At 38.9% G+C, this 71,643-nt stretch overlaps 2 protein-coding genes across 12 annotated transcripts in view; both read left to right on the top strand.

The window, feature by feature from the left end:
• The window catches only part of CAPRIN2 (caprin family member 2), a 32,804-nt gene extending 25,255 nt beyond the window's left edge, over positions 1-7,549 (top strand). For 6 of the 8 annotated variants that reach the window (XM_033514626.1, XM_015629330.2, XM_033514630.1 and 3 more), the window contains 5 exons: positions 1,380-1,560; positions 3,121-3,306; positions 4,231-4,331; positions 5,091-5,157; positions 6,626-7,549. In XM_033514626.1, coding sequence (XP_033370517.1) covers positions 1,380-1,560; positions 3,121-3,306; positions 4,231-4,331; positions 5,091-5,157; positions 6,626-7,194 — 1,104 coding nt within the window. In that variant the 3' untranslated portion in view covers positions 7,195-7,549. The remainder of the gene's footprint in view (positions 1-1,379; positions 1,561-3,120; positions 3,307-4,230; positions 4,332-5,090; positions 5,158-6,625) is intronic. The other 2 variants (XM_033514627.1, XM_015629331.2) reach the window with 1 other exon arrangement.
• A 6,585-nt stretch (positions 7,550-14,134) lies between these two features.
• Positions 14,135-62,971, top strand: IPO8 (importin 8). 4 transcript variants are annotated; one of them, XM_015628521.2, is made up of 26 exons: positions 14,351-14,434; positions 22,524-22,605; positions 24,690-24,846; positions 26,092-26,250; positions 27,228-27,384; positions 28,805-28,894; positions 29,279-29,373; positions 29,952-30,036; positions 31,982-32,116; positions 32,953-33,052; positions 34,687-34,763; positions 36,021-36,137; positions 38,377-38,466; positions 39,123-39,288; positions 39,842-40,002; positions 40,449-40,574; positions 41,231-41,297; positions 41,958-42,083; positions 42,552-42,649; positions 45,810-45,905; positions 47,324-47,544; positions 53,317-53,522; positions 54,958-55,194; positions 55,855-55,971; positions 56,069-56,129; positions 56,671-62,971. In XM_015628521.2, the coding sequence occupies exons 1-25, from the start codon at positions 14,351-14,353 to the stop codon at positions 56,089-56,091; spliced, it is 3,072 nt and encodes a 1,023-aa protein (XP_015484007.1). In that variant the 3' UTR covers positions 56,092-56,129; positions 56,671-62,971. The 4 variants fall into 4 exon arrangements, with proteins under 4 accessions (XP_015484008.1, XP_015484006.1, XP_015484007.1 ...); XM_015628522.3 differs by lacking the exons at positions 14,351-14,434; positions 56,069-56,129 and adding an exon at positions 14,135-14,208; XM_015628520.2 differs by lacking the exon at positions 56,069-56,129 and having other exon boundaries at positions 14,270-14,434.
• Positions 62,972-71,643: the final 8,672 nt, after the last annotated feature.

The raw sequence follows: 71,643 nt of genomic DNA, 5'->3' as shown, positions 1-71,643 counted from the left end.
CCACTGGACTTGAGTAGCTAGCCAGGATGACTTCTTGCCAAGTAGCGTATTGCAGTGACAGTAATGGAAATATCTGATTACAGGTCCTTAAGCATCCTATTGCTGCTATTGTGCTTATGGAAGCTTGAAGGCAGGCTTGACCTGTAGCCCTAGTCCTTGATTTGAATTCTACCTGTAACCCTCACTGTGGGAAAAAGCAGACCACTTGCTACAAATACTTCAGGATTGTGGGTGTTGATAGCCTGACTTCATTCTCAAATTTCTTTTAGAAAAAGGAGAGCTTTGGATCACTTTATTTACCAGATGAAGTGATCAAAAATTAGAAAAAAACTCCCAAAATAAAAAAAAACAAACCCAAAGCTTGTTTTATTTTACAATGATATTAAATTTATGCTCAACACTTGAGTATTATGAAGTGCTTCCATGCTGCCTCTTAGAGGCAATACTGGGTTTCTTGACCCTTAAAAAGGTATTCTTTTTTTTTTCTAAAATTAATAGGGCATCTGCAAATGGCAAGAATTGTCAAGCTGTGAAGCTGTTTCTTGCATCATCTAGCTGTTTCTTTTGCCTAAGTCTGTCTTCAGACAGTTTATAGTCTGGGAAAATGTTAGATACACCTGTAGACTCAGTGCCAGTATTGTTGATAGCTCTTTATGTGAAATTTGGATTCTTTTAATCAAAAAGGCCTATTTGATGTTGATACTGGTTGTCACTTTTGACAGCATTATTTCTGGTAATTGTGTTATTTGCTATAAAGTAATGCAGTCACTGGACTGACTGAAGTGTGGGTTATTAGATTGAGCTGACAGTAATATCTGCTCATCATTGTACTGCCCAGACCATAACATTTGAATGACAGGACTCACTTAGGTTAAGTGTTTACTCTTGGGGAGCTTTAAATGAGTAGGAAAGATGAAGCTGCATTTACTGAAGGGGCAAATTATGTCTAATATGGTGTTTGAGAGGATGGCAGTTACATCAGGTTCCAAGTCATGCAGTAAGACCCATATTATTTCCAAATGTGAATATCCCATCTCAGGATAGGCTGTCCCAGCTTCAGCTTGAGCTGTAGGACAGGTCATCAGTGAATTTCCCATAGAAGGAAAATAGCTTGTTGTATGGTAATTGTTCTGCTGACAAAGTACAGTAGGTATGGTCAATCAAGCTGTTCCTTGGGCAGTAGCTACATGAACAGGAGTGTGTTCTGTAAGTTTGCAGAGGGAAAAGGATGGGTTGATATATGGCGTTTTTGGTTATTTCTAAGAAACAGCTGGTGTTCTAAAAAGCATATGGATTCAAACCACAGCATAGCAGGGTGGTGGCATTAGGCAGAGACTTTAGCTGGTAGCATTAAGCTCTTATTTTCAAATATATTTTAGGTATTTAAAGTGAACGCACCATTGCCTCCACGTAAAGACCAAGAAGTTAAAGAGGATTCTTTATCAGCGGGATATAATCAGAGTTTCTCCACAGCAAGTACACAGACTCCTCCTCAATGCCAGTTGCAGTCTTCTCATGTTGCAGAACAAACCTCTCTTTCACAAGAATCTCTGTCTTCAGGTGACAACTGCACTTGCATCTGTATTTCAAGTAGTCTTTAAATATGTTTGGTTTATAATAGTATTTAAATTCCTTATGTGCTGTGAGTACTTCTAACCCAGTGAAATTCTTAAAAGGTGCTATGTAATGTCTAATATTAGGCATACATCAAATCTAATGTAGTTGATAGTACGTAAACTTAATTTCAAAGCTGCTAGCAGGATGAAAGGCTAGTTCAAACTTGGTTTTGTATTAGATGAATAGACATGTGCCTGAATTTCCCAGTAGGTGGGAAATTCAAGTATGCAGTGATACTTGCCAGTCAAACAATCATTTGCTTGGAATAGTAGCAATGATGAAATACTCTTATTTGGAACCACTAATTTGGTCTCTAGTAGTACTGCAGTCAGTGCTGGGACTTGCTGAACGCTAAGTAAGGAATCTGGGATAAGTTTTCAAATTGACCTGGGAAATACTGAGTTTGTAAGTGGTCTTGACCTGTTGCATTCAACACAAACCTGACTTACTTGATCATCAGGTAGCGCAAGAGGTGGATTTTTATAGCTGACACTAAATATGACATGAAACTGACCCCTAAACATCTTGAGGTTTTAGGATGAAAGAAGGCTACAACTAGGGACCTGTATTCATAAGGCCATCTAATGAAACAGCTCAAGGTCATTTACAACTGCTGGGTTTTTTTTTTGCCAGAGTGATTTTCACAGGTCTTAGTCTAGAAACAGACTGATTGTATGTAAAGTCAGTGAGACATTAAAAATCCAAAGTACAGTGTAAATGTAGCAGTTGGGAAAGCATGTTCAACTTCAATGCTCCTTTTCATCACTGAGACTATAGGTGATAAGCCTTTGGGATTTCTTTTATGGAAAAATAATAATTTTATTAGCCTTGTGCAGTGGCTCTGCACAGATGTCACATAGGTGTTTATCCTGTTGTTCTGGATCAATTTAAAGCTTTTTGGATTGAAATATAGCATGGTCTTGTGGAAGTACATTCATAGTTGCAAGGTTTGTGTTTAAAGCTAGCCACTCACCCTTGTGGGTGAATAGCATTCTTGAATACCTTTTGCTTTGGAGCTGAACTATCTGGTATGTGTTAGGAATGCCTATTGAAGATACTAAACCCAAGTATCTGCTTTCCATAGTTATCCTATTGCTAACTAGGTGTGATGGAGTTTCTAGCTGTTTTGAGGGATGTCAATACTGAGGTGACATATTTTCAGTGCAAACTCTTAATCAAATGTTACTTGATTTTAACCTAGATTGGGTATTTTCATGCTGCTGGCAAACTTGTTCTCACCTGTGCAACTGACTCTTGTTGAATGCATTAGAGGCTTACACTGAGAGCCTGTGCTGTCTACAGTAGATTTTAACAAGCACTACACTTTACAAAACAAAGGGAAGGATCCAATCACGTAAATGAAGTAATGAAGGGACAGAAGAGCAGAATGTTCAGAGCAGCTTAATTTGTCTCTTGAATGTCCTAATATCACCCTTGTGTCTGTGTGTGGTAACTTAGTGTAGTTATAAAAAGCTTTGACTTATTGGTGCCTTCTGTTTTAAGCAGTGAACTATCAACCTGATGGAGCTGTTCCTGTAAGCAATGGTAGCCTTGCCTTTTATCCAGCACAGGCTAATGTTATTCCCAGACCCCCACAGCCTTACCTCAACAGTCGTGGGTCTGTCAGAGGGTCTGCTAGAGGTGGAAGGTCACTGGCTAATTCATACCGCTCCCCTGGTGGTTACAAAGGTATGTCTGTATTTACTATCATCCTAAAGGAGATCTCATGTACTGCCAGTAGAATGGGATTTAACACAACAGTATTAATGTTCCATGTGTGAAATGTTTCAAAACAAGACTTTAAGGGCAATGTGCAGAGAATGGGGCCCTCTGTTGTAGCATTTAAGGAAGTTCAATCTGACTTTTATTGGGGGTTTCTGTACTTGAGATGTCAGGCCAAATGGCACAGCAATTTCATAGCTTGCCTAATTATGAAGATAGAAACTTTCACTAATAGCTTATTAGATTATCATCAGCTGCAGGTTGTGGCCTTTTCCCCTTTGAAGTGGAAGGGCACTTAGTCTGTGATAGGTGCTTCAGTTGTTGGGCTGAGCCTGCTCAGTACCTTGTTGGAACATGTACCAGATGATGAGTTTTATAGTTCTGGCTTAACAGCAGTTCAGGATTTGGTGGTGTCAGGTATGAAATTACTTGCAGCTCTGCTTTGGTAGTTAAATAATAGCTTGAGTTAATAAGTTAATAGCTAAAAAACCAAAAAAGTATAGTATAAATAATAATGTATAAAATAGAAATATAAATGTATACCAGTAATAGCTGACAAGTAAGTTTTTCTTAATCCCATTTCTGGATTTAGCAAGCTTTTCAGCTGTTCTGTGACATGCCATTAGTATTACAGGCAATGGATAGGGCCTGATGCTGATATATTTAAATACACCATTTTGATATAGCCACAGTGTGTAAGTTATGAGTAGCTAATGAAATGCATTTGTTATAGGAGTAGCAAGGTTCCTAGACAATGCCAAATATAAGAATAGCTCTATTACTCCATAACTTAATGTATATAATTGCCAAAAAAAGAGCTGTAGTTATATTCTGGACTTGTACTGTAAATCAAACAATGAATGATACTAATAATCAACTTTATTTGAACAGGTTTTGATGTTTACAGAGGTTCACCTTCATTACCTAATGGCAACTATGGCCAGCTACAGTTTCCTGGTAGAGATTATGCTGGAATGCCATATTCTCAGAGGGTGAGTATTGACTTTATTTCCAGTAGCCTTCCACTGTACAGGAGCCAAATCTTCTAACAGGGCCATTTTTCATTATCTAAACAGGTGAACTATTACTTACAAGCTAGAGCTTAGTTTTGTTTCACTTTTTTGGAATGGTAGACAGCAGCTGAAACAAGTCAGTTCAGACAGGTAATATCTCTGTATGACAGGTTGATTTTAGTCTGAAAGGGATCTTTGAAATGCAAATAGGTGGTAAATAACATAGTACGAGTCTGGTCTATTATTTTAAAAGTTGGTTCACTAAAATGCCTCTGTAATGTAAAATAAGGAACTCTTAAATGGACTGGCTGACAATGTGGTTAGAGAAAACAACTCCATAAATAAAAAGTAAGAAGGCAAAGGTTCCTAGTGAGAGGAATGTCTGTCAATGTCTTCTGTGCTGGCTCAGAACAGACTGGAACAGACTTGAGATTTAAAGGTATTGCTCAGCATGGACTAGTTGAGTCCATGCTGAGCAATACCTTTATGAGTATTAACTATGGACTATGAGTCCATAGTTCAGAAGCTCAGTTGCTACAACAGTCATCAATGTAGATCTTTAATTTCATACAAACTATCATAAAAGTGATTTTTCTACAAGTAAAGCTGTTTATCTACACCTTGCTTCTGAACTGTCATTTTCTATTCTAGAGACTGAATTCATTGTGCAAAAAAGTGTATTTGCTTCACATGAGTTCAGATTTGCTTATAGCCATATTCCTAACACTTCTCTTTTAGGATGTTAATTACCAGCAGTGCTATAAACGAGGTGGGATAAGTAGTGGTCCTCGAGCAAATTCAAGAGGTAAGGCCAACATCAGGCCCCTAGTAGTCCAAAATGTGCTTGGGCATTGCAGCTGGGGTTACAGGGAACAGTGTGAAAAACAGAATACCATCACCCACCTAACAGATCAAGCTTGGTGTAAGTTACCCAAGCTAAGCTGGGGACTGACCTGAGTGCTGTTCTTCCAGAGCATTGCACAGCAGGAGATTTAATTGCACTATTCTCAGTCTGGAGTCTTCATGTCAAAATTTTGACACAATGGTACCTGATTGAACTTCACAAATAACCTGGCTAGGAAAATACACATGGGGTGCTTCCCTGTGTTCAAGGAGGATGCACTGGTTTTCTCTCATTAATTTTCTCTCCCTTATTCTGTATAGGTTATCACATCACAGGGACTTTGTAAAATATTTTTTTCTGTAAAAATTTACTTGGTAATACAGGTTTACTCTGTATTTCCATAGCGGATGATAAAACCTAAAGAAATAAATAAGGCTAGTTGAGTCCAAGCACGAATAGCATGTGTTTTGAAGAGTTGGAAACAAAATGAATTGTTTCTACTGTATGTGCTGGAAGAAGATAGGCTTTCAGTGCTACAGGTGAGAAGTGAGATGAAGAGTAGCTGTACATCACTATTTTAAGGATTAAAGGGAGTTTATGGTATATTGTGGAAGCAGTTTTAGGATAAAGCAGGTCATATACTAGCTTGAGGGATGATTCATAGAGTATACTTCAGAAGGGAACTAAATATAAGATCATGGTGAATTAACAGCTGATGGAAGTACTCATTAGCATTAGCATTTCACAGCAATTTCACATATTTTATTCTGTCTTAAGGTGGTTTTTTTCCAGTGGAAATAACAATGGTTTGAAACTTGAGTGTGACTGCTCTAAATTTCTCAGCTCTATTAATGTTTTCATTCTAGATCCTTTTAACTTGGATATTTGAAAAGATTAACAGCTTTATTTTGGGAAGTGAGGTGCGGAAAACTTAAAAGCAACTCTAGTTTGTCAGACTTAAAATATTCTAGAATCATAAGTTGAAAAGGTCTACTAGAAATGCAGCTACAGAACAGTGTTGAGTAACGCAAAGCAAAAATTGACATCTTGAAGATGATTTGGTTCTAACTTTCAGTGTTTTCAGCAGTTACATTTTGTTTTCTCTCAAAAGGTAGAGGTTAGTATAAGCTTTTTAAGCTGGCATGTGATAGACTAAAGTGAAAAATATTGCAACCTACTACCCTGTCCTACTTGGAAGTATAAGAAGTAATTTTTCATAGCCCAGTTATGTCCCTTCCTGCTCAATGCAAGTGTGATGAATGTAAGCCATCCTCAAAGTTTTCTTCTCACTGGGGCCCTTTGACAACTTGCTGTGGCTCAAAGATCAATCTGCTGTGCAAAGCTGTACACTTGCTGCTTAAGATTATGTCCAGAGGCTTAAGGGTATCCTTCTGTTATAATACTTATCACTGCTAATGGTTCTTAACAGCAGGGTGGAGCGACTCCTCCCAGGTGAGCAGCCCAGAACGAGATAATGAGACCTTTAACAGTGGGGACTCTGGGCAGGGAGACTCCCGCAGCATCACCCCTGTGGATATGCCAGTGACCAGCCAGGCTGCCACCATACTCCCAGTGCACGTCTACCCACTCCCACAGCAGATGAGGGTTGCCTTCTCTGCAGCTCGAACATCCAACCTGGCCCCTGGAACTCTAGACCAGCCCATTGTGTTTGACCTGTTGCTGAACAACCTTGGAGAAACTTTTGATATCCAGCTTGGTAGGTTCAACTGTCCGGTGAATGGTACCTATGTCTTCATCTTCCACATGCTGAAACTGGCTGTAAATGTCCCTCTGTATGTGAATCTCATGAAGAATGAAGAGGTCCTTGTGTCAGCATATGCAAATGATGGGGCTCCTGACCATGAAACAGCCAGTAACCATGCAGTCCTGCAGCTGTTCCAGGGAGATCAGATCTGGCTACGGCTGCATCGGGGAGCCATCTATGGAAGTAGCTGGAAATACTCCACCTTTTCGGGATACCTCCTTTATCAGGACTAAAATCCAGTGCAATGTTTACAAAAGAGCTGCTCCAAACACCTTGGTGAGGGGGGTGGGACTAGCTTTGCACTTACTACTGACTTTATAGAGGATATGTGATTCCATTATTGGGGGAAATGGTGGTCCTGTTTTGCAAGGTGAAATCATGGAGTTGGGGTACTGAATCAGCACTAATTTGGCACTTTATCAGTTGTGATGTAGCCTTGCTAATAAAGCTGTGAATGTATATTGTTTGCACTTACCCTAAACTGTATTAATGTCCAGCTTACTACACTATTGATTGCCTCAAGTATGGGCTATTCACAATGCCTTGTTGTGCCTCAATAAAACAAGTTAATATGCATTTTAGTATTAATCTTGCCTGTGGTTTTAATTTTAAGACATATCACTGACCTTTTTCCTGGTGTGGGGTGTACATGAATATTACATGGAACTGGTCTCCAAGTTTCAATAATTTAGGGTAATTTGTATTTAACTGGGATTGTTTTTAGTTCCTGCTTAATGCCATTCTCAAAGGTGCTACCTTGATCAAAATGAATTCAAGAGTTAGCTACCTTTTCTCTTCCTAAAGGTCAAGAAATTACAAGTGCAATGCCTACATACTTCTAATGAAGTACTTTTAAATACATGCCCTGTCAAAATCTAGCATGGTCATAACATCAATCCTTCAGCAGTGAATGAAATTCTTAAACCTGTAAACAGTCACTGAAGGGGCTGGCTTACACTAGTATTCAGCTGCAATAAATTTTTAAGTTAAAATTCAGCTTCATGAAGCATAAATGTCTATGGATTCCCCCCTACATGAGACTTGAATCAGATTTTAGTACAGATTATTTCCTCATTTCACAGAACTGCTGAGGAACTTGGTATTCATAGTTGAAGCCCGGTGCTTGCATTTTACATCAAACCTGAATACAAATGCTAGGAAGTGTTTCTGAAATCCCTTTCTTAAAGCTCTTGGGGTTTTTGACCAGACTTCAGCACTCTTGTGGCCTGAGAACTGAATAGCCATGATGTATGTCCTTGTTCAAATACTAGAAATAGTTTCAGGGTTTAAAATGGTTATATGATCTAGCAAGAAGGTAGGTCACTGCTTTCAAAAGCTTCAGCAAATTGTTTTAACAGTAGAAAGCATGTGATCTGAGTGTACTAATTTAGCCAGTGCACAAGCCTGACTGGTCTATCTAAGACTGCATAGCTCTGCTTCAAAGTGAAAACAGCTGAGCTATCTGCTTATTTAAATAGAAGTAAAAACTTAAACTGAGTAAACTTCAGACCTGGTATAAAGCTGTTGTTTCTAGCTAAGTGGTTTCACAGCTTCCAAAACAAGTCTGGCATGACTTCATACATTTACTGGCATAAAGATCTTGATTTTGTTCCAAGCTCAGCTTTATTTTTCATACAGATTTTGAGGGCGATCATATTTCAAGTCTGGGTTTAATTCCTGTAGCAAATTTTGAGAGAAGCTGAGGTAGGACAAGCTTTGGGAAATCTAGTTTTTACCATTACAAGAATGTCAAGCCTTAACTATTGTACACTAAGCCTAGATTTTGTAGTTTTAAACATGCTAGTTCTGACTTTAGCCAACAAAGAGGCTTATTTCTAGAATACCCACTACAGATTAAATGGCAATTTAGCTAGATATGAGGTAAACATTTCATTTTCAGAGCTGTATCTTGTATAAGATGGATTTTTTACATTCCTAGCTAAAAAGAGTACACAGTTACAGCCAGAATTGTGCAGGTAAGATGAAATAGAAAATCTAATGTAATTCCATGACCATAGGTCATGTAATGGATTTTTTTTTTTGAAAAGTGAAGATTTTTAGCCTGAATCACAATAATCTCTATAGTAGTAGCTACTTGAAAATAAAATGTCTGGTTTTGTCCTGCTATTTTTTATTGAAAAGAACACATAGCTTGGAGAAATCTCGTCCTTGGAATAATGAAAAAAATACGATTGATTTAATCTTGTGGGTTTCTCACATAGTCCTTTTTAGTTAGAACTGTTGGTTTTCACTGTGTTTTTAGCCAGATGTCAAGACAGGTTTTACTAGCCTCTGTTATGAAAAGGAGAGTAAGTACAACTGAGCAGGTACTGTCCTAAAGAAGGTTTCAGACTAGAAGCAATTCAAAAGGCTATAACTGCTTAAGTGCTAAGACTGTGTTTAAAAAAACTATGCAGAAGACCTAGCCAAGCACTGTTTTTCCATATCCATGGCTGTCCAAAATCCACTGGTAGAAAGTTGCTATTTTGATCTCCAAAATAGCTAAAAATGTTGTCATGTGATTTTTCCATGATGATAAACACTAGTGTAGGGCTATCCTATTATGCTTCTAGACTAATAATAGTTTTTGAAAGCTTCTCAAATGACTTCAGAATATTTCAGTGCATTTTCTAGTGACAGTTTTAGTCTAGTTAGTATGTCCAGACCAATGACCTAGTTCTTTATTCTGTTTCTGAGCAAAGCATTTAACAGGTGAGTTTCACAACCTGGAAATACTTTACTGTGTAGTTTTCATGTAAATACTGTCTGACAGTGTAAGTTGCATTTACACTCCCTTTTCCTCAGTAATTGTAAATAAAGTTAATTGAATCATAGCATTAGGAAAAATGCCTTAACTATATAAGGATTATAATTGGGTCTAATTAAAACATACAAAGGGGCATCATTGTTCTGATAAATTTCCTATTACTGTCTGCTGTTCAAATTGGATACAACCTAAATGCTCTCTGATTTACTTCTCTCATGCAGCCTGCTGAAGGTAAACTTTAGAAGTAAGAAACACTGTGTTTTCATAGTGAGGAAATTTCTGTTTCCTTCACTTGACATCAATGAAATACTGGAACTGCCCTGAAATGGAGGGTGTAATGCTTTAGCTAGGAGAGAGTTAATCAGAATAACTGGTATAGTGCTGTGTTTTGGATTTGTGACCAAAACAGTGTTGATAACCCCGGGATGTTTTGGTTATTGCCCAGTGGGCCTTGCACAGAGTCAAGGCGTTTCCTGCCTGTCACACTGCCCCACCAGAGAGTGGGCTGGGGAAGTACATGGGTTTGGGAGGGGTTAAAGCCAGGACAGCTGATCCCAAATGACCCAAGGGATACCCCAGAGCATTAGGAATACCCCAGTGTTTAGTAATACAAGCTGGGGGAAGGAGGAGGATAGGGGGCCTTTTGGGTTAAGGTGTCTGACATCTGAAGTCACTATTACATGTGATGGAGCCCTGCTCTCCTGGAAATGGCTGAACCACCTGCCTGCCCACGGGAAGTGGAGAATGAATTCCTTGCTTGGCTTTGCTTGAGCTTCTGCTTTACCTGTTAAATTGTCTTTATCTAAACCCACAGGCTTTCTCACTTCTGCCTTTCCAGCTCTTTTCCCTGTCCCTGTGTGGGGCTGAGCTGCCAGCTCAGGGGGGGTTCAACTGTGACAAAGGCTTTCTTGAAGTTTTCAAAATTCTAATGGACTTGTGACTTTTGTGGGGTTTTTTCCAGGTCATGGAAGTGAGAGGAGACAATGAATAATCTCCCAGAACTGCCATGGCTGAATTCCAGCAGCTAAGGAAACCTCCATCCTGCAGGCTGCAGTGGTGGTGCAGAGAATATCACTGCTCTGTCCTGCTGGTTAAATTTAGGTACCTTTTTGTCCCTGACTGCTTTGTTATCTACAGCTACTCCAACAAAACAGTCAGTGTGGGAGATGGCTTTGGAATTTTAACTGTGGTCAAGGGCTTGTGTCTGGAGGATTGGAATACATTTGGATCTGTTGCAGATCATCCTTGATAGTTCTTTAATTAAACCTATACATGTCTTGTGAAGGATATGAAAAGTCTGTTGTGTATTATAATTGGAGAGATGCCACAGTACCATTACCAGGTAAAAAGGAAGTTATGCACTTGTTCACAAGTCTCTGATCAACTTAATTTTCTCCCAACTTTCAACTACTAAGAATGAAAAAGCCTTATGCATTTGTATTTGTGAATTGAAAATTTCCTGGCAGTGTTGTATTTGAAAAAATAATATTGTGAAGTACTAATCTGTCTGGAAAGTATTAATTCATACAACTTTTGAGCCCTAGAGTAAGGTTTGAGATGTGGTTGCTGTGGAATGAAGGCTTTATGCTAAGCACAAATCCAATCACATTGTGATCATCAGTTATTGTTTAGTCATTAGTTTACTACAACAAATTAAACCAGGCTTTGAAAACAGCGGTTTGCTTATAGCCTGTAGCACATCACCCAGAGGAGCGCTGTTTTCTTTCTCATGCTTTTTCAGGAGTGTGTTATTAACTACAACTTACAACCAGGTGCTGTCCTAAAGGGACTTGGTTGTCATGAAAAGAGAGGGGTTGTTCCATGCCAGCAGAAATTGTTAGGTGCAGCTGAGACCTCACCAGAGTGCATTTCAAAACCACCAAAAGTCAAAGGACTAATTGTAGGCAACCTGTAAGATTTAAGGCTTTTCAAGTTTTTCCCAAAGTTCTTGAATTTAATAGAGTTATCGTGATGGCAACTCTGTAAAGAACCAGGTCTAATTTTTGTTCAGGTCAAACTGGTTACATTGAAAATCCTTGGTTTCACAACTGAGTTTTAAAATAAGATTGTTTGTTCTAACAATTTTACAAAACTGTTACAGCACATCTGGAAAGCTTTGGAGCTTTAAAAAACCCACATCTTTGCTTTGCATTATATCCCTATCTCCCTAGTACTGTATTTTTTTTCCCCGTACTTGCATATTGGTGCAACTTTGATTTAATTTGCTTTAGTTTTTTTTAGTCTCTCACTTGTTCCTTCACATTGTATCTTCAGTCACCAGCAGTTAGAGAACTGACATGAAAAATCTCTGAATTTTACATCAGATTCTTTATTTTCAGAGTAGCAGAACAGATTTAGAAAACCAAACCAAAACATTCATTGTAAGTAGATGAAACACCAAATATTAACAGAATCTTTGCTCTAACAAAAAAGGCATATGAGTTCTTGCTTACAAGTAGTTGCTTTCATCCTGAAGTTTTCAAAGTCACATGAAAATATTTCAGTTAATGACTAAACTTATTTTTAGAATAACATAGTAACTGGTATCTGTGAAGGTTTGTGTTGTACAGAAAGAAGTACTGGGCATCCAACAAACCCAGGAAACAGGTAGACTACAATGCTTGCAACACTAAAAGCACCATTTTAAATGCAAGAGATAAGTGCAATACAATTCTGAAAAACATTTTAGGAAGATGTTATAATACCCTTTAAATATATTCTGTTCTTTATTGATAGTGTTTTACATCACTAGCTCTACAGAGGTGCTTTAATAAATAAATTTAATCACTTTTAAGTTCACCTATCATGGATGAATACACAGAAATGGAATGAAACAGAACTGCTCTTAAACTGTCCATAACATGCTAATTTGGGAAAAGGGAATAGAGATACACCACTACAAATCCTATAAAACAATTTGGATTTTCTATGATATGGAATCCAAGATTTTTAAATGGGCAGTTTTCCCAGGACAGTTTATTAACTCAATAAAAATGGGACAGCAACAATGACCATAGTTAATAATATATACTTTTTACACTAAAGTTTTTGTTTGATTTTTATGATTACTGAGCATACTCTCATCTGCTTTTAAGAAGAAATGGAAAGGTCAGTGAAAGTGCCTACAATTTATTGCTAGATGCTGTAGAGCTGCATCACAGGAGAAAGGAAAGATAATGATCAGGTGTTCTGCAACACTTCAAAAGGTGATGAAAACCACAAGAGAGCGCAAACTCCATGTGTCAGGTAGGTGCAATTTATTGTGACAGCTAGATTCCTTTTTAATTAGAGGCAAAGTTACTAAGGGACATTTTAAAAATGATTATTAAATTACTGCAGTGCCAGCTGCTTTAACGTTTTGGTTTATACTGTAATTACAATGAACAAATGACATGTCGTCCAACTATATTATTAAGGCACCTATATAATGGGATGATCTTGTAATTGCCATTGTGTTTGATTCCTCATAAGCACAGCAAATAGTCTTTCTGTTCTTCCTCCCAGTTAATCACAAGTCTCTGGTTTGTAAATGTTATGTAAAACATCACCTGCAGAAGTAACCAAAGGATTTGGCTCACCAAAACCATATTAGAGGTTTTTCTGGTCTGTTTACCTGAGATTAGACCTTTGACAGACATCTTTCTTACACTTGTACGGATGCTTAAATCTTACTTTGGTTCACTTGCATGTTCTAGGATTTAAGGGGGGAAATAATAGGCAAGAGATGGAGAACCAGGTTGGGGCAAGTGTTTCGAGTTTTGTAGTGTTGGAGGTGGGGTTTGTATATTCCTGACAGCCTGAGGGGTAAGCATCTCCCAACCCTCTCACACACAAACAACATTAAGATAAGCAAACCCTTTCCACGTTTTACTAACCTACATAATGATGAGGACAAGTATCACACAGAAACCTGCTCAGAAGCAGAGCAGGAATTATGACGTGTGACCCAACTGTGCATTTTAGTAAGCTCCTTGCAGAAAATTTGACTTCCTGTATGTTGTCTGTCGTTCTTGTGCAGGGAACATCCCTGAGGCATCTGGATAAGTGTGACCAATGTCAATTCTCTTCCATGGACCTGACCTCACCACCTCTTTCAGTCCCCTTGTTTTCACTCTCAGTTCTTGTGCGAACGACTCCGCCGGGTAACAAATACAGAACACCCAAGTCTGGCATGAAAGCTGAAAAGCTACCTAGAAAAACAGACTAAAGTATTAAGATAGAAAAATGTGATTTTAAAATCCTAATTTAAAAATAACCCGTGCAGGGCGCGGCGGGAGCCACCCCCGGCGTTCCGTACAGCGACATGGCCGCCCCCATGGAGTCACGGCCTGCAGCCCCGCCCCCTGCGTGCCCTCCACACTGACTCCTATCCGTACAGCAAGATGGCGGCCACCTCTCGCCGACCCCTTCCCGAAGCCAGAAGGCGGCGCCGCGGCCGTAAAGCAGCGCCCGTTTCCCGATATCCAGCTGTCGCAAACCGGTGAATGGCTGTGGAGAGGGGCCGGGGGGGGTGGGGGACGCGGGCCCGCGCTGGTGGCACGGGGGGGCGGCGGCGCTAGCGGCGGCTGCTCCGCGTCCTGCCGCCCCGGGGAAGCGCTGCCTGCCGGCGGTCGAAGGCCAAGATGGATCCCAACAGGATCATCCAGGCGCTGAAGGGCACCATAGACCCCAAGCTGCGCGTCGCCGCTGAGAACGAGCTCAACCAGGTGAGGGGGGACCCGCGGGCGGCCCGCCCCACGCGCGGCACGGGGGCGTCCCTCCCCGCCGGCAGGGGCAGGGGCGGGGGGCGACCCCTACTCCGCGGCGGGACCGCCCGCCCTCAGCGGGGCCGCGGCTGGGGACGGGCGGGTCGCTGCCCTCGCTCGGCGGTGGCCGCGGTGCTGGGACTCCAGGGCGGGCGCTCCCGAGTGCGGCAGCCCGGAGCTCGGCGTGGCCGGGGCGCTGCCGCTCGGTGTTGGAAAGGATGACATTGATGTGGCCCTGCGCGGGTCGCGCCCTGGCGCTCACGGGGGACGGGCGGCAGTGACGCTCGGGGGGGCGTTCTGTCCCGTTCAGCAGCACGACAAGGGAAAGTTGGAGGAAGGCGCGTTGGGTTGCATGGGCAGTATATGTTCTGGCATCCTAGAAATAGAATAAATCATAAAATTATAGAATATGCAGAGTTGGAAGGGACCCATCAGGATCATCGAGTCCAACTTCTGGCCCTGCCCAGCACCATTCCCAGAATCCCACCATGTGCCTGAGAGACTCGAACTCTGTCAGGCTTAGTGCTGTGACCGCTTCCCTGGGGAGCCTGTTCCAGTGCCCAGCCACTCTGTGGGAAAAACCTTTTTCTAGAGTAGCGGCAGTATGCGCTGAATGAAACTGTGACCCCAACCTTTGAACGTTCGAGAAAAGAGAAAGTTCCCTTGCACAGCATTAGTTGAGCTTTGATTTCTATGCTTTGATGGAATATTTGATCAATTCCCTTCGAGGACTTGGGATTTTTTTGGTTGTGTTTGTGTGTTAACAAAACAGTCAGTGAGAATTGACTGTCAGGAATTATGCTATTCAGGATTGCTCCTCCAGCTTAGTTTTATATTTAGACAACTTAAAACTCCTTCTGAATTAGATATAGCTAATCCTTGCTTTAGCAGTTCGTAAATTCCTTTAGTGAATCAGTGGATTAAGTGTTGGACATTGAAAATGCTGTTGTGAATATTTAGATAAGGATGCAAGGCTTCTTTTCTCTTTTTGGCATAGTTACTTTAAAAATCCATCAATATCTGTTTTTATGCCTACTCTTAAGGGCTGAGAAGGAAATGACAAATATTTGTCAGCAGCCTGTTGCACAGCAGTCGAAACAACAATAAAAACCACTGCTACTTCAGTGTTCTGTTCAGAACAAAGAGGCAGCTTCTGGTGTCCTGGGTCCTGCTCCTAATACTGTCATCACCAGTAAATACTGTGAAGCTCAGGAACACTCTTGAAAGCATTTGAAGATGGAGAGCTGTAAAGTGTTCTAAGTTTAAGTGATGGATAGTGTAATTCTCATGGAAGACACAGGTTTTAGATTCAAGAGCGCAAGCAGGCTTATTGAGAACAGGTTGAGATGCAGATTTTTCTTTTAAAATACTTGATGCATTTTCTTTTTTCCAACTATTGTGAAGAATGAGTCCTGGAATTGAGATATACCTATTTTTGTGTAGGCTTCCTGTTACTAGGTGAAGCATGATGTATCTGACATAATGTACTGATGCAGTGCTGGGTTTGACATGACTCTTTGGATGAGAGGAACAAAAGTGCTTCTGAGCAATGTTGCTTGACGTGGGACTTTGACATCTTGAAGCTTTTTAGTGCTTTTGAAGCAAGGCCTCAAAGCGACATGTCAGACTCCCCTGCCATGTATCTGATGGCAGTGTTGACATGCCCCTGTGTTCCTGCAAGTGCTGGAATCCCGGTGCTGTTCTAGCATTTACCATGTTCTAGCAAAGGGACCAATCCACCAACCAAACAGAAAACTCTCTGGCAATAAGTACCTGAAGTGGTGATGGAGCCACTGGCCTCCAAGAGTCACCTTTATTCTGTGTGTCATAGTTATACAAATGCTTCTGTCGAGACAGGTTCAGGAGTGTTGAGGTAAAGCTTGGCCATGTTAGTTCATGTGCAGTGTATGTTGGCATTTGGCTTTGAATCCAGGTAGTGCTATGAGCTTCCCAGACACTGCAAATCCTACTTGTGCACCAAGACAGTGCCTGGCTGTAGGCACCTCAGCGCTGTACCAGTACAGTCTTTTAGAACAATATCCTAATAATCCTGACTCCATCGTTTGCTTACAGTGTAGGACACAGCTAACAGAGTTTACATGGATGAAAGCTTTTGTGCCTGTAAGAAGACCCAGCATGTTTGAAAATTATTCTTTCTTCTTTGTATGTTCCGGCACCTAAGTAAAGATACACCCAAATCAATGAATTTGCTGTCTGCATTCAGAAATGGAATCAGGATTCTTTTCCCTTTTTTTTTTTGTCCTTTTTATATCTATTAGAAGGCTGCTTGTGAATTTTCTTCCTCTTGCAGCTAGAAACAAGTGTTGGTTTTCAGACAGAATTAGTTTATGGTTCATTTATATCCATTTGTGCCAATCTTCTTAACTAGGACAGGTTTCTTGGTACCCTCTCTGACAGATTTCTTTTCAAAGGTACATCCCCTAGAGGCCTGTTTTCCTAGCCTCAGCAGGCTATGTTTCCTATGCCATATCAAAAAACTGAATTTTTGAAATCTAGTAATAGGAGCACAGCTCTTCTCTGCACTGGCTTCTCTTTGAAATAATCTTTCTTGTGGAATCTGGTCATTTGTGTTTGCAGTGTTCAGAAAGTGTTGTGTTCAATGCTGCTAATACCTCATTAAATACTAAATCTACAATTATCTTCGTGTCCAACATATACATGTTTCTTATCACTCAATATACCAAACCTGTTACTCTGTTGTTCTTCCCTCAGAAACCTCAAGTTTTTAGGAGAAATTCTGTCATCCTCGAGTATCTGACTGTGTACTTTGGCCTCTTACAGCACTCCATTTTTGTTGGTGCAGTTCTGTAGATCATTCAGTTGTTAGATTTTTCTGATCTTTCTCCTTGGTTGATGTAGCTTCTGAATCATCAACAAACTTCACTTCTCTCTGTGATCTGAACACAGCTCTAAGTGTGGGATTTGTTTGAATTCTGATTCTTGCTAAACTGGAGCAGTAATTTCTTGCCAGGTCAGTGTCTATGTCATATAATTTCTGCCATTTCTCTTTTAGCCTCTTGGGTTTCTAAGTGCACATGTCTTTCCATCCCCCTCTATTTCTTTTGCCCACCTGCCCTGCCTTTTTTTACTTCAGCCCTGTAATTAGTGTGCACTTGATGATGATATTTATCACTCACACTGTACTTAGTAGAACAGTTAGTTATCATACCAAGAAATATACTCATTTTCTGCATATCATTTGTCAATATCTGTTCTAGGCTATTACTCCTGTTACATCTGTCTCATGGACTTCGAGGACTTCTGCTGGGTTCATTTATTTATTTATATTAGGGTTATATACTGCTTTCATGTGACAATTCTTGGAGGGCTGTGAAAGTTACTGTCTGATTACTGAACACACAGAGTCTTTCTAATTCCAGTTCAGGTAGGATTTCCATACAGTTTTTATGCATTAATCTTCAGTGGCTCAACATGCTGTAACACATTCCTTTGGCCTGTAGCAAAGGAGGAAACAAGAACTCAATTGCAGAAATACAGTTGGGCTTTTTAAATATTGAGTAGGAGTTACATAATTTGGCTTTGACAGCAACTGAGTAGCAGCGCTGGAAGAAGTGTGAAAAGATTACCCAAAAGCAGAAGAGTCCAGAATAAAGTTTGGCTTCCTTCTATATCTTTCCATGTCTTTGTTAAGCTCACTGCCATAGTAGGCAGGGATCTTAAGGCTGCTCTGAAAGTACCAGTGAGCATCTCATGATACCTAGAGGGAGAAATATGAGACCAATTTGATGAGGAAGTTGACTTGGATAATTAAAAATTATGTGGAAAGTGAAGTTTCTTTAATACTCCATACAGGAAAGAAATTCAGGTGGGTTCTTACACAAGCTTATTTTCACTCTCTGTGGAAACATTGTGTTTTCCCCTTCTCAAATTAATACCTTGGTACATAGGCAGGGAAAGAAAAAAGTGTCTTTTCAAGTTCTGATTTGTTTTCACAACTTTCTGTGACTGACAGTGTGAAAAAAACAAGAGTTAGAATGTTATTAACAACTACAGAAATACTCCTAAGTTTTCCGATGGAATTTCTAAGCATGCATTTTCAGTACTCAGAAACAGAAAATAAGACTTGGTAAACCAGGTAGCTGAGCTTTTGGATCAGATGTATCTAAGCCTTGAAATTACCTTTGTACAAAGTTAATTGCTTGTGAATTCAAGATATAAATTCCTTTTGTGTCTTTTTGCAAAGATGCAGTGCCTTGTTTTTTCAGAGGTTTTTCTGTGCCATAGTTGTATTCAGAGGTATAAAAATGATGTTTACTACTGGTGGAGAAGGATCTTGGCTTGCAGAACCTGAAGGAAGGCTTCCAGATTTCCCATATCCATTGTCCTAGAGCATTCTGATGTTTTGCAGGGGAAGAAGCACCTTTCAGTGTCATTCTGCACTTGGACACTGTGGTTGACTTCAGTACAGTGGGAAGGTTACTGGCTCTTGTGGTTCTGGGGCAGTTTTGGTCTTTGAATATGACAGCAAGCAAGACACAAGAGTAAAGCTTTGTGAAATGAGTTTAATAGTGTATGATGTGTGAGAAACTGGGAGCCAAATCTGAACATTAGATGTGAGAACTATTTGCTTCAGTAGAATAAATTTGGCGAGATTTTAATGTATTTTTTCCTACTTATCTCTTCTTGTATTCTAGCCCTTTGCAAGTGATGGTTGCATTTGATGTTTTCAGTGGCCCCTCTGAGGCTCACTTGGATGTCATATGTTATGTACCTAATCAAATGGGGGAGGAGATAGGCAGAAAAAGATGTGTTCTCTGACCTTTTGAGGCCTGGAGCTGTGATGGTGATGCAGGGAAGGATACATCAGGCCAAAGGCGAAGGAACAGTGCAAAAAGCTGTGCAGCTGCAGTGCACAGATCCTGAGACAGTGGACACAGATGGAACAACATGCATGGGTCATATGCATCTCTTCTCCATGGCTGTAAATTTACCCAGTTAATACCTTCCTGATGCTGTATGCTTCTCCCAGTATAGCTGCTAGCCTTGCACACTGCTGTATCACATCCTCTTAATCCTAGTGGAAATTAAGTGAGCTTCTCTTTTAACATAAATTCTATGATCTGGGATTCATACAAGAAGAGCCTGTAAGTGTTTTATACAGCTTTAAAAGAATTGCTCTTTGTAATTACTCAGTGAAAGTTTATTTTTCAAAAACTTTCACTTTCAAATTAAACATATGCCCTAATGGATCAGCACTTTCAGAAAGTTTTACCAGATCGCAACAAAGTGGGTTCAAGGCAGTGTAATTATTCACCAAGTGCACAAAGCACCGTGCTGTGTTGTGGGAGTTGTGCTGAAGGTCTCTTTCAGCCATCTGGTGCCTCCCTGCGGCTCCTGGGCACAGCTCTTCACAATCAGCAGATAGTTTTGTGTTCCTTCTGTGGCGCTGACAATATTCCTGCTCTCCTTTTGTCAAGGTGCAGCTGCAGTGATATAAAGAACTGTCTTGTTGAACTCATCCAGCTCCAAGGTCTCTTCCATGTCCATTTCCATGTCACAGCGTACACCTGACAATTGCTCTGCTCCTGTGATGGGTTCAGCTTTGTTTGCTGATGTCCGGAGCGAAGAAGGGAAGGGACACATCCCAAGATCACGATTAGCATGACAACTAAACAAACGAGAATGTGCTGGTATAGGAAAAATGTTGCTGCATGCAGCTTTTTAAAAAGTCCTTCTTTCTAAAAACTGCAAACAGCATGTAGTTTTCCTGACAGGGGTTTGTTGCTGCACAAACGAGCAGGATGTAATTTGAGCTTCACAAATACAACAGAATGGTGTGTCTTGTTTCTAACGTGGGCTCACAGTCTCTGTTGAGCTCTACAGTCTTCTTGTTTCTGATAACGAGTAGTAAACAGAGCTATGTAAAAATGTAAATCACGGGCACGACAATAATAGGGAACAGAAGGATTTAATGGGCCTGGCGATGTCTGTAGGGGCGGTGGTGTGTGAAGTGTAAAGACACGCAGATAGCGCTGTGCTGGTGGGGATGGGCGCCCCTCGGGGACACTGTGCCTTCGTCTGTGTAACAGGACTTTTGTCACTCTGGGTGCTTGCTGAGCGGCTCTGGCACGGAGGCAAATAACCATATTTGTGTAGGTTCTGGCAAAACTTCAGGGAGAGCAGCTGGACACCAGCACAAGTGGTACCCATAAAGTTTCCTGAAGAAGCAATGATTTTAATGTAGATTCAGTGAAAACTGGACAGGGAATAATATTGTTAGCACTGTGTCCAGCCTAAATGTGGTACTGTGGGATTGCAGCAGGAAGCCACCACCAACAAAACAACCCCCAAAGCCGTGTCTTGAATTGGTGTGTTTATAGTAGTAACAGCTTTGTAGATTGGGTCTAAGAACAGTATACAAGCACTGAACAAAAACAAGAACAAAAAGGACGATTAGAGCTCATGCATCCCATGTGCTGCTGGGATTTCTCATGCTTTTCTTATCTCTGTGCAACTTGGGTGTTTAGTGCTGGTGGATGCTCTGTACAACTGTGGCCCCATCAGAACCCACCAATGTTGTCCAGTAGTGACTGAAGGGCAAGCTTGGTACTCCAGGATACTGGATTAAAAGGTGATCTTTGGAATCTAGTATGCTTCAACCAGTTCAGCATGTCTGTAGATAAATAGAGTTCCTGTGCTGGATGTTACAGTTTTTACTTTATTTGGAGCATTTCTTAGGGATAATTAAAGTTTATAGAGGAGGAAATTGCAGGAGAGTATGCTTTTGATTTGCCACTACTGCTTTTATCTCAGATCTCAGATTACTCTATAAACATCAAATGAGTCTGTGAGTTAGAATTACACTGTCATTACAGTGAATAAAATGAGGGCCAGAAAGTTAAGTCATTTGGTAAAATTATCAAATGATAGTGTAGCGATGCAGCTGGGACACGTAGACATCATGAAAGCAGTGTAATTTTACCTTGTTATGGATATGGAGATCAAAGAACTGGGGACATGAAGGGCAGAAAGTATCTTTTATTTCACGCTTTGAATGAGGCAGAGTTTATGGGAGGATGTTCTATGCTCGTGCTTAAAGCTCAGCTCTGGGAAAAACCACAGAACTGCCAGGCATAATCTAGTGGGAAGAAATACTATAAAAGGTGAAATACAGAAAGCTGCTGCCATCTAGCCCCAAGAAACCTCTCTCTTTGAACATAAAACACATGGATCCAAGGGATGAAAGATCTGACCTACCAGTACTGATCTGCCAAGGCTTAGTAGTAACTACACCACGCTGAGTCAGCGATTCCTCGCTGGAGGAGCCCTGGTGGATGGCAGCAGGATAATGCTATCAGATTGTCACATCTTTTAAATCTGGTGTGCTTTGCTCTGAAGTTCACTGAGCATTGTTTTCTCTTTGAAATTCTTCAGCTGCATGGCTGATGTAGTGTTTGAAAAGTTCCCATGAAGGCTGTGGGCTTTGAAGTGTTATCTGCCTACACTTGATTTTGATTGAACATGTTTGTCCCACTGTTTGCCCAGTTTTTATTGAGATGCACTATATATCTAGTTTGCTAAAAGATAGTTGTATATGGCTAATGCAGATGCTGTTTACATCTGAAAACAATTCTAAATTAATTTTTTTAATTTCTTTGTTATTGCTGTTCTATGACAAACTATTTTGCAAATAAATGGCATGTACTGATGAAGCTTGTCAATATCCATTTGACTTATGGGGCTAAGTTGAATAAATCAAAGGGAAATATCTAGTGCTTTTCACTATGTATTCTTAGAATCATTTAAATATTCATTATCACTAATCTCTAATTGAGAACCTTTTCATATTACTTATTCCACCCATATGCTGTGACATGCTTTGCTTTTACAAGTAATTATTTGGATTTTTGCAGATCTGGGTAAATTCAAGTCCTGAAACCTTCCGTATGTTATGAGGAGGATGCAAAAGCAGTGCAAAATCCTTAGTTTGTATTTCTCATTCAGCATTTGCTAATACAGTCTACTTTAAACATAGTGACTTACTAACTGTGTTGTCTATGTATTTCAGTCCTATAAGATCATCAACTTTGCTCCAAGTCTCCTGCAAATCATAGTATCCGATCAAGTTGAATTTCCAGTGCGTCAAGCAGGTGAGATAAAATCCCTTCCATTTTCTTTCAGTGAGTCTCTTGCTTGAACAGACTCTTGAACTGCTGCCGTGTAAGTCAGTCCAGGTTTGTTCTGAAGGAGGAAATGAAAAGGATCTATCTTTGCTATTGCTTTCCTTCATGAGGGTCAGATAAAACCATGGGTATAGGATGGAGTCCTGCTTTGGTTTTCCCTGTGTGTATAGTGATCCCTACTGGATTGCTGTGATACTGATGTGAAAAAAAGCATGATTTCTACTCAAAACTGAGAACCCTTAGGTATTATTTCTCCTCATGGTGAAGAAGTAATGATGCCAAGACAAGTGTGAATTTAAAAATAGAAAAGGGTATCACGTTTGAGTACATGTTTCTCTGTTTGAATCTCTTTTTCCCTGGAAAGGTGAAAATTTCTGAAAAATGGAAATAACTCCTTAGTTCATAGATGAGGGATAGCCACATACATTTAGTCAATATCTTGGTGACTTATTTAAGTAGATATAAAGGAAGGTCACATCGCTGATAAGTTGCACAGTTACAGTCTGAGCATGTCTGGAAGGATTGCTCAGCTCTGTGTGCGAGTTCAGGTGCAGTGGTGCAGATAACTTTAGGGTATGCATTTGTGGAGGATCAGATTCTAAATTCTGATAATCCATTTTAACTAGTCCTGTGTAGTATTTTTGTCAGATACAGAGACTGTTGAGGTCTTTCAGTAAATTAATTAATACTGTTTCATTCACAGCTGTGTTTTTATTCTGTGGAACAGCATTTCCCATAGAAGCACTGTTGGGGTTTTTTTGTACAGATCCCATTAATCCCCTGAGTGCTTTGGGGCGTGCTGACATATTCTGTTTGTCATGCTGGCCTTTATTTTTTCAAAGATAATCCAACTTTGAATGGTGTTGTTAGTCCATTCTGTAGAAAAGTTTGAGGCTTAATCTAAACTCCATACGGTCATTTTTATAAATTAATCTCTCATTTCAGTATCATTCAGGGAAAAAAACCAACTGTGTAGAATGTAATTTTTTTTCTTTTTTTTTTTTAGAATAGGGGTGTAAAATGGAAAATCACATTTAAGTCATATTTGCAAGCCAACAGACTTCCCTGGGAATTTTTTAAAAGCCATGAATTTGTTTAACAACAAGATCTGTGGACAAAATAAATTAAAGTCTTAGGCTGGTCTTTCAGGACGTGTTTCTTGTCTGACTAGTCTGGCATGTATAGACAAAGAGCTGTTTTTCCTTTTGCTCCTATAAAATATTTTACACACTACATGTTTTCATACTTTGCTATTTGTAATCACCAAAATATATCACCAAGGATATCTTATTTATACTTTAAAACCCTAGCTAGCAATCCACCAAAATAGTGTACAGGCATTAGAGTTTATTAAGAACATTCCTTTAATGCCTCATACCATATTTCCTATGTTTCCTGAAGAATGCCTTCAGGCATTTTAGTACTGATGCATAAATGCTTTATTTTCTGTTGAAGATTAACTTTATTTTTCTTGTTTTTTTCATGTGAAACAGAAGGGAACAATTTGAAGGGATTATGGGAAATCCTAATAGTGAAATAAAGCTTAGGGAATTCACAACAAACATTTCTGTCTGAATAGAAGGAAGGCCACGTGCCAGTTTCATACTGGGCATTTCCCCAAGCTGTGTGTCCCATCTGTGTGCGCAGTGATTTGTTTATATGAGCCTTCCAAAACTTCACTTACTGAGCTTGAGTCGTTGTTTTAGGGATGAGTGAAAACACAAATAAGTAGATTTTTGTTGGCTTGTTTAGAATGATAGGATATTATGTTCATATAGAAGACTGCTGTAGTAAAAAATGTACCTGGATAGATACTGATGGAAATATTATCCTGTTCTGCTCTGATCAGGTGTTTGAACCTGATCTTGTGTGAAATCATAAGAAAGATGTTTTTCTGACTGAGCTGTGCTCAGTGCCCATAATTGTTAAGAATTCAGGTGGTGGTTTTCAGTTGCCTTTTCAACTCTTTATTCTACTTTTAGCTGTTCTACATTTTGAGCACTGGGCAATGTGTAGAATTAAACTATTCTTTCCCCACTGTCTATACTTAGCTGCCATTTACCTGAAGAACATGGTGACACAGTACTGGCCAGACCGTGAGCCACCTCCTGGAGAAGCGGTTTTTCCATTTAATATTCATGAAAATGATCGTCAGCAGATTCGGGATAACATTGTAGAAGGAATAATTCGTTCTCCTGACTTAGTGAGGTACTTTACATTGCACAGAGATGTTTCTGTTGCTTAGGTGTTCAGACCTGCTGGTCTGGATGTTGTTGATGAGAGAATCTCGATATTTTGGGAGATGAGACCAATACGTTTTTTGCAAAAGTAATAATAATGTGTTTACACTTATTCATATGTGATTGTTTTTCAGAAAAGTAGTAACCTGGCCACGAGCCCTGTGATGTGATTTATCCTCTAAGAGTGTTGTCAAAGTATCTTGTTAACACTTGTTGTAGTGACAGCCTGTCTGTTTGGCTGATTCAAGGCAGATAGTATATACAGGGCTGTCTGCAATATAGAGTTAACCATTCAGGGAAATACTGTCCAAGATTCCTTTTTTCTAGTAGCCCTTTTCTTAATTATGTTATTAATTTTTATATGTAACCCCAGTGTTTAACTATGTATTAAAGTTCTTGGTTTTAAGATGTTAAAAGAATGAAGAATTGCGGTTCTTCTGTTGCTGGAAGAATACTTAAGAATCACAGATTCTTAATACTACAGTCTGTGATTGTTCACCCCTTTAATTAAAATGAGGTTTATAAGATGGGAACTGATATTTTCTGCAGGCCTTGTTTTTTCATTGCTTAGCAGAACCAAAAGTATTTCTGCACAGGTTCTAGTTCAGTGCTGCTCAGCTTTTTTAGTCACACCTCAGTTTAGTCAAGTCAACAGTTCTGCCTTGTCTCACCATTGAGTGGCATCTAAAAGTGTGTGGCAGGAGAAACAGTTGTTCTTTAACTAATTGGCTCTGCCATATGCTTGGAGGCTGAGAAAGTGCTGTTCTAGAAGATCCCAGGAAAACTGTAATTTCTTGAAACTGTGGCTTGGATCATAACACAGGCCATTATTCTTTAATGAAAACATACAAATTTGTGGTTGCTTTCAGCTTGATAAGTAAGTATAAACATTCATTTTCAAAGCACAAAGCTAGCTGGTTTAATGAGCAATTAATTCTTTTAAAATACTGCTTGATACATGTGAGGAGGGAGGGAGAAAAGTAGCTAAAATATTCTGAAATTAGTTTATTCTTTCAAGTTAAATCCTATCAGATCTTTTTCTTGCTTTTCCCTTGCTACTTCCCAGAACTCTTCAATGCTGTCAAAATATGTACGATACTTATGACATAGTATAGATATTGTAGCCAATAAAGCAATATTTGGGATTTATCCTTTAATTTAAACGCTGTGCCACTACCTTATTCACTTATTTTTTTTCTCCCCCCTGCATTAGAGCCCAGCTAACAATGTGCCTCCGTGCTATCATAAAACATGACTTCCCTGGCCATTGGACAGCTGTGGTAGACAAGATAGGATACTACCTGCAGTCTCCAAACAGTGGGAGCTGGCTTGGGAGCCTCCTGTGTCTCTATCAGCTGGTGAAGACTTATGAGTAAGTTGATGTCCATCAGTAGATGAGGAATTGGTACTTTCAGTCTAAGCTGATTACTGAAAATGACATTATTAAAAACACTGGCAGTTCTGCAAGGGAATTCAGATAGAAAATGGGAATTAATGATTATCATATGCTTCCTTTCTTGCAAATAAATTAAAAATATTCATCATCTTTGTATGATTAGTGAATTGAAAGCAGAGTTGCCAGCAATAATCTGTATTCATTTAGTGAGGCTTTTTTCATGGGACTTTGTATTTTTGATCTGGCTGTAAAAAAAAGTCCTTAGGTTTATAACTTCTTTTGTTTGAAGATACCCCAAATTCTAGATGTATGAATGCAAATTATTTTCTGCTTTTATGTCATGAATACAGTGCTGTCATTGGCATATACTATTATTGCATATTGTTACCTGTGGCATCTTCCTGGTAGTCTAAATCCACAAAGCATAAATTAGGAGCAGTGTAGTGGGGCTTATCACTCTATTTCTTTTTTTTTTTTTCTTTTTTTTTTTAATTGCCTGCTGTTAGAAACATAGGCAAACCACACAAAACGAATGTAAATGGAGAAAAAGTATCTTTTCCAAAGCAAAGAATTACCTTTCCTTTTCAATGGCTATTCACTCCCATTTGTTCATCACCCGACTTGAGTTTGGCATTGGTATGAACAGCAGAGAAATTCAAGTCCCTGCTCCTGTGAGGTGACAGTTCAGTAGTAAACAACAGTACTTCTACCTCTCAGTAACTGTCTTTGTGTAAGGCAATGTTTGTTGTTTTCCATTTTTTTTAATAGGTATTTTTAGTGAATTTGCACAAAGGTTCAGATGGGGATTAGAGGAGGGGAGAGTGATTGAGTGAGGGCTAGATATTCTTTTTTTGGTTTTTTTTTAGGGCACAGAAATTAAATTGTTGGTGGGGAATAGGCACTAGAATCTCCAGTGTGTAGATCCTGGACCAACATTTTTGTTTCTTTTGCAGGTACAAAAAGGCAGAGGAGCGAGATCCTCTCATAGCAGCCATGCAAATATTTCTGCCTCGGATTCAGCAGCAGATGATTCAGCTTCTGCCTGATAACTCCCATTACTCTGTACTGCTTCAGAAACAAATCTTAAAAATCTTCTATGCTCTTGTTCAGGTTGGCATCTGTGTAGAGGAAAACCAAACTTCTACTTTGCTGGGCACAATTACCCCTTTCAGTACATTCAGAGGTGTGATTGAATAAGAATACCCTTTAGGATGTGAAAAGTCACATACAATAAGCAGCTGTTATAGAAATAGGATATTTATAGATTTTTCTACTTTGAAGCTGGTCACATGATCACCCAGATTAAATTTTTAATGAATGTAGGGTGCTTCTGCATATGGTATCTGTAAGCTCACTAGAGAAATGTTCCTATTTTTATAAAGTTGCACATAGCCTGATATGAACTGCATGGATACCTAGACTGTGTGGTTGGCTTCTGAAGGTGTCAGTAATGAATATTGTAGTGTAATTGTCAAATGCTGCACTAGGAGCAATCAAATACTTCTCTAGGAGGCATTCTCATTATCTGCTGAAAATCTGGCAGATAGTATGTATTGAGAGATAAGTTTGGCTTTTACTGGGATGACTTTGGTGAAGGAGTACTTAAAGAGAACTAGAAACCAAACCAGATCCTTCTTAAGCAACAGCCTGAAAATTTGTAAATTAACTTAAAATAGTTAAAGTAACTAAAGTTTCTTTAAAGTAACTTAAAGTAACTTTAACTAAACTTCAACTTAAGTTAAAATTAACTAAACTTTAAGTTAAAGTTACTTTAAAGTTACTTTGTAACTTCAAGGTACTTAAAGTAACTAGTTTGTTACTAAATGGATGGACCATTTAAAAAATACCAAGATCCTATTTTTCTTTTCAGTAACTTGCCTGAATATCTTCACTTTTCTTTGGATTTTCTAGAGAAGGGAGATTTACTGGATAGTAGCTAGCTAGGTAGTAGTAGTGAATCACAGAATCACTAGGTTGGAAGAGACCTTCTAGATCATTGAGTCCAGCCTCAACTAAACCATGGCGCTGAGTTCACCACCCAGTGTTTTTTTTAACATGTCCAGGGATGGTGGTTCCATCATCTACCTGGGCAGACAATTCCAGTACTTTATCACTCTTTCAGTAAAAAGCCTTTTCTTATTATCCAACCTTTATTTCCCTTGGAGCAGCTTAAGACTGTGTCCTCTCTTTCTGTCAGTAGTGAATACATTTTGTTTGCTAAAATGCTATTGGTTTGCCCAAACCCTGTAATATGGATACTGCTGTGGTCCTAAAAGGTACCTGGGCTGTGAAGAAATTAAACAGAGTTGAGTTCTTAGACTAAGGAACTTTGCTCAAATTATGTCTGCTCAGAAATTCCTCTTCAAGTTTTACCAAGACAGATGCAATTAGACTAGTGTTGATATGTAACTTAATTTGTTTTAATTTTACTTATAACCTCATCTTCCTTAGAATGTAACTACTGCAGAAATATCTGTCTTTTACAGAGAAAAATAGTATTTCATACCTGCTTTTTTTTCTCTTATTGCAGTATGCATTGCCCCTCCAATTGGTGAATAACCAGACTATGACTCAGTGGATGGAGATCTTCCGGACTATCATTGATAGAAATGTACCACTGGTGAGTTTTGGCATTGTAAAGACCTCTGATACTCGTGTGTTGACATTTGAGGAAGCGTCAGTGTAAAGATTTTCTAAGTATTCTTATCCTTGGATTTTTGAGCCAGAGTGATGTAGTATTCAAGTGTATCTGAGAATTTGCATTTTTTAAATATGCATAATTTTATGTACAGTACATAAAGCACAGACATTGTGCAGGTATTGCACATACACATTATACTGGCTAATTAAGATAATTCCGAGTTCCTGAGTGTCACATAACTGTTAGCAGAATCAAAGCTATAGTCTATGCTGTGTGTTTATATTAGTTTATTCAGCAAGGAATGTTTAAAGCATAATTGCTCTCAAAAAAATGACATAACTAATTTTAAATAAATGTTTGTAGGAGACTTTGCAAATTGATGAAGATGATAGACCGGAGCTGGTGTGGTGGAAATGCAAGAAATGGGCATTGCATATTGTAGCTCGTCTCTTTGAACGGTAACAAATTGATTAAAACCTAAAACCTTGGGTTATAAGTCTGTACCATTTCTTGAGATGCAAGTAGAGAGGACAGTTTGATCCATTAGACAGCTCATGGTCACAGAAGAGATTTTCCTGCTGCTGTCCTCCGCCTTGCACTGGCACAGCCGCTGGTCTCAGCTCTTAGTGAAATGATTTGACTCGCTTAAGATGGCAAGAAACTTGCCCCACAGGAAAAGTAAATCTATCTAGTTACTTATTTATTTTACTACACCCAGCTAGAAGTGTTTATATTCTCAAACATAAAAGCAGGGGAAAATTTGAAAAGAAATCCATAAACATGAAGATTACAGAGCTTGTGACAAAAAGTCAGCCATGTTGACTTGAGTATAATATTTTACCTTAGGATAATTTAAGAAATAAAAAGGGAAGTGAGATGTTATGTGGGAAAGGATGGCTTAGCAGGAACCTGTGGTAAAGTTTTCCTTTGCTGATGCAAGACTACTCAGGGTCCTTTATGGTTTAGAATGTACTTTATTTTCCTGACACCACAGATTTCTCACAGTGTAAATATCTGTGTCCTTTTCCTTTTAAAGATATGGAAGTCCTGGAAATGTTACTAAAGAATACTTTGAATTCTCAGACTTCTTCTTAAAAACCTATGCTGTGGGCATACAACAGGTAAGCACAGTTCATTTTTTATGAATTGCATTATTTTGACTGAAGAAATGTATTACTTTTTAACAGTGTGCTTGTACTGATTTACTAATTTATTAAATAAAAATGAAGAGAGTCTGGCAGGCTTTCCTTGTAGTGATTGAGAAGTTCTTTAGAACTCAGTGCCATACAGCTGAGGTATAATAACACAAATTTTCAGCAGCTCAAAAAACCCTGCAGGAAAACTCTCAGAAAAGGTGAGTGCTGATAAAATGGTGTTATTGTCGTGTATAAGCACTCTAGATACAGCTGAGAGTAACACTTTTGGTGCAGAGGCCTCATTTCATAGAAGGGTGTATTTTCAGGCCTGTCTTTCCCAAGTGCTTTTGCTGCAAAAAACTTAGGCCCACTAATCCAATGATACTGTTTTATTTCAGGAAGATACAAGCAGGTTAGAAGATGTCTGGAGAACAGCAATGAATGTTATTTTATATCTGGAAAGCTTATTATGTGAAAATATAGCCTAAATTCACCATTTGCAAGGACATTGTTTTTGTTAGGGAATGCTGATTATTTGTGTTTAACATGGTGTATGGAGACAGTTCAGTTCTGATAAAGTTGCTAAACAAAATTACTTTTCTTCATCCAGTCTGAAAACAGAATAGTTTATCCATCAGGAAGAGCTAAGGAGGGGAATGATTGTGGTAAGCCTGTAACTTAAATGAAAAGGGAAATAGCCTTATTTCTATCTATTAATATCTATTCTGAATTCCTTGTGATCTGTAACTCCTGAGTGGAAAAATAGTCTCCCATAGGCAGTTATAATTTGAAATACTTAAAGTTTGTCTGTTAAGGTGTTTAACTATGTTATAGAGGGGACAGTTTAGCTTCCAAGATAAATGTACTGGATGGTGTGCACATTTCTTCAATTTCTGACTCTTAAATAGTGATTTATCATGATTCCTTGCAGAGTTAGTTAGAATTCTGTTGTATTACATTACTAAGGCTTTGTTACTTACTCATCAATTGGTAAGTGCTGACATTGTGCTGGAGTCTGTATAAGATATAGACAATTCTCGTCCTTGGAGCATTTCATATAAAAGTCTTAACGTCAAACTTAGTATTTCTAATGAAGGAACTATATTCAAAATAAAATTTATTATGATCTGTTCTGAGGAATTACGAAGCAGAATTGTTCTGCTGAAAGCATATGACACAAAATTTTGTTGTGCGTTGCCCTTGATTTTTATTGTTATTCATGTGTATGCCACTTCTTTGCACTTACTAATAATTCCCCTGCCATTACTTCAGATTAGTAGCTTTGTACGGTGGTTTTTTCCCCTTAGTAGAGGAAACTTTTATACCAAGGAAGCTTTGTGTGATAAGAGTTTGTAATAGCATGCCAGGTGATAATATCTGATGGCTACAATAGGTAATTGAAGTTAAAGGGTTTGCAGCTTTTCTGATTCAGAGGCTTAGGTGAACCTATTTTTCTTTTCTGGTTTAGTATTTCTATTCTCATCCCTGTTCTTCCAATGTAATTTGTCTTCTTTAGGGACTTGTCATTAAATATGAATGCAGACACCGCTTAACAGGTATAAAAGCCACCAGTTTGAAAATCTCACGGTGCCTTTTCCTCTAACTATTTAAAATTTTGCAGAGGCCTCTGTAAACTGTGAGCCTCTCGCTATCAAGGTGTATCTTTGGTTTATAATCACAAGTGATCACATGGTAGGGCTAGTAGTAAAGGTGGACATCTGCATAAATGTTTGCAGGATTAGAACCTTGATATTTAAGTTATTTATGATTTTTGGATCAAAGGCATTATAATGATTTCTAATGCTAGAACATCTGCTGTAAAACTACTTCATCTGTTCATGTATATTCACTAAGGAAGTGCACTGCATGTTTATGCATGAGACAGAATTTTCAGTCTTCATTTAAAAATACCAATTTGTCATTTCTTTAGGTTCTCTTAAGAATCTTAGACCAGTACAGGCAAAAGGACTATGTTGCGCCACGTGTTCTTCAGCAAACATTGAATTACTTGAACCAAGGGGTGATTCACTCTATAACATGGAAGCAAATGAAGCCACACATACAGGTCAGTGCTTAAAACCCAGTCATAAACAATGCATGTCATCAGAGGAGTTGAAAAACACCCCCAGCACCCCAAGTTTTATGTTTTTAAGGAAGGTTTCATGAATCATTCAGCAATTGATCTGGAAAATAAAATAGTATTTCTACACAAATGTGTTTGTGTTTTGCAATATATGACTACCTTTTGTTGCATATAATGTTAACTCAATCAAAGATTCTGTTCCATAAGTTCTTCATTTTAATTTTTACAGTCTGCTAGAAAATCACAATGTTCTGGCTTATATTAGTTACTGGTGTTCAGCACTGTCATAGATTTTTGATTGTAGTACAAAGACAGTGCACAAAGAGAACATTAAGAGGAGCTAAACCCTCTTTTAAGGATATGTTTTGCAAGTGAACTAAAGAACAAATGAAAAGTGATTTTACTGCTCTTTCTTTTTTTCATATCATAAGATCCCTTTGTAGTTAATTAATTCCATGACTTTTAGGGGAAAGGACTCTGAAATCCATTCTCATGTTAAATATTGCATTGGCGAGATCCTTCTGCAGAATGTAATATTCTGCTGTGTACAGACTATGTCTTGAAGTGTGTTTTGTGCATGGTAAAGTAATATTATAAAACTAGATTGTATAATTACTGCTGCTGTCTGGGACTGTTTCAAAAGGAAAGTACCTTTAATACTGTGAATTTGTTTCTGGCAGACAAAATAAAAGAGTGCTGCTTACAGGAATGTAACTCTCTAGAAGAGTAAGTCTAATAAATTAGTGCATGGTGGAGGGCAACTGTACTGGAATTTGATTCTACGTGTACTTACGTGTATTTGGCTTTTCTAAAATTAGACTATCACAGAAGAGGTGATATTCTCTCTAATGTGCTACAAAGATGAGGATGAGGAGCTCTGGCAAGAGGATCCATATGAATATATCCGCATGAAATTTGGTAATTTGGCTTTATTTTTTGCTTTCATCATAACTGTGTCCTGTAGTTCCAGTGATCAGCATGGCTGCTGTAATGTCTCTCTTCACCTGAACAATAATAAGAAGAAAACTTTTTTCTTAAATCTCACCAATCTGTAGTTAAAAGCAGGTGGCGGATCAAGTGAGTTTGGGTTGGTAGCTTTGAACTAAATGAGGTTTTTTCCTGCTTCACATGTGCTTAGAGCAGCCGAGACAGAGTGGCTTGCTCCCTTGTTAGTGCCTGCTTCAGAATCCTGATGTGCACATGTGCCAGCTGCCTGTGGGTTCCTGCAGCTCCCACTTTGACCAGAAGAGGCCTGACTTTCTCTTTCCCTGTTGAAAATTGTCAATGCCTTCAGCGTTTTTCTGCCACTTATTACTACTCAATTGTAAGCTAATTAGATATATATATATTATTTCAAAAGAGACTGTGCAAAATCTTGGGAATAACGGGCAGGGCCATATTATGAATAATTACATTTATTAAAAGAGTCATGTAATTGAAAAGGAATAGGGTACTTTAAAAGTACAGCAATTTTAGCTGGAAAACCCCTGTGAGCCAGGCACCACAGAGATATATATGCAGCATTTGGTTAATTTTAATTAGTTGAGTTGGGATTAGTGTATGTGAAAGCAGAATTTAAATATTCATAGAATAATTAAAAAGCTTGGAGAGTTGTTATGCAACAAATTAATTACAATATAGTGTTGATCACTAGGGTATAAATACATCCTTGATTTTTGGTGTGTAAATTCCATTCTTTCTGTGTAGGTAGTGAATCTTATTTTTATGTGTAGCTGAGGCAGTTAAGTACAGATTCAGATTGTATCATGGAAGGTAAAAAAACACTCAAAGTACAGAACACTCAAGTGTCCAAGTATATTAAATGGAAGTTTATTGAGGCACCTTTTCATTTGGAACAAGAATTCCAGTGGTCTGGTAGTATTTCCTAATGATGTGATGATGTTTTATCTTAAAGTTTTCAGGAAAAGTTGGTATGTAATTTGAGTCCCATTTTAAGACAGCGTTTTAAGATCTTTTACTTTAATTCAATTTGTGTGGAGATGTTTGGATTTGGAACATGTTTGCAGCACAGATATTTTTTTCAAGATAAACAGAGGAGGTTTAGTTGCAATGAATGAAACTAAAAAACTTGACCTTTCAGCAGATATGAAACTACTCCAGATCTAAGTAGATTTTATGTACAAAAAGTTTCCCATGAGGTTTTAATAAAATCAAGTCAAAAATGTGTACACATGGTATACAGATGGTACTGGAGTGTATTATTGTTTTTCCTATGGGGGGGTTTTAATTAGAAAAGGAGACAGGATTTTTTTGTCCCTTGTATATGGTCTCAAAAGAGCTAATGAATGAATAGCATATTCTTGATTAAGGAAATGAAGAGTGGCAGTGTATTTGGAAGGCAAGAAGTAAGGTGTGTGACATAAGCTTGGGTTTGACTCTATAAGCACAAAATGAAGACATTCATGTTAATAATTTTGAAGTTATATGATCATCCAGATTTCATGATATCCCAAAATGAAGATGGTTTACATGAAATGTATTATTCAAAAAATATTTTTTAAAATGTTTTTTTCTCACCTTTTTTTTTTTAGATGTATTTGAGGACTATGCATCCACAACAACAGCAGCACAGAATCTCCTTTACACTGCTGCAAAGAAGAGGAAAGAGGTATGAAACCAGTGCCTTTTAATTATTTGAATTTTCCTTAGTAATGTTATTTTCTCCTTATATTTGAAAATGCTACAGGAAGCTAGTCTTGAAAAATATACTTGCTGCTACATTGTCAAATGTTTCCTGGCTGAATGCTATCAATCTGGGGAGAGTTAAAATATTGTGTGTATAAATACTAAGTGAATTCTTCCTGCTGATTTAAAATGCATCTGCCAGGTGCAAAATGGATTGGAATAGATATATTGGAATAGATTTTCCCAGGTTTACAAATAGCCTCTGTCACAGCTGTTCTCAGCATCACAAACTGTAGTAGGAGGGCAAGTGGACCTGATCCTTAATTTTCACTGATGATATTTAAAATAACAGCAATGAAATTAGCAAGGACAAAACCCATTTCATGCAGTTACTCTTTAAATGAGGATGTAACTTTCCTGTAGATCTTTCTGTATTTACAGTGACCTGTACAAAATAACCAGGCAAACCCTGGTAGGCACAGTTGGCTAAAATAGCAGATGTTTTTCTACGTTCCATTTTAGCATCCAGTAATCATGGAGCTCCATTTCCAGGTGGATTTTAAGAGGAGAACACAGTCTTTACATTAGGTGGAATAGGTGGAATATGACCTTTCTACTTTTTTATTGTTAAAACAGTTCTTGTGCACTGATCCTCCTTCTCATTTTCATAATTTGTATTTAGACCGTCAAAGTGGCATGTTGGAAAAGGACATAATGGGTGTGGAAATCACTTTCAGCCTTTGGTTTTGCCAAGAAACTTTTTCTATGTCTAGTCAACTTGAGAAACTACTGCCAAAATCAATAGAGCAAATTAAGTTTATGAGGTTTTAGACCAAGCTCTCCTTGAAAATATGTACACACACATATGTATTTATATTTATGTGTGAGACAAGCCAGAAAAGAACTTAAGGGGAAAAGTGGGCATGGTGCTGTTTGAGCCTCTTGCCTTTTCATTACTGTTTTTGTTTGCCTTAAGACAGTGACAAAAGTACGTTATTTGCTATTAGTAATTTCAAGGAGTAATAAAATTTCAAGGAGATTAATCTAATTTTGAACAGTTTGGCTGAAAAGTTGAAAATTCCAAAGTTTTACACTTTAACTATTGAAAGATGCTATATTTAGTACCTCACATGCTTTGGCCAAGACGAAATTTCTTCTTGAAAATGTCATATGAATTTTTTAAACAATGCTATTAAAATAACATGACTAAAGGGGATTGTGTGTTTTCTGTCCTGCATAGGTATTACCAAAAATGATGGCATATTGCTACCAGATTCTGACAGAGCCAAACATTGATCCAAGGAAAAAAGATGGAGCTTTGCATGTTATAGGATCCCTAGCAGATATTTTACTGAAGGTAAGTGGGTAAAGAAATGAAAAAAGTTTGCAATTCTTGCTATCAACAGTGATTTAAAATAAAATAGTCTTACTTTATTAAAGTATGACTAGCCCTTAGCCATATTTATAAAGTCTGTGGAGAGGTTGCACTCTGATTGCAATCAGAATATGAGAGTCTGTTTATTTGAAAATATTAACATTCTTTCCTGGTTTTATATCACAATTTTATACACAGATTTTCCTTCTCACATTTTTCCAAAGCTCTGTTTGTTTGTTACACAACAGTCCCTTGGTCCCCTCCTGCTTTACTAGTAAAATGGAAGTGTTAGGAAAGCAAACATGCATTCCATCAGCAACATTGCTTATGATTCTTTATGAAATTCCCCAACAGCCTGCACTGTTATGGGCTGCTTCTGGTTCCAGGAAAAGGTTTACTTAACATGTTACAGGAATGTTCTGTCTAGCTTTCCAACTTTTTCACTCTTCAATATGTGGCTTTGAGTCTTATATCATCTGCCAGCTGGGAGTTTTGAAAAAAAGCTGGAAAGAACAAAGAGCCTTCCTCCATTTTTTTATAGACAGCATCTTTAGAATTTTGGTTATTTTTCTGGAATCTGAAGGCAAATTTAATGCACACTGTTGTTCTTTAATTTATATTAACTACAGTTTGCCTAGTGCTTTTGTGGATGGTGGAGTCCAAAATACACCTTTGCTCCATGTCAAAAGTAATTGCCAAAACATTATCACTTTCAGCATGAGAATGGTGATCTTGTGCTGGAGGCTTCTTTTAAAAAGGAATTTATTCTATTTTATATGAATTGTCTCATTGTGCAGGATGTGTCTTCATATTACAGGCGACATCTTACCAACATTTACCATCTGTATTTTTACCAGTCTGTTTTCTGGTCTTAAATCCTGAAACATCAGTAACTTCTGCAGAATTTTTGTAGATAATTTTGAATTTTAGATGCCCTTCCTCATGTGTGAAACAGTGAAAGAGGACAGTGTTGTGAGAAGACTTTCATATTAATGTATTTATCTCTGTCCTGAGGGGAAAGAAGGGGATTTATTCCAGTATTCTGCTCCTATTTGAAATTTTCAGTCCTGAAATGTGAGGTTATACTGTACTTTATAAAAGAGTAATAACCCCAAACACTGCAGACCTCTTTAAAATTTGAATTTCTTTTGTTTGGGATTTGACACATCGAAACATTCCATCAGCTGTTTCCATATAAAATCCTGCATTTGTAAGTGCTTTCTGGCTTTTGAGTTGACTGAGATACAGAGTCTAAGAGCTCATAGACACAATGGCCCTACCTGAGTCACCTGGCTCCCCACAGCAGCTCCAGTTCAGTGCCTACAAACTTCTGGCCAGTATGCACTAAGGAACAGGATTTTCCTTTCTCTCTGTTATTTTTTTTCTGCTCCGTCCTTCATCCAGCTCTGTGAAGGCTGTGGAATGAGTGTAGAAAAAAAGCTGTGTGCATTGCTGAAATAAAATGTGATCACATAAGATATTTGTTACATTGAGTGTCCCATTTCACCCTCTTCTGTCTTAGCCATTGAATCATTCCTTTGGATGGTAACAGCGTCCCTAGCATGTATCTTTTCTATTATTCTGGAGCTATAAGGGAAATCTCAAATCTCCATGCTGGTTCTAGCTTCCTGGGAGTATCTTGGGATTTTCCAAGGCTGGAATAATGAAGAACAGCTCTCATCCAGTATCCTTCTCCAGCTAAGGAAATTTCTGTCACAAAGGAATTTATTCATCCATTAATAAACATGGGAAAAAATGTGATTTGTTGCTGTATTGTCCAAAATAGTAAGTTTTATACTTATAGTAACACTAGGTCATTTGAAACTCAGACCTACTCCATACTAAGCTCATATTTATCTTCAAGTATGTATATACTCCTTTGTAGGAAGAATGGAATTACTAGGTTATTGATCCTTGTTGCTTTTAAGAAAAATCAGCTGGAATTAATTTCCTTAAATAACATGAAAATTCCAATTCACATGTTGTAATGAATAGTGCCAAGTTGAATTACGTACAGTTCTTTCACTTACCTGATTTTTGAACTTGCTGTTGAGTTGGTTCTATTCAAGGTAAGGGATCCAGTTCTCTTTGTGGGAGGATATCGTTATTATATAGACAAATAATTGTATTTCCCGTGGTTGGTATTTGAAATGCATTATGGGCTAGAAAGAAGTATGTAAAATGAATGGTCTCCAAAATCAGTTTTTCCTTACTCCAACAGAAGAGTGTTTTCAAGGATCAAATGGAGCTGATGTTACAGAATCACGTGTTTCCCTTGTTCATGTCTAACCTGGGATACCTCAGAGCTCGAGTAAGTTCACCTCTTACATCAATTCCAGTATTTGCCATGGTTCCTTCCTTTGCACTTTGATTTCATTCTGAATGTTACTGCAAGAAATTAGGTAAATACATTGTAAAATTTAAAATAACATTCTTGTGCAGTATTTTTTCATAATTTTGATTTTAAAAAATTTTTTTTTTGGTGAAATTAATTGATGGAAGGTCTGTGTTGTATTAATGTTCACCTCTTCAATAAAAGTTGAGAATCTGAGCAGCAATTGTGGCCATTTTTCATTAGCAGAGATGGCTGTGAAGAATAGGCAGGATTTTCACAAGTAGGTAATGTCAATTTGAATGTTGGCTTGAAGAAAATCCCCAAGTGCCAATATCAGTCATGGACAAACAGTTTTCATTGTTTTTTTCTGATTTTATTTCCCCCAGAAGGACCAAAGCCTATGAATGCAAATATGTGCACACTGAATTTATTTTAATTTGTGAAAGTATAATAAAGAACTGCTTGAGTGCAATACCTGTGTTATATTTAATGAAAGAATGCACCATAATTTAAGTGGGAGAAAAAAAAAAAGCAATACATGCAAACAGGGAGATAGTATCAGTGGTTTTGACTCAGTTAAAAATTCTTAAAATTGACATAGTCCTTAACTTGCTTCTCTTTTTGCCTTGCAGTCCTGTTGGGTACTTCATTCATTCAGTGCTTTGAAATTTCACAATGAGCTAAACTTGAGGAATGCAGTAGAGCTGGCAAAGAAGAGCCTGATTGATGATAAGGAGATGCCTGTCAAAGTAGAAGCAGCCATAGCCCTTCAGACCTTAATAAGCAACCAAGAGCAAGGTATGTGACAGTGATTCATCAGCTGTACACACTGATCTGTTGATTTTTTGTCAAGATGAGGAAGTTGGTGGTGCAGATTTGCCTAAACATTTCTGTCATTTAAAGACAGAGATTTCAGAATATTTTATCATGTTTAGACAGATTCGCTTGCTCATTATGTCCCAGAATTCCAACTTCAAGTTTTTATGGCACAAAAGAAGTTAGAATCAGCATGTTTGTTTTAGTAAATATCACTCATCTTTGGTTTTTTTTTTTAGTGAAGTTAAGGAGTGTGTATGTTTAAAAATGATCACTGCTTATATATGACAGCAAGTAATCTCTCAAAACTGGATTTTTGCTGTAGGTAGCATTTCAATATTACACAATTTATTTACTCTGTCTACTAGTTATGGACTGTAAAATTGCCTTGGGTATGTTTTTTTGGCTTCTTTATTTCCTTAGTGAATTCAAATTAAAAAAACTTACATTGTTCAAGAGTAGTCAGCTACCTGGGAGTTTGGAGATGTTGTATATTTGTGTTTATGGATAGTTGATTTCACCTGGTTTCTTTTAGCCAAGGAATATGTGAAGCCTTATGTAAGGCCAGTGATGCAGGAGCTCCTGCACATCGTCAGAGAGACAGAAAACGATGATCTCACGAATGTAATCCAGAAGATGATCTATGAGTACAGCCAGGAAGTCGCTACTATTGCTGTGGACATGACTCAGCACCTGGTAAGAGGAACAGTAAAATACCAGTCCAGTCAGGAGCACGTGTGTAGTTTGGTAAACATTTAGTGAGCTCTGCTTGAAGTGCACACAGTTTAAAGTAATCATTATGAGAGTACACCTGTAGTATTTGCAGTATTTATGGTTTTTTTCTGTATGAAGCATCTTTAAAACTTATAGATTTTTCAAAGATACTGATTTGTGTCACTGATTTTAATGAGCCGAGCTCTAACTATTTAGCATTTCAAATGACTTACTGTAGAATTCTAAAAAAAAAGAGGAGATTTTAATTTGCTATATTCCCCTTTCAAAAGTAGCAAGCATATTTTTCAGTGCTGACAGCTCTTACAGATAAGGCATTGCTGCTGCTGCATTAACTGCCTTGGTTTTGAATGACAAATTAGAAACACGAGTTTGCTCTTGAGTGTGATGTTGGTTGGTTTTTTTCACAGGCTGAAATATTCGGTAAAGTACTTCAGAGTGAGGAATATGAGGAAGTAGAGGACAAAACAGTTATGGCCATGGGCATCTTGCACACAATTGACACAATCCTGACAGTTGTAGAAGATCACAAGGAGGTGAGATTTTCCTTTGTACTTTCCTCCCTTCATTCATGACGACAAGCACTTCTGTGTGTGTTACATCACTTGGCATGAACGTGCGTTTACTGCAGCAGGATGGTACCAAGCCGTCTCAGACAGATTTGAATCTGAAGGCCAGTTTACTTTTGTGATTTATTAATTGTTTAGCTTTCAACTTCAAGGGAATTTATGTCCCAAGAGTAAAATTGATAGCCCTTACTTGGTAAACACTTCATTAGAATGTGCTGGTTTTGGTTAGGTAGAGTTAATTTTCTTCACAGTGGCTAGTTGTATTACGGAATGTTAAAGTAGAATTAAAGAAGAAATATTTTGCATAAGGCTAGTTTTTTACACTGATGACCCATGTCCCTAGTTTACCCAGCAATTTCTTGGATAGAATTCCAGTTCTATTGGGAATTGGTCTCCCAGTTGTGGTGCAATGTATGTCTACATATCACATGTTCAGAGTAAAGAGGCTCTTTCTGCATCAGGGAGACCTTATTTCATAATACTGTGATTGTAAATGCAGCATTTAAAGAATGATAAAAGCCTTTTTGTTTTGAAGAACTTCTCAAACTGAATTAGTCAATATATTTATTTTATTGCTGTATTTCTAATTTTTTTAAATAAACTGCTTTATATTTTTATTTCAGATCACTCAACAGCTCGAGAGCATTTGTTTACAGATCATTGGCCTTGTTTTGCAGAAACACGTTATAGGTATGTTTTAGAGATATGTAAAAAACATGTAAATTAATTATTGTTATCTTCCAGACCAGAATTTAATCTTTTTGTGTGTGTTTCTTTAAAGAAACAAAGCTATTACTTTACCATTGTTATTTGTTTCTTCTGATCTACTCTTGCACATTAGTCAGATTGGCTATTGTGTTTTGGAGGTTAAAAGCTGAAGATGCTGTTCTGATTATAATTCTGGATAATTGTGGTAAAGGACAATGTCTACAATTACTTTAGTCTCTTATGGACATCATCTGCTATTAAATTACTGCTTTATCAGTATGCTGCAGTAAAAGTTATGGTTTTGTGATAAGATCTTGCAGAAAAAAAACAAAGGCTGAGAAAAAAATACATTTTTCAGTAAATTGATTAGAAACATTGTCTTTAATGTTCTGCTGATATATTTTTTTGGTGTGGTTTTTTGGTATTTATAGTGGGAAGCTGTGCATATTTTAACTGTAGCCAACAAAAGGCCTATCTGAAAGAATCTTTTACAATTTGTTTTATTTTTCTATGTATGATTTAGTTTCTAACTGCTGTCTTCTAGTTGTTACATGACTCAGGACTCAGTTTAAGATTTCAAGGTATTTACAAGTTAAATTTATTTTGTAAAGCATCCTGCTTCAAATTGTTTGTCTTTTGCAGAATTTTATGAAGAAATTCTGTCCTTAGCCTTCAGCTTAACATGCCAGATGATTTCACCTCAGATGTGGCAGCTTTTAGGTGTTCTGTATGAGGTTTTCCAGCAGGATTGCTTTGAATACTTTGCAGGTAAAGTCATTTCTGTTCTAGTGATGTTTTTACTGTTTGAGAATTTTTCTCTAGAATCCACCCTGGTAAGGGTCGCTTCCATTAGTGTCTTGGTTTAAAATGATCATGTATTTGAGTCATGGCCTGACCGTCTGTTTAGTGTGGGAGTGTAACAGGAGATATTTAAGTAGGAGAAGCATGTTCAAATCTGTCAGTGTGATCAGTTGTTGTAGGGGTCCTGAACTCAAAGAAAGTTGAATATTCAAAGTTAGTGTGAAACTACAAATTAATTAATTAAAATGTAGTCCTATTCTAGTTCCAAGATAGCACCCTGCATAGTGCATTTTATGAAGAATTCTTCCAGAAAAGACTTTGGTAGAGTTTGAATTTCCAACCATATTCAAGAATCTAATGAATTCTCCTTTAGGACTACCTCTCTGGTTATCCCTTTTTGTAACATTTTTCTCTTTTGCTCTCCCTGTTCTGCAGATATGATGCCTCTCTTGCATAATTATGTGACCATTGACACTGATACTTTACTGTCTAACCCAAAGCATTTAGAAATCATTTACTCTATGTGTAAAAAGGTAAGGCTTCTGATTCTTATTGTTGTGCTTTTCACTGGTACATAACAATCAGAGGAGCTGAGTGACCTGAACCTGCCATGTGGTGGCCAAGCATTTCAGAACTAAGTGAATTTTGGCCTTGAATCAGTTCTGAGCACACACACCACCTTCACACTTTTTAAATGACATGCTTTAAAAAAATTACATGCAAAAATCTGTGTGGGAGAAAGTTGCTGTTCGTCTTGACTCTTCTATGAAGAGCTATTTTGGTAGGTAGGGAATTAATGAAGCCTGATTTCCTTGGGTTGTGTATCTTGCAGTTGGACTCTGGTTGTCAGCTAAGGTGCGAACTCATTTGAAGTTCTTCCTACATTTATCTTCTTTCTCTTTTATGCTGAGTCTCTCATGTATAATAAAGCATGAGATCATGCTGCAGTCCTCTGATTTGGGGCATTAGACTGTGTTAGGCATCTAGCTACTTGCTTATTTTTAAGAAACATAGAAAGAAACATTATTTGAATTGAAAATTTTTCTTCTTTTGTGTTGTCCTTGTTCTTTTGATTGACAGTGACCATGAGGTTGAGATGAAGTGCTCAGTTTCATATGTATGTGCCTACACACAGAATGATTACATACACCTTGTTCTTAATCAGAAACTAGCCTAGACATAGCACTTTGCTTTGCCAGGCTGTTAATCTGCTGTTAATCTATTAGAATTGAAGTGAAAAATGGAAACACAATGTGGAAAACATCAGGGATTCTTATAAGTGACATTTCTTTCTGAAAAAGGGAAAGTGAGGATATATAAAGAATGTAGCATTATTTAAGAACTACAGCAATTTCTTCTTGTTTTTAAAATTCGCCTTTAGCCACTTATCCTTGTTTATATCTGTAGAGATGAATTATGTGTCTTAATTCATCACAAAATTTAGCATGAATACATATGCATATGCTGTGTAAAGATTTTTGGATGAATGCAGGTACAGGAGCACTTGCTTTCAGTGTTGTCAGTGACTACTGACATAGTGGTTTTGGCTTGCTAATTTGAGTTTCCTGGCCAGCGCACCAGTTGTGTAGTGGGTTTAGTGCTGGCCAAATGCTTATGCACCCACTAGAAATTATTTATTCATTTCTTGCTGTGAGATATGAATTAGGAGGAGGAGGGCAAAGCAGGCTCAAAACTTTAAAAGGTATAAAGAAAAAAAACTTTCTTGACTGAATTAAAAGAAAAAATGTTATGAAAAATCAGAATAAGCTTTCAGAATACTTTTCCTCCCCCCACACCCTCTTTTCTTTCCTACTGACAACGTAAGGAAACAAAACCTGGAACTTTCAGTCAGTTTACCACCTCTAAATTAATCTTTCTTCAGTCTACTTAGGGAGTCTCTCTTGCCATGCCATGGAGACTTCTCTACAAGAAACAGGTCTCTAGTGGCTTCAATGTCACAGCGAATCAGCCACCTCGGAGATAGAAATCTGTTTGCTGTGTGAAAGTCCCTTCCAATGCTTTGCAGCTTTCTCACAGGTGATTTTATGGGCCATGTCAACTTATTGGGGTGCTATTTTAAGGATGAGCTGTTCTAGCATAAAAGGAAATTTTTTCTCATTTATTTCTGGGAACAGAGGTTTCTTTCTTTTATTCCTGGGGCAAGGTTTCTCATCTCTCTTGTCTCTCTCTGTTCAAGATTTCATTGGATCACAGCTGCTGCAACATCTGCTTACTTCAACACTGGTGCCTCCACTCACGGCTGTGGTTAGAATGCTCTATCCCTCCAATGTATTCCATGAATTACAGGGAAAAACAAAGTCTGATGTACCAAAAAATATTTCTTCACCATAGCCTCACATAAGAATTTCAGCCCAAGACTAAGGCATCTCCTCAACCCCCTTCTGACTAGAATTTGACTCCACCTTTACTGAACTCAGTGTCTTATGTTGTTTTTCTCTACATGTCTTCACCCTTTTCCTGATTCGGGAAAGAATTGGTGTTTATAGGTCCATTTGTTCTCAAGCTTTATTAATTGAAACAGTTTTTTTAAAAGAGTTCTGCAGTGTTGAAAGGTTGATCTCATCTAGGCTCTGCGATTGAGGAATCGCTGTGTCTCTCGCTGCTGATCACGTGGTCCCCGCTGGCACTTTACGAGTCACTCTGTGCCACCCCTGCGCCTTTCCTTCATGCAGGGCCTGGAAAAAGAAAAAAACTGCTACTGCTGCTTTTGTCTTTTTGTCTGCAGTGTAGCTGGCTAAAAGTGGCTAAGCAAACAAGGTCCTTTAGGAGTCATGCCAAGATGGGCCTGGCCGCGCTGATTTTTAGCTGTGCAGTGCCAGCCACATGGCCGCTCCCAGACTGGGCTGATGACGGCCAATCCTGGCTACAGCCACTTCTGGCCTCAGGGCTGCCCCCGGCGCTGGCCGCGGAGCCACTCCTGGTGCTGGTCCCAGACTAAATAAAGTTCATTTTGTGAGCCATGCTGAGACAGCCACAGCCGCACAGTGCTGTCCTGGCCTCGCTGATTTCCTTGGATGTGTGGTTGGTCGCTGTGTTGGGATAGTCCTGCTGGCATGGCCTGGCAGCAACAGAAATCTCAGCTGAGCCTCGCCTCACCACGGGCCAAGCCAATTCAAGATGGGCTTGGGCCCAGCCGGTTACCTGTTCCCAGGCCTGTTCTCAGGCTAGTTACCTGTTCCCAGGCCGGTTTCCTGTTCCCAGGCCAGTTTCCTGTTCCCAGGCTGTTTACCTGTTCTCAGGCTATTTACCTGTTCCCAGGCTGTTTACATGTTCTCAGGCTATTTACCTGTTCCCAGGCTATCTACCTGTTCCCAGGCCAGTTACCTGTTCCCAGGCTGTTTACCTGTTCCCAGGCTGTTTACCTGTTCCCAGGCCAGTTTCTGTTCCCAGGCCAGTTTCCTGTTCCCAGGCCAGTTTCCTGTTCCCAGGCTGTTTACCTGTTCCCAGGCTGGAAGCCAAGAGAGCATTCCTGTGCTTTTTGTCTTTAAATGTGCTTTACCACAGAGGCGTATTCATCACTTTTAAGTGGTTTAACCATGTGTCAATCTTCAAACCTAGCCCACTGATTAGCTCTGCCAGGTCCCCCCAGGGAACCATCCCCCCTCCCAGCTGAAAACCAGACTTTGTTAAACCATGATAACTGAAAAATTAAATTGTTCCTCTGATTGTTAGGTACTGACAGGAGATGCAGGAGAAGATGCGGAGTGCCATGCAGCCAAACTCCTAGAAGTGATTGTCCTTCAGTGCAAAGGACGGGGTATTGACCAGGTGATGATACATATTGAAAAGGTTTTCTCTTTTACTGCTTCCTAATGATCCATGACTCCTGAGAGAAGCAGCTAGAATTAGAGAATTTGAGGGAAATGTAAGGTGGGGAGAAAGACAGAAAGAAGTAAATGAACTCAGGAAAGTTTGTAAGGTTGGGGGTTTTTGGTGTTGAGACAAGATATTAATGGGCATGACCACAAAATGGATATGGACTAAATTATAAGGATATAGTATGTTCTGCAAGATTGTCCTTTTTTGCTATCTCTTCGTAGATTTTCCCTTATGATGCAAAACACACAGGTAAAACTATGGTGGCTGAGTGGTTAACTATATATATCCAACTGCTGTTGTTTTTCCAACCTATAGGAACTTTTTAATGTTTTAAATTATTTAGTGCATTTGGAAAGGCAGATTTTTTTAGCATGGCTGGATTGTGATTGCAGGGAGAAACATAATCACAATTTTCCAGAGTTTCTTAGAACACTTTTTTAGAAAGTAGCCTTTTTCCTGTTAAAGGCCAAATTCTGAACTCATGTAATGAGCCTAAATTACCTTGACGTATCATGTTTAATGTTGTCACAGTGCAATCCATGGACTTCAGTGATAAATTTTCATTTAATTTCAGTGAAACTGATATAACTTTACTAGTGTAAATCTGAAGTAATTGAGGATTAAAATGTTCTCTGAAAGATTTTATTTTTATAGGAAATCTGGAAGAGTTTAAAGTGAATTCAATGCATATGCATTGAAATAAGTACGTGGTGGAAAGGCTTAATTGAGCTGTACATCTCTGTGAATTAAAATAGTTGCAACTGAACTGAAACTCATAAACTAAAACTTTCATAATGCTTCCCAAATTTTTGTAAAGTATACTTTTGTCCATTGAAATATGTATGTGTTTAGAAGATGTTTATTTCATTGTTTAGAAATTGGTGCATGTTTGCTTTTATCTGAATAAACTAGTTTTAAACTTTTTTAAAAAGTTTAACATCACTTTACATTTATTAGGAAAAACTTCTTGTGTTACAGATCTAGATAGTTTAATTTCTAATGCCTGTTAGTTTTGAAATTGTTTGGTGTCTTTAAAGATGAGAATGTCTGAGTTTTTTTCTTCCTAAATGCTAGAACAAACTCCACCAAATGGCCCCAGATATTCTCTCTCCTCTGTGCTCAGAATAACGTTGCAATTTTTAGCTCAGAGAAGAGCTGTTTTGGGGAAGATTTATAAGCTTGTGATCAGAGGCTAGAAAGTGAGGAGAATGCGTTCCTCGGTTCTATACCTGAACTTCAGATAACTCAGGACATTAATTCTAGTAAAAGTATTATAAAATTTTGTATAATCTGGCAACATGTCTAATGACTGTTTTCTTTTTTTTTTTTTTTTTTCCTTTTCTATTTTTTTCTCATTATATGGCCAGTGTATTCCCCTCTTCGTGGAGGCTGTTCTGGAGCGCTTGACTCGAGGAGTTAAAACAAGTGAGCTTCGTACCATGTGTCTTCAAGTTGCCATAGCTGCACTCTACTACAATCCTGACCTCCTTTTGCACACCTTGGAGAACATCAGATTTCCGCACAATCCTGAGCCCATCACTGCACAGTTCATAAACCAGTGGATGAATGACACAGACTGTTTTTTTGGGCAAGTATTTAGGGTTGTTTTTTTTACAGTATTTGAAATTGACCATCTGATTTTCACAACATGTTAACTCTCTATCCGAAACACTGTGTATGTACTTTCTGTTCTGTATTTTGTAAATTATTTTTAACTGCTCCATTTAATTTTAAAAAAAACATTACTCTCTCCAGTGAACCCACCTCTAATTTTAAATGAATTTTCACAATCAACTTGCATATTTATCATTGTGCTATTGACTGCTTAGTATACTGCTGAACTTAAACATCACTGTAACCTCCCTTGAATGTGTGTGTGCTGTGCTGGTGTGCACTCAGTCAGGAGCTGAGCATTTGTGAAGTTAATGAAGGGAAACAAAGTCTGTCATCACCTAGCAAAGCATGCATTTGATGCTGAGCAGAGGTGAAGGCCAGTGCTTGCCTCTCAGCTGAGATGTGGTGTCTTAACTGTGAGATTCAAATCCACTTAAAAGCAAAGCAGACAGATGTAGTTAGCAGCTACCTCTCACCTTCCTGCTTGAGTATTGTTTTGTTACTGACATCTGCCCTCAGGTGCATGGATAGGCTTAGGTCATGTCTGCCTTAGGTCACTTCTTCCACACCTTGTGGTAATATTATTGTTAACTACTAAATTATTTTTATATCTACCAGCTTTAGAAAAGGGCAAGACATTTTAGGATTTCTGCGTAGCAATTTTCTTCTATGGCTGAAGCGAAGTTCTTGAGCTTCATCTCTTTGTGCTTTCATTTTTTTCTACCACATATCACATGCTGAGTGCATACAGAGATGATAGGAAAGAAGATATTCCCTACGGATGGTAAACTGAAAGAGATTTATAGCCTGAAACAGTTCATCCTGGAGCATTCAGTGAGAAACTAGTCAGATTCAGAGAGGAAAGATGTTGAAGGTCTGACTAGACTCCAATCTAAAATAGTACTGTGAGCTACAGCATAATTTTCAATTCTTCTGTGTTGCTCTTCAAAAAGCATCAGCTACTGAAACTACTGTTCAAATAAACTTATATTTGGAGTTGAGACAAAGGTTAAGAAAGCCTGTGAAAATGAAAAGTTAAACATGCGGTTGTCAGACCCGTCATTCTGCCCAGACTGCTCTTGAATGGCAGCAGAGGATTAAGAATCTCTCTCTCTGATCTGCTGCTACCAGCAGAGAAATAATTAGCTGTAATATTGCTTAAATCTAAAAGTCACTCTTCCTTCTGTGCTGTCTCCACACTTTGTGAAGGGTAGGGCTTTCGCTGTAGTACTGCTGGTGAGGCACTGTGATGTGCTGTAAGGGGCTTCTTCCCTTTTCCTCAGGAGAGCACTGCTGCTAGCAGACCATTTGTTTTCTTAGGAGTATTGAAGGAGCACCAGATTCAGAGGCCTAACTGAACAGGAAAAGACAGAAGTGCAATAAAATTTGTGTTCTTGAAACCCTTTCTTGAGTCCTCCCCTAAGTAGTTCATGTCTTCGTCAGAGAGCAGTGGGCACCCTTAGTTGTACAGTCCTCTTTCTCATCAGTTGCCATTTGCTGCTTCTGTTTACACTTAGCTTACTTTCCTTTAAGAGGCAGTTTTAGGTCCAGATTCAAGTCATTTGGTAAACTCACAGATCCTAGAGAAACTGGACCAAAGATCAAAGTAGATGCACCTCCAGATGTTGTGGTGCAGGACCAGGTGAATCTTGCTGTCATTTCTTTGCCAACCGTGCAGTAAACCTGGAATATGGTGGTGACAGAAGCTGTTCAAGATGCTTTGTCCACATAAATCTCACACTCTTATGTGTGGACACTCCATCTTTGGAAGTGTTCAGGGTCAGGCTGGATGGGGTTTTGAGCAACCTGATCTAGTGGAAGGTGTTCCTTCCCATGGCAGAGGGGTTGGAACTAGATGACATTTAGGGTCCCTTCCAACCCAAACCATTCCATGATTCTGTGTCTTTCTTCTGTTCCTGTGAAGTCTTAGTTCCCATAGATCCTGCTCTGCCAGCAGTAGGGTTTTCATGGCTGCACATGCTCAGGCTGGAGCCAATGGTGTTTGCCAAAAGAATGCAGTATTTTGGAGCACCACATGTGAACATATGACATGGAATCCATGGGAAAAACGGAGGGGAAAAGCAGTTACGGTATGATAAATAGCTCTTCTTCCATGTTGTTCTTCCATGTTATTAAAACTATTGAAACTATTGAAAAAGTATTACAAAGTTGGCATATTAAAAATTAGCCAGGCAAGGAGAACTCAGAACTCCTTGTAAGACTGCATAAATTCAGTATGTCATAGTGGATATTGCATATCTGTGGTTGTGTGCTGACAGTGCCTATATGCCACAGGATATTGTGTTTATTTCTAAATGTTTTCTACAATAACTTCACACTGGAAAGCCTTTGCAGAAACATTTGCTTCTTACCACTTTCTACCTTTTTCCTGACAGCTGAGGTTTGGTTGAAATTTCTGCATGACTTATGCTTATTGTTATACTAAAAATTCTTCTATGGTAACTAGGGTGAAAAGAAAATCTCACTTGCTTAAAAAAAAACCCTGAGTAAATGATTTGGGGTTTTTTAAAGCTAAATAGAGTTATATAGTTGATAGGAGTTTGAAGTTATAAATGCTAGGATTCTCAGAGTTGCACATAAAAGTCCCAGTTTTATGTTGGTTCCAACTTTGCAACTAGAAGGAAATGGCTAATTATTTGCAGTTTGTCCAGGAATTGGATTGATGTAGTAGAAAGAAACTTGATTATCACGTAAAGGAGCACAGCAAACCAGTAAAAGGAAAGGCTCAGCGATTTTTCTCTGAAATATTTTCAGCTTGGTTTAAAATACAAAAGATTTTAAAATCCTTTGTGCTGTATTAGAAGAAAGTGTGTTATCAAGAAGAGGTCCTGCAGATTATGAGGACCACACACAGCTTGTTAAAAATAGACTTGGCTTGCAGTTGTGCATTGCAGTGCTGTGTGTTATGTGTTTAACACTCCAGGCTTGATAAACCATTGAGGAATAAGCAGAGTCCTTGATTGTTAGGGAGGGCTATTGTGTGCTTCTGAGCAAATAAGTACAGATCTCAAAGCACAAATTACTAAGGAGAATGATATCCAGGCTCCCTTGAGCAGATGGAAGGGTGCTGAAATAATGAGCCTTTTGATAGCAACGGAATGGTCCTGAAGCCATTCTTTGCTATTATGAAAATATATAAAACTCCATTTTGCTTGTTCAGTCCTAGGGGTCCTTAATACAGCTGGGGCATAGAAGAATACTGAACTTCAGTCAAGGCAGATGCTTTTCCTGCTGTTGTCTCTGCTGGCAGGTGAAAGAAAAGTCTCCTTCTGGCTCAGGTTCAGTAAAGATGGCTCAATGCCTGAATTTCTGCTGTCCTGTAAGGCTTTCTAATAACTTCCATATTCTACAGGCATGTTCATTCTTGCAACTTCTCTGTTTAGCAGCTTTAAAGTGGAGGATGACAAATATGCTGTGGGTTTTGGTCATTTGGGCTGTTTCCCAATGATGACTTCCTTTCAAACAGAAGGACTTCATTCTTGTACTTTGATTTGCTGTCCCAAAATGATAAATTAATATGAAGCTAAGCCATTAATTACTAAGATTTTTTTTTTTTAATTTTACTGTTGCATTTTGCAATTGGCATTGTGAAATGGTAGCTTTGTCAAATGTATGATAAAAACCAGTGCTGAGTTGTTAGTTTACTCTGATGCACGTGGCTGAAATTGCTTCTTTGGACATTTGGATCCTGAAGAAATTTCATGGCTTCCCAATGTTGATGCAAGTTAGAGATCTTTTGCATAGATTACAGAGCTTTTGTCACACTGGGTTAACAGTGCTGACAAAAAGAGGAGCTAGAGAATTGTTTTTCCATTTGTATTTGCACTAAGGACAGCTCTCCAAGTAACAGCTATCCTTCAATTATAGGTAGCATTATCTTTAGCTTGGCTTATGGTCTACATAGTGTTGGCATGAGAGCAAAAGGCTTGTTTTCAACATGCAAGAGTAGGTCATTTCAGCTGAGAGGAGTAAGGGATTTATGGTTGGGGTTTTTTTTTCATGAAGGCAGACCATGTTCCTCTATCTCAGTTTCCCTTGCTGATTTGTATGCCCTTTTTTGTGTCCCATTCCATCTGAAAAGAAAGGATTATGGTTACAGGAACTCTCTGTTCCTGCTTGCACTTTGGTGTGTTTTTCAACACGTGTAACTAAGCAGCCAAACCCAATGTGACAAAGTGTGTCATTTGATATGCTGGTTGACTTTGTTGTTCTTGGAAGGTCTGCTGGGATCATAATGTTCTGCATGGTCATATATAATTTATTTCTCTTGTCAACTACTCTTGAGAATGAATCACTTCAGTAAATCCTAACAGGACTAACAACGTGGGAGGTGTCATGAAATCCCTCCAGATCTCTAACCTTGTATAAGCACAAGTAAAGTTTAGAAAGCTGCAATACAGGATCACTTGTGCTACTTAAAGGATATTATAGCTCAGTAGCTTAATAGTTATATAGGAACTTTGGTAATGAAATGCTAAGCACTTAAAAGCTATATTTCTATAGTGATTTTAGAAGTGGTGGATTGAGCTGGTTGTTGCCCTGTTAGCTTTACTGCAGCCTGTGGTACCCATCTTTTTTCTTCTCTCTCAACTTGTATTCTCTTCATGCCAAAGTAAAACTGGTTCAGTAGTGGAAGTATCCTAAGAGTTTAGAGGATGGCCATTTTCTGCCAGCACTGGAGGTTTGCTTGGTTTCTCTAGGTTTTGCTGGCATTACTTTTCCTGCAGAAGGCTTGCAGAGAAGCCATCAGCATCAAATTGAATAGTTCAAACAAAAAAAGCTCCTCTCAAGCCCATAATAACAGAATTCTGTAATGTTAGCTCCATGTTGAATACTTCTGATGTTTCCTGTAAAGGAGAACCAAAGAGTATCTGCAGAGGCATTTAGGGATTTTTTGTATCCTATTTGCAGAAACTTCTGTTTCTGAAGTGAAAATTAATACTTATGTTTTAGAGCATAGGTTCTTACCTAGTTTCTTGACTATGGTCACACAAAAATCATTCTTCTACTAATTAAATTAATTTCTTTCCCTTCAATTGTCTGCAGTTTGTTTTACTGGAGTCTACTTATTTGCAAGTTCCTAGTTGAGTATACTGCCAGTTATTCTCCATAGGATGGAATTATTTCCCTGCTTTCACCAGAGTTAGCAATGTGTCTCAAGTTAGCATTAGAAATTGTATATTGAAATATGTATAAGACAGCCATTCTGATGGGCTTCTCATCATTTAACTACAGCTACCCCTGGGGCATTCCATAAATGCACCCTGCCATTCAATGCATTCCTGCTTATCAGTGCTCTTCACTAATAGTTTTTGCCAATTTCCATCCCTGAAACAGTACTGCTATCAAAGCCAAGGCAAATTAATTTTCCATCCTATTTAATAATGATAATCTGTATCAAATGCTTTATTAAAGATAGTCTACATAATTATTAAACAGTATTTATTTAGCATTACAAATTTTGCATTTAGTAATCATAAAAATTTGCTCCAGGAATTTGACCAGTGCTTGAAAGATGTTTAATTGTTATTGGATGAGCACTTTACAGTGGGAAATGTGTATTCAGAAGGAAGAAAATAGTTTGTGTAGGATCTTTGAACACAGACTTTGAACATGGCAGAAGACAATGTCTCAGAGGCTATGTCAAGCACCAGCATTTTAATGTTCTCTATATATTCTTGCAGTGAAAATCTGTTTTTTGTCTGACAATTGTGCCTTGTTTCAGACTCCATGACAGAAAGATGTGTATAATTGGACTGAGCATCCTAATGGAATTGCAGAACCGACCATCTGCAGTGGATGCTGTGGCTGCCCAGATTGTTCCTTCAATCCTCCTCCTCTTCTTGGGCTTAAAACAAGTTTGCGCCTCACGAGAGCTCACAGAACATGAGGATCATGCTAAAGATGAAAAACACTTTGCAGAAGATAATGGTAAAATCTCCCCTTTTCACATTGTGGATTTTGTCTGGATTTAATTTAAAGGGGGTAAGAAATTGCAGTTCGTTTTTAAGACTCATTAGTCTGCTGAAAATAGCTCGGCTTACTGGGTGCTTGAAATACCATCTTAGGAGTTGATTTTTCCTCCCAAAGTGTAATCAAAATGTTTCAAGCTAACATTTTGTGAAAGGGTAGTATTGGTTCAAGAGTAACTTGCAGGTGTACTCTTCTGGGTTGTGAATATGCCCTGTCTTCTCACACAGGCAGCAGCAGTTTGGCAGGACTCCACTAGGTATATCCTTGCTTCCTGGAAAGAAGCTGTTCCACTACACAACTGTTTGAAAGACCTTTTTGATTGAATTTTGAAGGAGATTCTGGCAGGTCTTCTTTGTCCAGATGGAAAGTTGTTTCCAGAGTGGGGTTTGAGACAGCTGAGGTTCCTTGAGTACACAGGCCTATAACCTCTGTGTCTGCCAGAAGAGAAAAAACATCAAAGAATGATTTACAGAGGGAATTGTGGGGAGGGAATTATGCACAACATTGCAGGCAAATGTGTTTGACAAGGAGGAGATGTTTTGAGGTCTGAAAATTAGATTGGATGTAAGCACATTATGCAATCCACTCATATTTGATCCACTCATCATCAGTTTGATCCATCCATCAGTTCTGTAATGGAATCACAGAATTCTTCTCAATACATTGGAAGGCAGTATGGAAACAGCACAGGAATGTTCAAATGTCTGTCCTGTGATTCAGTCCCTGCTTGCTGCATCTATAGTCATCTTTATTCTTCCTAAACTGTTAACACAGGAAGAACTGCAGGTTTGGAAATGAAGGTTTTGGTTTTTTTTGAAATCTTGATTATAAGTCAGAAATACTTTTCCTTAAGTAAGGAAGAGCCGTATTTAGAATTGCAGGTTGTAGTTGCGTTTAATTCAGGGGGTCATAGTTTCATAAGCAGAATGGAAGGTAACACAGACTTAATGTGTTGGTTTAAATTGTTCAAATAAGGCAACACTCAAGAAGAGAAGGCAGACAGTTGGTCTACAGATGGATTTCTCACAGTTTTATGTACATTTGTGAATTCTGTGCAAGTCTCTAATTTAAAAAGCAGAGTGGTGGACCATTTTGTGGAAGACATTTCCTCAAAAATTTTGGACCCTATAATTGCACAATGACTGTGTAAATGAAAGAAGAAAAAAGATGGCTGTTTCACATTCCTCAGGTCTGCATGGAAACAGAAGTTTAACTGATCCTGAATGTAGGAAATGTTTTAAGAGCTTAATTTTTTAAGATTTTGGGAAAAGGGTGTTAACAGATGGTCCCCTTTCCAGCCAAAACCTAATTTACTAATTGTTTTTAATTCTTAAGTCATTGTTTCCTTCTAGTTTCAAACTTTGTTTTACAAAACATATCAATGCTTTTGCAGAAGAGATACCTAGCGATGAGGATGAAACAAATGAAGTGAGCCAGGCAATGCAAGAGAACCATGGTGGAGGAGGAGGTGGCAGTGCTGGAGGTGGAGAGGAAGAAGATGAAGATGAGGATGATGATGATGACTGGGATGAAGATGCATTGGAAGAGACTGCTCTTGAAGGGTTCAGCACACCTCTTGACCTTGAAAATGGTGTTGATGAATACCAGTTTTTTACACAAGCACTTCTAAGTATGTGTTTGCTGGTTGGCAGAATGATATAACATGATGAAATCATTTGTGGTCATCACTGGGGAGAACCCTTTTCTTTGTTACGAGTAATAGTTTAGATTGCTGAAACTGTAAAATGTGATCTTGCTTTCTAATGTTAGTCCTACGATTTTTTGGCTTACTAGTGCTGCAAAAAACAAATGGTAGCAAATACAGCCAGAGATTAATTCTCTTCACGTTCTCCCTCAGAATTTTTCAATGACAGCCTAAATAAGTGGGCCTTGGTCACTAGAGGGACTCCTATATAGAAAAATATTTGTCACCTTCCAGATGTTAATTGAGAAATTATTTTCTCCCTTTCCTGTTTCACAAATCCTCTTGCTTTTAGTTTTCACATGAGTTTTAAATGAGAAGATTCAATTCACATTGTTCATGAATAATGGCCCCATGGTTAACTTTCTGTTTCAGAAAGCAGAGGATGTAATTAAGTTCCCTAAAATGGATTGCCTCTGTTAGAGTGGGAATTCTGTGCAAAGAAAACTGACAGGAATACTGATCTTGTTTTGCAGTGCAGATTCTGTTTTGAAACCAACCAGAATTTCTATGTGTTTTATTTTGTTATTCTGAAATGAACTTGTATGTAAGCTGACTCTGACTTTTCCTCCATTGCTGCCCTGACAGCGGTGCAGAGCCGGGACGCAGCCTGGTACCATTCCCTGACTGCACCGTTGAGTGAGGATCAGAAGAAACAGCTGCAGGAGATTTATACATTAGCAGAGCACCGGAGAACTGCTGCAGGTGAGTCACTTCCCTGGGCCCCTTTCAGCTGTTGCAGAGATGTTTGAACTGCTTCTAATCTGTAACAACAACTTCTGTGCTAATTAACGTTTTCTAGGAAGCGTGAGCAGGATATCATGATTACATTATTCCTTGCCTGGAAGTGTGTGTTATTCAGAGTAAGTTTACTGATGTTTCTAATTAATTGCTTTTTCATTGACTTCTGCTGCTGTTTGAATAGGGTAGGAAATAGTTGTACACTATCTGACATTTGAATTGAAGAACAAAATTAAGGCAATATCTATCTGCAGACAGACATTTGATGAAGATTACTATCAACTATCATGTGTTTAAAAGTTTTCTAACTTTTTAACTACTTATATTGCCTTTGCAGTTAGTGTGAAGTTTTAGATGTATAGAAAGCTTGTATCGTGGAGAATAAATTCAGACTTAATCAAAAAGAATGCAGAATAGTGGAGCATAGACTGATTTGGTAAAGGATTAATTGCTCAACTCTGTTATAGAGGTGTGCACATTTATGCCTTTAGAGAAAACCTGAGCGTAATTTATTCCTGTCATTGCATTTAGGGAATGAAATTTTGACTTGGCTCTCGACTGAGAGTTTTTTCCATAATTTTACATTTGTAGCTGAGCTGTATTGCCTCTGACAAAGGTGTTCTCTATAGACTATTTTTCATATCCTTTTTCTTTGAATTCTAGAGACTAAGACAATAGAACAACAAAGTGGCTACACATTTGACAACAAAGGACTGATCACAGCATTTAATTTTGCTGGAAATACTCCCGGTGGCAACTGAAGGATCAGCTACAAAGGTCAATGGGAAGGGTCTCATCATTACATTTTCTTGAAATCATCGTGACTTCTGAGTGACAGGGGAGGGTAATTTAATGCTGCTGAAGGTTTTCTGGAAAATAGCGGTGTGCTTCCCCCACCAGAATGCTCTTTCTAACCAGCTACTGTAATGTACAAATTCTTGTGGTGTTTTTATAATTTGATGGACTGAAAGGAAACTTTTGTCCTCAAGGAACCTGGATGACCGGGAGGGGCCAGGCTGCATCTAATTGAGTTGCACTTCTCAGGTTTTTGCTGTGCAGAATTGATAGATTCATATGGATAACAGTGCCTTCTGTTGTACATGGATTGCCTGAACAAATGGATTTTGGAGTGCATTATAATTTTTTAAGTGTAAGGACATTTCTTGATACACTGTAAGCCTTGGTTCTATGTTTTCCAATCACCTGCTTTTTACTGCTCAGTTTAATGGTTTGTTGGTTGCATACAAATTGATGGGTTCAGAATATTGGCACACCTTCCCTATTTGGTGCAGACCAAATGTGTAGAGGGAGGTGTCTGTTGGACTTAAAAAGCATACACTGCTTATGTCAAAGGGTCTTAACAAAATGGCAGATTTTCCCTTGATGCAGTAGTCTTAAATTATTTCTCTTAGCCATTAATTCAACTCAAGTGAGTTGCAATGGCTTGCCTGGCAGGTGGCTACTCTAAATCTACATCAGTGTTAGCTCCTGCGTGGACAATGGTGTGGCCCTCTTATGTAGAATGTTCTATGTGACAACTTATTTCTGCTATTATTGATGAATATTGGATTATACGTGGGATAATCTCTTCTGATTTTATTCATTCATTACCATTCCAGTGGTAGTACTGAATAATGTGGTACAAAATATTTGCAATATTTTATTTATTTTGATAGAAGAAGAACAGCTTCAAACTTACTTCTTACTGTTACACTCTCTGATTGTATTTCTGGTCTGCATTGCAGTTGGTTATTCTTGTTCCATGCTGAAATTTCTTTACCTAACAGATTTCTTTCCTAAATTTTGAAGACTGGTTTTACCAGTGAAGGTTTAGATTAGATATTAGGAAAACTTTCCTCATGGGAAGGGTGGTCACACATTGGGACAGGTTGCCCAGGGATGTGGGAAAGAATCAACATCCCTGGAAAGTGTTTAAACAACACATAGATGTGGCACTTAGGGACAGGGTTTAGCAGTGAGCACGGGGTTAACAGTTGTACTTAATGATCTTAGAGGTCTTTTCCAACCTAAAGGGTTCTGTAGAACAAGGTGTTTGTGGAGAAGTTCATTTAGAGAGGAAGTGATAGCAATACTAATTTGAATAGGTGCCCCTCCTTTAGGTCTACTGGGATTGCAGTGGTGTAGCAAAAAGTGGAAGGGGTGCTTTAGAATGTGAACTTTGGATTGGAGATAAAATGTTTAGACCAGATTTTGTCTCTATGTGTTAATTTCTTTATGATTTAAAAATATTCACCAATCAATTTTAAACACATACTAATAATCGATTTCTTTACAGCAGTGTCCCAAATAAAAAGTCAAAGCCTTTCCCATACCACATCAAATTTTCCACAACTACGGTAAATTACAGACTGCTCGCCCTGTGCAGTGCTGAAGCTTACATTTTTTCATTCTGGTTGAGTCTGATAAATCTGAAGCACTCTGTGCCTTGGTTTCTGGAAAAGGCCAGAGGATCTCTGCCTGTTCTTTGTGGAATTTTCCTAGCCTGACAGCTATGGGGCAGAATGTTCCCTACGCTTTCCTGTTTCCTGTACCTTTGTGTCAGACTCTGAGGCTGTTTCACTGCTGCTGCTCCCTCTTTCTTTTTTTGCCTTGCTCTCACAAGCAGCTACAGGGTAAAGCTGGCCTGTTCCACTGGTTAGGTTTTTCACTGATGCTACTTAGTTAATAGCGACAGTGAAAATGTCTTTTTTGCAGGCCTGTTGTACATATGGAAAATTGTGAGATTTCCAGGGTCTGTATTTCCAAAAGGGAACAGTCTGTTGAGCTGCATTGGACAGGCTCTTTAAGGTCAAGCAGCAGAGGGCCAGGATATCCTTTATTTTGAATGTCTGGTTATGAAAATTACAGATTGCTTGCTAATTTAGTCATAGGGGTGTATTGACTGAGAGAGTAAGTAGGAAATCAATACATCCAGTTTGTTGGGGAGTTTATCAGAAGCCACAGAAGTTTTGAAATCATTCACAAATTAAAGAAACATTTTTTGGAAGTTAAGGGCACTTCCAACTTCTCTCTTACCTGTCAATTGAAGTTATGTATTAGGCAGGTAAACTGTTTAAACCCTTTATTACTTTATTAAAAGAAAAACGATTTTCAAGCTGGGTTTCTTTCAAAGCCCATTTGCCTTCTCTATACTGGCATGCAGAGTAGAAGATGGATTTATTTTTCTTCTGCTGATGAGGTTGCTTGCACAGTCACAGGTAATATTTAGGAGTTGATGTGTTCAAGGTAAAATCTGCTTTTGCATAGCATCATCTTGGTGTCACTCAGCTGAACTATAGCTGCTCCCTAGTTCTGCTTCTTGTATACTTTTCAAATCAACTGTCAAGAAAATTTCATCCAGATGTTTCATACAAGAGTTTAATCAGCAGTGTGGAGTCGGGAATCTTTGTTGTCTATTTCGCAGTAGGGTCAGAGATGTCTGAGGGAATGGCATGTAAAAAGGTTAAATGCCTTTCCCTTCCCAGAAGATTCATGAGCAAATGTTTCTACTGGCAAAAGCAAATGTTAATTTTTTATTCCTTTTTTTTGAAAAGGGTTTCCATCCAAAAAGATTTATTGGGCTCTGGCCTCCACTTTAACATATGGTTCTCTTTTAACATGATAAATACCCATTTGTACATGATCATGAGTAGGTAATGGATTTTAGGTGTTTCTTTCTGAGCTGTGTCCAGCTTTGTACTACATTAAAGGGAGAGTAACACAAATGTGCATTTACTGTCTCACTTTGAAGCCGAGGTAATCGTGGAATATCAGATACCAGCACTGCCAACCAAGCATGATGTATTTGCTATTGGAACGACAGAGAATCATGAATGTATTGCAAAATAAAACAAAGGCTGATAACTGGTGAGTTATGTTTCCCCCCTGCCCATGTTCCCAAAGTGTAAAGATGATCTGTGTGGGCACCACAGTGGCTTTACATAGGAAATTAGTGTTATGGAGGTTATAATCATAGCAAATGTGAACTTACATAAGCTGCTTTTCCAGATAAAATTAACTGATCTTGGGTGTTGAACTGCATATGCTGTTTTGTCACTTGTAAAAGGAAAATAAGAATCACCAAGTGTTTTGGCTGCCTCTTTTTCCTGTCTCTCTTTCAGCATTGAAGTACATTGCTTTCTTTCATTACAAAGCAGAATCTTTAATCACAATGGTGAGCTCCAGGAAGAGTGCAGAATATCAAGCTGAGGGAAAGGTTAAAAAACCTCAAACTCAAACAACCCCTCCAAAACCCACATGTGCACAATCAGACTGAAATGAATGTGCTTTGGGAGTGTTAAGTCAAAATATTTGAAGAATGTCACACAAAATGATGCTGTGAGATTGTTTTCTTTAGGGAAAAAGGCTGCCTGTGGGGTGTCAAGGAGCCATGAAATGCTGTGCTTTAGGACATGCCCTTTGCCTGTGAAGTCCTGGCAGTTTGTGACTCTGGACTCCATCATACATTGTAGAGGAGAGATGGTAGGACAGTAGAGGATTTTTTTTTTCTTACTACAAAGCCAGAGTCTGTCTTGAGATTGTCCTTGAGCCAAAGGAATTGTAGAAAACATGAATGATTAACTGTCGTGTTTCCAGAATACTTTTCTGTCTTTTTCTTCCCTCCTTTTCTTCTTTTGTCAGCCACAATGTTACTGGATATTTCAGGGAGTTTTCAAAATACCTGAAAAGGTAAACCTTAAACAATTTTTATAAAATCTTTTTCTTGAAGCAATGCAATTTATCAGTTGCATTTCTCTCTGTAGAATAGTCTCTCATTTGACAAACACAGATGATACAGAATTTCAAAAGCCCCTCACTTCAGCCTGTGGTTTGATGATCCCCTCTGTGATTTACTCCTCAATATGAGTACTTTGAAATCCCCACACCTTGTACTGAAATTTGCTCAAAGAACAGGCAAAAATGCCAGGCAAAAGTGCCCAGTCCTCATTCTGAGATATGCCCCAGTCAGTCTCTGGTTAATATGAGGCAGTCTGGTGGTCAGTTCCTCAGGGATCTCTGTCTCTAATTGAGGGCATTCTTCAAGTCCAAGAGGCTGTCTCTGCAGGTAGGCAGAGAATCAATTTTCCCTCACTGCAGAAAAGCAGGTTTGGCTATGAACTTCTTGATCTTAGGAGTGAAAATAGCATTGTTTTCCGTGGTGTATCAGCTTTTAACCCGGATGAGTGGGATACAGTAGAGGTGTACGTTCCCATTGTGTTTAAGGAAGCCAGACACTATTCCAGGTACCAGAAAGTCTCAGCATAAAACTTTATCGTAAAGAGGATGTGTGAACAGGCCAAGCTGCTTGCTTTGGACACCTCTTCTACTGCTACTACTTTTGTGAAACCAATCAGGGAAAACCAGTGTAAAATGAAAGAAAATTAAAGCAGTGCTTGGGCAGTAGACAGGCAGAAACTTTCCTGGCCTGTGGATCTATTTCCAGTACTCACTGCAAATACAGTATGCATCATCTGTATGGATGTAGTACCCTGACTGACAGCCATTAATGAGAGGTGAAGACTTAATGTGACTTTTCTCTGTCAGAAATCAGATGTATTCCTTTAAAAAGTCTGGAAACTGCTTGTCCTGACTGATATGCAATCACCAACATGAGACACTCAGTGGGATTACAATCTTTCTTAAAGATTATCAGCATACCTCCCAAAGGACTACTGAAGTAGCTCTTTGTCTAGGGAGCTGGCAGATGAACTACTCTTGGACTAGAAGAATTCTTTGTCCCATTCCTCCCTTTGGGAGGAGAATGTGTTTGGGCAGCCCCAAATTTGGTGTGGTGCTTTGAACTTGAGATCAGAAAATTATTTTGATTACAAATTGTTCATAACAGCAAAATGAGGTGGAAGTGGTATATTAATGCTAGAATTCTCTTTGTGGGCTGTATAGAGGTTCACAAGCTCTGTTCATGGTGGGATAGGAGTTGAACTTTCAGATCTGTGGATTCCTCCAACGTGGATACAACAGCGTCACCTTCAGGTTTCACCTGAGAAAGTGTCCGTCAGGGGCTGCCTGCTGGACCATCTGGATTATGTTACATGAAGTGAAATGCAAAAACTGTAAAATTACTTGATAGTTAAAGCTGTTGAGCAACAAAAATTTTCTTGAAATGAGGTTTTATTATTATTCTCAGGTATGCTTTAATTTTCACGTTTCGTGCCCTTATACAAATTGCAAAATTACTGCATAACATAAAGGCCTATTCATTTCTTACAAAACTGTTTGCCACTAGAGGTGTTTATCCAAGAATTGTTCCTCACTTTTAGGTATTTTCAACATGTTTGTTAGTGAAGTTGCACATATCCATCTTTCACCACTTTTCATGCACAGAGATCTTGAAAATTAACTTAACAAAAGGAAGAACAATGCTTTGAAAAGGGAAGATTATGCATAAGCAGGTTATTTTTAGAAAACAGAAGAACTATGGCTTCTGAAGAAAATATGAAAACGTAAATAATTATACAAAAGTGCATGAGGTAAAGAAATTAATGTACAACAATATAAGCAAGACACGTTTTTTGATCACAGCTGTAATGTTTATTTTTCATTGCCAAACAATGTGTGACACTTGCTTTTGATTGCATGTGCTCTTGGAACAACACCTAACATAAATCACATTAAATGTTTTGGGGGCTCAAAAAAAGACCAAAGAGGCCATGCAAATTTATTTTGATACTAAAAGTAAAGAGATGAGCCCAGGACTGCTGTGACTTGAGGGAGCCTGCTATGTGCTACATTAGCAGATTGAATTGCAGGATCATCACCTTTGTAAAAAGTCTGAAATATTAAATTGTGGGTTAGCTTTGAGGGCAAGAGTTGACAAATGCAACGCATGCATTGGTGACAAGAAGAGCCTCTTCCTAGCTTAAAGAATTCTGTACAGTGTTCTCTTAAGCTGTGCTGAATTTGCTTTAAAAACAGTAATAAATCTTATTGCTTAGGTCGAATGTTACATCTGTTGTGCATTTATATGGGAAGAATAATATTTCTTAAAAAAATGTAACATGCCACCTACCAAGGAGCCAAATCTCATTTTATAGCTGCTTTTCATACAGCCATAAAATTTCTTTGCAAGAACACCCGAGAATTAATTTTAAACAAATGTGTGTGTTATCCAGAGATAATACGTGCATTTATGTAGCAGTGTGTTTGTTAATCTCTGACTTGTGATGGCAACTGTTCATTTACACGCATTGGCTGTGAAAGAACATAATTGCTGTTTGACACAGAACACTCCAACATAATTCTCAAAATAGCAAACTGGTGAAGATAGTCACCTGCACCAGAGCTTCGGCTAGTCTTCTGTGCATGGAATTCGTAAAAAAGACACTTTTACCAGGTTTCCACAGGACGAGAAATGACTTTTCCAGGCTGCAACTGCAAGCCTGGTGTTTGTATCAGTGGAGTATTTCTCTCTTGAAAAAGTTGCTGAAGTAGCCTGTTTGCTAAATTCCATTGATTGATAATGCTTGACCTTTACTGCACGGGCCACTTCTGTGTGTCCTCCACAGTCTGTCTGTCTAAAAGCAGTGCTTAGGGGGCCACTTTTTTTAACTGGGGAGGTTGAACTAGTGCAGTTTGCCCAAAGCCACAGCAACGAGTTTCAGCTGGCATGAGAAATTAAAATTCTGGCTCTGGGAATGCCTGGGAGTTTTGCTATTGGCTCTAAAGGAGCTAGCCTTTTACCCATGCAATTTGCTAGGTCCTGGTGTTTGGATCACTGCTAATACCTTCCGCAGAAACTCTGCCAGAACATACTTAATTTATGAAATTGTTCAGCAACAGCGAGTTCCACTATCGAACTGCAATTTTAATCTGTCTAGCAGTGACACTGTTTAATTGTATTTTGTGTGGGTTGCTTGGTATGACAAGCTCTATTGGAAAAAAAGTGGTTCTCAGCAAAGTGATGAATGACATCCCAATTGCTAATTCCCCTTGAGGCTTTGAAGTGAACCTGATGGATTGGAAGCAGAACTCCAAATGACTGGCGGTATCATCTGTGCCATGTGTGAGGGTGCAGGTTAGGAAGCCCCTCTGCAGGTATTAACAAACATCCTGGATTGGTTGTGAGGTAGTAGGTTGTGACTGCCACTTCTAATAGGCTCTAAAGAGTGTATTAGTTACCAAAGTAAGTATTTGGCTGCTATGCTGCCTCCTGCCCTCTGACAATGTTGATCTTTTCTGGACTGGAATCATATTCTTAACCTGAATTCTAACTCCCAGTCTGTTAAAATGGTAACTTGTTTCATTTGGTCCCCAGCAAGGGTGAAATAGGATCAGTGTTTGCTTTCTCTTGTTGCCAGGTATGTTAAATTAACAATTTAAATTATTTAATTACCCATTTGATTAAATTACTGGGACTTTACCCAATGTCATGCAGTTTCCTGCTGATTTTTTTTTTCTGGCAGAGCTCAGGCTACATGTGCACATCAGGAAAACTCTCCATAGTCATGTAAATGAGATTCCAAGCAAAATACAGAGTATGGAAAGGTCATATCAGTATATGAATAATGGATTCCTTTTCCTTTTTTATTAAAATACATTTGCCTTCTATCTCTAAGCACTTTGTAGAGGAAAATGTGCAACTACAACAAGTAAGGATACCTTAAGCAGTTTCTATTAAATAGAAATACTCCATACTGTCCTTTTTACACAACATACCTTGCCTTACACCTGCCTGCCCTGAGGTGGTTGTGCAAAGTGTGGTAATGGGGCTAAATGTCTGCACCTTTGTGTAGGGATTTGAGCACAGCCATGAGGCTGGCACTGGGCTCTCAGCAGCACCTGTAGCTGTGCTCTGCAAGAGCTGTGTGCTCACAAGGGAGAGCACACCCGGTGTCTCATGTTCCGCTCGCCCTAAGGATCTTCCTGGAGGATGCAGGGGTTAAACAAAACTGCAACAAGAGTAATTGGAGAACACAGCAGTGCATCTGACTGTGCACTGAACTGAACCGGTTATCACCGTCCTTTGCTATGTATAGACCACTCAGAAATGTGTCAACGTGAGGTGAGATTAAACACAGACATGGAATCTAGTTCCTCAGTTTGACAAGGATCATAATTCTGCCAAACAAGAATCAACTCAGTTTGGGTGAACAGTGTGATTACCTCAATTTCTACTACTGTTTTGAAGAAAAACTGACAAAGATATGTCTGCACCATAGTGATGGAAGGAAAATGAAAAGCCAGCCTGGCCAAGAGAGAATCCATAGACAAGAAATACCCTAAACATTGATTTCACTGGAACAGCAAACATGGAAATCACTGCAAAGAAGAGCAGCTGTTCCAGATGTTCAGTTACAGAATATTTATCCTAATGCATCATTAATCAAAATGTTTGCTGATTACATGAAGGTAGGACTAAGGTAAAGAGGTTGCAAATTCTTTCCTATTGTGCTTCTCTGATCTGTAAGTATTTAGGAACCCAGAGCTGTCTGAGCCACCAGGCTGGAGGCTCTAAAGGGACTTTCCTGGCTGCCAAAGATTGTTCTGTCAATAAGAGAGAATTCTGCAGTCTCTCAGGCTCAGTTATTGTTGTTGCTTCTTCCTAAGTCTGGTGAAGGCTCATTTGATTTTTTCTTTATGTGATTTTCTATCAGTGATTGATATTCTTCTAATAAAATACACAAACCACTGCCACTGTGTGTCTGAAGTAGCAGCTGGTTTTGCCACAAATCATGCCTGGCTGCCTGTCACAGGAGTGCTTGTGTTCGTCTCTGTTCTGATTAGGTTTTGTTACCCTCTCCTTTTGCTGTCTCTTCTGTAGCTTCACAATGCAGTGATCTTCCAGGGCATCAGGAAGTTGTCTTAGATCTTCAGCTTCTGCTTTCTGTAAACACATAAATCTTCTCACTTAATTGTGATTCTGGATTCTTCCGTCTTCGTATCACACATGCACCTCTTGGGGGTTTGTGACTGCGATCTGCTGAATTAGCAAGAACTGTGCTAGACTTTCCTGTCAGTAGATGCTCCCATAAAGCATGCTCCATGAAATTCTTTTACTGTTCTCTTTCTTTTTTTAGGTACAGTTTCATGTAAAATGCTTTCAAATAGATTTTGTGCAAATTTTTTTTCAGTGTTTCAGGACCAAATTACCGAATCAAGGCCCAAATCCTCATATGATGAAATTCTGTAACTGTACTGCAGGTTGAGGAAGATACAGAAAACATGAGACAAACACATCCAAGATTAACTATGACAAGAAAAAAGGAGTATTGCTTTGCTTATAAACTTATAAAGTTTTGGGCAGGGGAAGATTTAATTTGCTTCTACTTTTTATTTGGGTTTGGAGCTGTAGTTGACTTTTAACTCTGGATTTTACTTTATGACAGTATTGCTGCAGGGAAATGTAGCATGAGATACTTAATGCCAAAGGATGTGTGCTACTTTATTTTGTTGTCATTTTTGTGGCTTTCATCCAAGGTCACTTGTGTCATGGGGCACCTGAGTCCAAGATTTATTCTGTGGCAGGAGATTGCCTAACAGTACACTAACAGTTCATAATCTAAAGAAGTTTTGAAGTTATATTAAAGCATGGGGAAGCATTTCATCCTTCTCTGAATGGTTTCTGTTTCACAGCAGAACTTTGTACAATAACATTTTCTTACTTTTTTAAAAATATCCCCCTTTTGGTTGAGGAAACAAATAGAGGGCAAAAATCAGCAACTGTGGACCTTTGAAGATGCACAGATGAGCAGTAGGATATGGAATGCTAACAGGTAGGTGACAAAAAAATTAACACGCTACTGTTACAGCACGTGCTGCAACAAACCCATGAGAGCGACCCATGCCCTCGGGGCCCAGAGGACACCACTAGAGATTACTGACAATAAAAACAAAGGGATGGGTCTTGTTTGGGTACCCAAAGACACTTTAGGGATCCAGGGACAAGTGCAAGATTGGGATAAGGGCAGAGGGTTAAATGAGGGGCAAAAGGGGCGGCTCTGATGGTCGAGGTCCAATAGGGACAAGGGAAAGTGGTGCAGGGGAGTGGCTAGAGACTGGGAGAACCAATGGGATAATGGGTGGAGCAATGTGGCAAAACAGCCAATAGGGGTAAAGGAAATAGAGAACATTCTAGAAGTATACATAAATGGTAAATGGGGGCTGAACAGGGGTGATACCAATTTCTACAAACCATTAGAACAGCAGAACCCAAAAGGTTTTAACGTGGTTGCAAAGGCCTGTGGGAATAAGGTTTTCCTCACCCTAATCTAGAGGGGTGTCTCTCCTCTCTTGTGTCATCCCTTCCAGGGTTGAGGCATTTTGGTAACAGGCCGCTGGGCATCCAGATACTACCTAATTTTAGACATTTAATTTAGATTAGGAGGCTTATCTTGTTAGATTTTTGTAGGAGAGTGAGGGATAGCCAGAGTTGTGTTCCTAAGGCATCAGATGCTCTGATCAGAAATCATCCTCTGGCAAAGCCTGCTTCCTTCTCATAAAGCAGGCTCAGGGAAATGAACCATCCATGTTGGGTGGATATGTGAGTGCACCAGTGGTGGATTTATTTTGAAGGGAAAGAGAAACACTTAGAAGGATAATAACCTACAGTAATTAGAGAAGTCTCCGCAGCTTGTTTGCTGATTGTGTGCAAATGGATAGTCAGTTTTGCCGATGTTTGTGCATAAGAGAGATTCTCAAACATGACTAATTTGATACATATGCTTTGTCTTCCCTTGGTAAATTAGAACATTTCCTTGCCCAGGAGCTGAGCTGTAGCTCTTCTTAGTGATTGAAAGTGTTTTATGTTGCCTTAATTGCACCATTTAGCATGACTTTTTGGTGCTTTTTAATTCTGCTTTTTACTGTGGATTCTCTAACCCAAGTAAATGGTACTACAGCATTCAAGAAACTTGGGGGCCATTCAAGTCAGCACTTCATCAGTGCTCTGAAAGGTTATCTATGAAAACCAAAGCTTTGGAAAAAGGCCATTTGTTGTGATGTGCCTCGGGGAGGCAAAGAGTAACTTTCAGATAAGCATTGTCCCACCCCAAACCCCTCGTGAAGGGCGACCCACGAGTTCTGATTGGGTTTGAGTCCCTGGGGTTTTCTCCCTTGGTGTGTTTCTAGTGGTCCCTGACCCTGAACTCCACCCTCAGGGGTGGAAACCCTCAAGAGTTCTGTCCTTCAAAAACCCCTGCTCGGCCTGTGTTTGGGGCTCTTTGTTCTGTATCTGAGTTTGTTCCCATGCTGAATAAATGGTTTCATGAACCGGGAGCCCATCTTGGTTGGTGTTCCATGCTGGTCCCCAGAACCCTGCTGCTTCCCTGGATGAGATCCTGAGGTTGTGGACTACAACAGCCATTGGCATGAAGAGCTTTGAACTCTGCGGGACAGAAGCACCTAAAGGTATGTAAGGTTCTCATTCTGAGTTAGTGAAGATGTTGACCCTCTGGCCAGGTGGTGTCCAGATCTGTCCTTTAGAATTCAGGGAAAGCCCTAAAGAAAAGAAAGAGTCCTTGAAGGAGTACGTTACAGAGCTGAATTTTCTATCAATTTCTATTATGATCCTTCCTTGAAGACTTAGAACCAGAACTTAGTTCAGGTTAGAAGGGAGCTTAGCTGCCCAACACACAGCCAGCTCGGAGATCAGATAAGACTGCTCACAATTTTATCCAGCCAGTCATTTTGCTCTTTCTGTAAGATGGGCAGGGGAAATTTGAGGGTAGCAGAATAGCTTGGTTGGCCTGTGTGGGCAGAGATCATTAGAAAGGCGGGTGATTGACTTGTTCAAAATGTGTTAATGGCAATAATCTTGAATGAAGTGGCTCTGCTTCCAGCAGAGGATAATTAGCCTTTGCATTTGAAAGGAAATGAGCAGGAAAAGCAATAAGCATTAGGCATGAGTCCCACTACCATGCAGTTTCTAACTCTGAAAACCACAGTTTGCTTCAAGGAGTGTTGGCTTCAGTTGCAAGGGTATGTCACTTCCTCAGAGCAGGCCAAAACCGAAGCGTGAACTGTAGAGTTCTGTGGCATCACAAACTATAGAGCTGTGGGGGAAGGGAAGGTGTAAAGGGAGAACCTACATGAGAAACCTGTGGCTGTTTGGACTGCAAAGTGTCAGCAGGTGTCTGGTACATTCTGCTTGCTGAGGGAAGCAGGTGGCTTATTATTCACAGGAGGAAAGAAAAATAAAAGATCTCTCTGGCAAAAGATCCAAGCATGGGAGAACCAGATGAACGGAGCGTCCTCTGGAGGTTTCAAGGAGTTGGGTTGTTCTTTTCCAAGAAGACAGATTTTGGTAAAGGAAAAAAGGCTAGACAGGGAAATACTGGCTTTTGAGGGTTGTGAAAGGCACCTGCAGGCATTTAGTTTGTGTTACTGTCAGGGAAGGCATGGGCACATTCCTGACCCGAAACTGCTCAAAATATAGCATAGAGATAGATGCAGAGGCAGCACAACTGTGTCTTCCCAGTCTCCAGTTTCGCTATCAGACTTCACTTCTTTGCAGTGATCCCTCCCTTGGAGGTGCAGATACATACTGAATATACTTATACAATATATAATTAGTATAATGTTTATTTGTACAATGTATTGTCTCTTTATGGATGTACTGAAAAGCCACATAGGAGAGACCGGGCTGTGGGAGGGTCTAGAAAACAATGTCATTGAGGAATATGTATCAATAATGTCATCAAAGGCATTGAGGAAGAGAGGATGCACAGGTAGAGGCAAGTTTATTGGAAAGCTATTAATACAGCTAGAGAGCCTGTTCTTTCTCCAGTTTAGAACTCAGCTGGAACTCCTAAATCCTTAAACACTTGTGGGGGAAATGCTTTCCCTTTGGTACCAAACCGAGATCTCCACCACAAAGCAGAAGCCTGCCACGTGTGGGTCCAGCCAAGGGATACATGACAGGGACAGTGTGGAAAGAGGGAAGGGAAGGGAAGGGAAGGGAAGGGAAGGGAAGGGAAGGGAAGGGAAGGGAAGGGAAGGGAAGGGAAGGGAAGTTTCACAGTGCCAGCCCAGCCCTTTCTGCAGTGTCATGCTGAGGAGGTGCTGTCCAGCCCTCTGCCACACGTGTTCAACAGCCCTTAGAAAATCAGCACTGTTTAAACATTAAAGGCTGGCTTTAAAAATTCATCAGNAAGGGAAGGGAAGGGAAGGGAAGGGAAGGGAAGGGAAGGGAAGGGAAGGGAAGGGAAGGGAAGGGAAGGGAGTCCATGCCGCTGTCCACGGTGCTGAGTGTGCCGCGCCGGGGCTGCCTCTGTTGTCTTCTTGCCTCTTCTTACAAAGATGGGCTGCTCTGTAATCTTCCTGCCTATAATATCTCTGTGTCATTTCGCAAATGGTGTGGCCTGCTGGAACCCAGGGATTTTCACTGTGGCAGGTAACTCTGAATATCTCCACCTAGAGCCACATTTCCTATTTCCTCACAGAAAGCTGCTATTATGGAAATCACTGTCTGCTAAGCTGAGCACAGTGGGGAGTTCTCAGGAAGATGATTCTTCTGAAAATGCCTGTGAAATTCTACTGGAAATGTCTACACCAAAGCAAGGAGTAATTCCTCTTGTACCATCCCAGCACATCCACTGACAGAGTTGCAAAACCTGAATACTTAAAATCCTGACTGAACTGATGTGGCTGAGCTTCTGTATGCTCTTGATTACAATAGTTGATTGCCTAGAACTGCTCACAGTACCTAAAAATATCTGATATATTCAAACTATCAGCAGCACATCCAGCATACAGTACTGAGTGCCACCCACTGGCTTGAAATATTTTTTTCACCATGTGCCTGACTTGACACAGGAGCCAGAAAGCAGGAGAGAGACAGGAGTGACACTGAGAGGAAGAGTGTCCCTCATTGCTTAACTAACATGTTGAATTTGTTTAGAGTTCAAAGTTCTGTAGTACTAAAAGCTCTTTGTGAGGTGTGATTATTTAAATGGTGCAATCTCTCTGATGGTGTCAAAGTGCTGCTTTGAGTCCAGCAGTTCCTAGGAAAGCTGATAACAAAGGACACTTCTATAGGTTTTATTACTTATTTCTGTCATGGTGCTCCGTGTTGGGTTCAGCTGTACCATTCTATAGGTGAGTAGCATTTATAAATGTAACCTTTTTAGAATAAGATAGATTTATTTTTGACTTGAATGTGTTCTTTAATTTCTTCTGGCAGAGTATGTTTGGTAGTCAGGCTCACAATCTCAACACCCAGCATCACCTTGACTTCCTAGACCAACTGAGCATCCAAGGAAGGAATATGTGAAAGAAAAAGATCCTAGATCTCTAAACACTTTCTATGATTTCTGATGCTGTAACTTATGTCAGTCATCCCTTTTGGCACCTTTCTGAAAAGCCATTGTTAGTAGTCTAGGACACTTTTCCCTTCTGTTCCTACAGATTGGGTCCTGTTTCAGTTTAATTCAGGGAATGACAGAATGCCTTCAGAATGCCTTTATTCAGAATGGCAAAGCCTTGGCTGTAAGAGTCACAATGTTGATTTGCAGCCTTTGATATATAATAGCTTTATTTCTGTATGTGTTGTTCCTTGCACTTGCAGGAAGGAGATGATGTTTCATCTACAACAATCTTACTTTCAACATAAGGGCTTATCCTCAGGAGTATTGTTAGTATGGGCCTTTTTTGTGTTATATATTAGATTTCATGTGATTCTAG

Source organism: Parus major, chromosome 1A (genome assembly GCF_001522545.3).
Source record: "Parus major isolate Abel chromosome 1A, Parus_major1.1, whole genome shotgun sequence".
Taxonomy (NCBI): domain Eukaryota; kingdom Metazoa; phylum Chordata; class Aves; order Passeriformes; family Paridae; genus Parus; species Parus major.
Note: the sequence above shows the minus strand (reverse complement) of the source record. Positions and strands in the feature narration are given on the sequence as shown.

Coding starts and splice junctions, on each gene's coding strand:
- IPO8 (XM_015628520.2), top strand. CDS start 14,351: ATGGATCCCAACAGGATCATCCAGGCGCTGAAGGGCACCATAGACCCC. Junction 14,435..22,523: donor CTGAGAACGAGCTCAACCAG/GTGAGGGGGGAC, acceptor TATGTATTTCAG/TCCTATAAGATCATCAACTT. Junction 40,003..40,448: donor TGGACATGACTCAGCACCTG/GTAAGAGGAACA, acceptor TTTTTTTCACAG/GCTGAAATATTCGGTAAAGT.